Genomic DNA, 72,089 nt, shown 5'->3' with positions numbered 1-72,089 from the left:
TAAAGTCCCCCAGTAGAACAATGGAGTCCCCAGTCTGAGCACCTCTCAGTACCTCTCCCAGGGACTCCAAGAAGGCCGGATACTCTATACTGCTATTTGGCCTGTAAGCACAAACAACAGCAAGAGCCCTCTCCCTGACCCAAAGGTGCAGAGAGGTGACCCTCTCATTCACTGGGGTAAACTCCAACACATGGCGGCTGAGCTGGGGAGCTATAAGCAAGCCCACACCAGCCCACTGCTGCTCACCGTGGGCGACTCCAGAGAAGTGGAGAGTCCAGCCCCTCTCGAGGAGCTGGGTTACGGAGCCCAAGCTGTGCTTGGAGGTGAGCCCAACTATCTCTAGACAGTACCTCTCAACCTCCCGCACAAGCTCAGGCTCTTTCCCCCCCAGCAAAGTGACATTCCATGTCCCAACAGCTAGCCGCTGTGTTCAGGGATCAGGTCGTCGATGCCCCTGCCTTTGACTGCCATCCAATCCACACTGCACCAGCCCCCTACGGCTACCTCTGTGGGTGGTGAACTCACAGGAGGTCGGGGCCACGTCATCACTTCGGGCTGAGCCCGGCCTGGCCCCATGGGCAAAGGCCCGGCCACCAGGCGCTCACATACAGTGGTGCTTGAAAGTTTGTGAACCCTTTAGAATTTTCTATATTTCTGCATAAATATGACCTAAAACATCATCAGATTTTCACACAAGTCCTAAAAGTAGATAAAGAGAACCCAGTTAAACAAATGAGACAAAAATATTGTACTTGGTCATTTATTTATTGAGGAAAATGATCCAATATTACATATCTGTGAGTGGCAAAAGTATGTGAACTTCTAGGATTAGCAGTTAATTTGAAGATGAAATTAGAGTCAGGTGTTTTCAATCAATGGGATGACAATCAGGTGTGAGTGGGCACCCTGTTTTATTTAAAGAACAGGGATCTATCAAAGTCTGATCTTCACAACACACGTTTGTGGAAGTGAATCATTGCACGAACAAAGGAGATTTCTGAGGACCTCAGAAAAAGCATTGTTGATGCTCATCAGGCTGGAAAAGGTTACAAAACCATCTCTAAAGAGTTTGGACTCTACCAATCCACAGTCAGACAGATTGTGTACAAATGGAGGAAAGTCAAGACCATTGCTACCCTTCCCAGGAGTGGTCGACCAACAAAGATCACTTCAAGAGCAAGGCGTGTAATAGTCGGCGAGGTCACAAAGGACCCCAGGGTAACTTCTAAGCAACTGAAGGCCTCTCTCACATTGGCTAATGTTAATGTTCATGAGTCCACCATCAGGAGAACACTGAACAGCAATGGTGTGCATGGCAGGGTTGCAAGGAGAAAGCCACTGCTCTCCAAAAAGAACATTGCTGCTCGTCTGCAGTTTGCTAAAGATCACGTGGACAAGCCAGAAGGCTATTGGAAAAATGTTTTGTGGACGGATGAGACCAAAATAGAACTTTTTGGTTTAAATGAGAAGCATTATGTTTGGAGAAAGGAAAACACTGCATTCCAGCATAAGAACCTTATCCCATTTGTGAAACATGGTGGGGGTAGTATCATGGTTTGGGCCTGTTTTGCTGCATCTGCGCCAGGACGGCTTGCCATCATTGATGGAACAATGAATTCTGAATTATACCAGCGAATTCTAAAGGAAAATGTCAGGACATCTGTCCATGAACTGAATCACAAGAGAAGGTGGGTCATGCAGCAAGACAACGACCCTAAGCACACAAGTTGTTCTACCAAAGAATGGTTAAAGAAGAATAAAGTTAATGTTTTGGAATGGCCAAGTCAAAGTCCTGACCTTAATCCAATGGAAATGTTGTGGAAGGACCTGAAGCGAGCAGTTCATGTGAGGAAACCCACCAACATCCCAGAGTTGAAGCTGTTCTGTATGGAAGAATGGGCTAAAATTCTTCCAAGCCGGTGTGCAGGACTGATCAACAGTTACCGCAAACATTTATTTGCAGTTATTGCTGCAGAAGGGGGTCACACCAGATACTGAAAGCAAAGGTTCACATACTTTTGCCACTCACAGATATGTAATATTGGATCATTTTCCTCAATAAATAAATGACCAAGTATAATATTTTTGTCTCATTTGTTTAACTGGGTTCTCTTTATCTACTTTTAGGACTTGTGTGAAAATCTGATGATGTTTTAGGTCATATTTATGCAGAAATATAGACAATTCTAAAGGGTTCACAAACTTTCAAGCAGCACTGTATGAGCCCCAACCCCGGGCCTGGCTCCAGGGTGGGGCCCTGGCTGCGCCATACCGGGCGACGTCACGGTCCTTGATTTTTTCATTTCCGTAAGGGGGTTTGGTGAACTGCTCTTGGTCTGGCCTGTCACCTAGGACCTGTCTGCCTTGGGAAACCCTAACAGGGGCGTAATGCCCCCAACAACATAGCTCCTACGATCATTCAAGCACACAAACCCCTCCACCACAATAAGGTGGCAGTTCTAGGAGGGGAAAGTGGATTTTTAAAAAAATTAATATTATATTGTTTATTTTGTGGAACCAAGAATAATATAACCACTAACAGTCAAGTAAAAATACACCATATATTATTAAGTACAGGCTAGAGTGTATTTCTTTGTAGCTCAGACTGTAACACTCTTATAAATAATTACAAAGAGTGAAATGTCCCATAGATTTTATGAAATGCAGTTGCAGTGTAATAAACATGATCAAGTTTGATTATATTTTCTATGACTGCTTTTCAAAATACTTTGGAATGGAAGTAAATTGACTAAGCTACACAGCTGTACGTTTTCTATGGATTGAATGGAAGCGCTGGCTAACAGCAAGTGCAGATTTTCTGTTTATATGCTGGCTATTCAGAAGAAACCCATCAATCACTAATGGTGTTTATATGTAATAGTTTCATGCCAATAATGAGGCTCAACCATAGTAGTTTCATAGTCATAACTTTGAGTTACTGATAGGTAGTAGGTACATTTTTAACCCTGTTATTCAAAATTGTGACCAGCTGTCACTGGTACTTTGATTTCAAAATGTTAAATTGGGAAATTGTTTCCTTTAGGTAATGTAATTGTTGCTGTTGTAACTGCTGGGTATGTACAGTTGAAACCGTATATTTACATACACTTTAGGAAAAGACAATCTTTTTTTTTCTCATAGTCAGACATGAAATCAGACATTCACTTTAACTTTTTCATGTCTGTCTGAATATTTAAAATTATTTCAATGTACTTAATGCCAAATTAATCAGAGAAGGAGTTTTTTATTCAATATTTTAATTGCTTTTATCAAATCAGAAGTTTACATACACTTCATCAGTACTTGGTACAATTGCCCTTAAACTGTCTGACTTGGGTCAAACATTTTGGATAACCTTCAACAAGCTTTGCACAATACTTGACAGGAATTTTGGCCCATTCCTCTTGACAGAACTGGTATAACTGGGCCATATTTTTTGGCTGCTTTGCATGCACATGTCGTTTCAGCTCTGCCCACAAATGCTCAATAGGGTTGAGGTCGGGGCTTTGTGATGGCCACTCCAAAACATTGACTTTGTTGTCATCAAGCCATTTTTTGACCAGTTTGGCGGTGTGCTTCGGGTCATTGTCCATTTGGAAGACCCATTTGCGGCCAAGCTTTAACTTCCTGGCAGATGCTTTCAGGTGTTGGTTCAGTATCTCCACATACTGTTCCTTCTTCATTACTCCATTGATTTTGTGAAGTGCACCAGTACCTCCTGCAGCAAAACAACCCTACAACATGATGCTGCCTCCGCCATGTTTCACTGTTGGTATGGTGTTGTTAGGATTGTAAGCGTCTCCTTTTTTTCTCCAAACATATCATTGTTGATTATGGCCAAACAGCTCAATTTTAGTTTCATCCGACCACAAGACATGTCTCCAAAAATTGAGATCCTTTCCCCTGTGTTCATTTGCAAACTGTAATCTGGCCTGTTTATGTTTGTGTTGGAGTAATGGCTTTCTCCTGGCAGAGTGGCCTTTCAGCCCATGTTGGTGCAGAACTCGTTTCACCGTGGACAGTGACACACTCTTACCAGCTTCAGCCATCATCTTCACGAGGTCCTTTGCATTCATTCTTGGGTTCTTATGCACAGCACTGACCAGAACCCACTCATCTCTGGGACTCAGAATCCGTCTCCTTCCTGTGCTGTATGATGGCTCGACATTCCCACATTGTTTATACTTTCGTATAATGGTTTGAACTGAAGACCGTGGCACCTTCAGGCTTCTTGAAATTTCCCCCAAAGATGAGCCAGACTTGTGCAAGTTAACCATTCTTAGTCTGAGATCTTGATCAATTTCTTTAGGTTTACCCATGTTGTGTACAAGGAAGCACCATGTTTGAGGTGTTCCTTAAAATACAATCACAGGTGTGTGTCTCAGGTGTGTCTCCAATTAATTCAAATGTTGCCAATTAACCTATCAGAAGCTTCCAAAGACATGACATCATCATCTGGGCATTCCTACATTGTTTAAAGGCACACAAACTGCAGTGTATGTAAACTTCTGATTTGATAAAAGCAATTAAAATATTAAATAAAAAACTCCTTCTCTGATTAATTTGGCATTAAGTACATTGAAATAATTTTAAATATTCAGACAGACATGAAAAAGTTAAAGTGAATGTCTGATTTCATGTCTGACTATGAGAAAAAAAAAAGATTGTGTCTTTTCCTAAAGTGTATGTAAATATACGGTTTCAACTGTACATTTGTTTAAAGTAAAATGTGTATATATGTTTTTCTGGTTGAAACATTTTCTGTATCATAGACCTATACATTTACTCATATACTAATTACTAATATTTTATGTAATTCTTATGCCAAAATTTAGGAATACCTAAGGAACACTGAAAGTTTTGGCCATCCAATTATACTTGCTAAATTCAGTCTCTCACTGAAACAGCTCATTCTGAAAGCTTGTTTTAATCACGTTTTTTTTCATGACTTTATTGTTGTTGAAAACATCTTCTAATAAAATTATATAATTCTAACTTGCAGGAAGTAATACTCCCCACCTCCTAAATGTCAACTGAACATCTGACTTCTCCATTCAAATGACTTTCACCCTATATAGTGGATTCTGAGTCCAATAAGGCAGCATTTGGGACTGAACCACAGGGTTGTAAACCAAAAAAGAAGACTCCCAATGCCCTCACTCAGCAGTTGCGTTTGGTTTCCAAAAATGCCAGTGTGTGGCTTGGACTCTTTTGCATAAAAATTGAATCATTCATTAAGACATAAATTAGATTTTGACACACACAGGGCACCCCCAAACCCCTACCTACCCCCTCTACTCAATCTGAAACGATGAAGTGAAGTGTAGCCATTGCAGCTGCTATTCACACACAGGAGATAATTGGCAATGAAAAGTCAGTGTGCACCATTGCGCTGTCCGTGGGATCATTGTTCATTTTCCCCCATTGCCTATTGAGCACTACACTGAAAACCTGAGTGTTTCCTTTCAGTTTTCGGTATTCACTGCGTGTTGCCTGGTTACTCAGGACGGGGGGAAATACTGGCCCCATTAATCACAATGCAACTTTTTCTTAAGGAGGCGTTGATACATGTTAACGACGCTCCACGCACAAAGCAGTGATGGACTTCATGTGCTAGGGGAAGTGTATGAAAGTGCTATGAATGCTGCAGTCCTGTTGCTGACCTCCACACTGGCTTGCATTTACTGTAGCCTATAGGCTAGCCAATAAGTCTATGCTGTACCTAGTGTCTTGTGCTTAGTGTTATTCTTCTGATCTGTATAATGCAGCACATAGACAAGTGGACTATGCTGTATGCAAAATGTTCATCAGCACCTGAGTTGGCCAGAAGCATTTCTTTCTAGTGAAGTCTACAGTGTGCATGAAATACCCTAGATACAATATGTGTATGCATTTAGTTGCATGTTTTTACATACTTGCCCATTTTGCAAGGCCGCTTAGCTCTTTTTAAGTCTTTAAAGGCTCTCTGACTAGAAGAACACAGGAGTCCTGCCACCTAGAGCAGAATTAAAAAGGCCCAAACGGCTTCCCCTTAAAAGGACTTGTTTTCCTCTTGAATTATGAAAGTAACAGAGAGGTAACAGGGAGCGCGCGGTACCCGACAGCTTAAATCCCCTTAAACCCTTCCACGTGGCCCGACTGGTCGCAACAATTATAGAGCTCATTACAGACTCATAAAGGCTGTAGGATTAGTGCACAGGCAATGAATTTTTTTTTTTTTTGGAAAGATTTAATGAAAAAAAAGTATAATGCTGAAGTCAGGACGGTGTGATGTGGACTGGATGTGTGATGTGCACTGATTTACTTACTCTCTTTCTCTCTCTCTAGGAAAGAGAGTGAAAAGTGAACCTCTGATCACCTGTTTCACCCCTTTACACCTCCTACTGCATGCATCAGTCTGCTTTACTGAAGCAAGATACAGCTTGACAAAGTGTTCCTAAAATAAATGCAGCTATACACTGCATGTCGGTGCTTTGTTTTAGCTGTGTATTGACCAGTGATATAAGAATATACACATATATTGATGACAGAAGAAGAATGTTGCACATTTGTCCTTCAAAGTTGCCTGCATGCTTAATATTTATTTCGTGATTGCATTGTATGATTGTTTTGTGTGTGTGTGTGTGTGTGTGTGTGTATGTGTGTGTGTGTGTGTGTGTGTGTGTAAATAAAACTTCACTACATTTTCAGACTCTGTCTGTCTGTCTGTCTGTCTGTCTCTCGCTCTCTCTCATTACAGCAATTACATCCTGCTTGACAGATGTGTTCGTTTCTTCCTCTGCGTCTGGGCCACATTGAAGGTCTTATTCTCTAGTGCTGAAGAACGAGGCGTCTGCTGATTCTGGCAATTAAATACATATGAGAGCAGGCTCCCCTGTGTTAAATTAGCAGAAAATACTGACAAGAAACCACTGCTATTAGGCACTTTACCCCCTGTCCTCAATTAGTCTACTGTAAATCCGTATTTACTCACCCCTCAGTATCCTTAGAAGCATCTTGAATTATGGCTCTGCTGGCCACGATTTACATTTTAACCAAACAATTTAGATCAAAGCCTTTAATCTGGGCTGCAGGATTAATGGAGTAATTAATGCTAATTATTTTAATGTTCTCAACTTTTTAGTTGTACTCTTGTCTGCTTCTATCTGTTTTGGTTTTATGTCAAAAAAAAGCAAAGAGAGGTCTAATATAACCTTTTTTTTTTAAATACACCTTTTATAACATATACTGTTCCACTATAGACCTTTAAAAAATACCCAGTATGTTTTATCTTCATATTTAAAAAAAAAAAGCAACATAATGGCCTTTGTGGCTGCAACTAAGATAGAATTAGAGACTGGAGTAATGTGATAGGACCTAATGTCACATTTCAGACTTAATTTGAAAAGTCATCAGAAGTAAACTTTTAACACCTTTTTTTTTTTTTTTTTTTTTTTTTTGCATTTTGTTAACCAGATTAAAATAGTTTGAACATATTCTCTCTGCAACATACTTGATATGATTTCTAAAATAATTATGATAAGGGTGCAAGGAGTTTAATGTTCTATTAATAATAATAATCATAATTATTAATATGAACAACAACAATAATAATAATAAATTGAAAGTGTAAACTCTGGCTGCTCAGGTCTCGCGAGAGTGGTGCATCGTGTAAAGGGCGCGAGCGCACACATGAAAGAGAAAACGCAACCCGCTCCTGACCCGCCTGGAGATCAAACCGGCTAATTATTGTCACAAGTTGAGGGATTAGCGCATTTCTGGTTTGTTCGGCTCTAATACCTCGACAATAAACGCTTTCTAATTGAACCCTAATCGCTATCAAATTGCACGCACCAACACTCGACTGCATTTTATCAGCTGTTAATCCCAAGACACGACTATTTGTCCAAAGTGACCTGAGCCTTGATTAAGAGCCATGAAGTGTGTGTATGCCATATAGAGTCACACCATTTATTGCTTTTAATCATCTGTTACCTTGATGTCGAGCACCTCAATCAGAGACAGACAGATAGATACATAGATACACTACCGTTCAAAAGTTTGGGGTCACCCAGACAATTTTGTGTTTTCCATGAAAAGTCACACTTTTATTTCCCACCATAAGTTGTAAAATGAATAGAAAATATAGTCAAGACATTTTTCTGGCCATTTTGAGCATTTAATCGACCCCACAAATGTGATGCTCCAGAAACTCAATCTGCTCAAAGGAAGGTCAGTTTTATAGCTTCTCTAAAGAGCTCAACTGTTTTCAGCTGTGCTAACATGATTGTACAAGGGTTTTCTAATCATCCATTAGCCTTCTGAGGCAATGAGCAAACACATTGTACCATTAGAACACTGGAGTGAGAGTTGCTGGAAATGGGCCTCTATACACCTATGGAGATATTGCACCAAAAACCAGACATTTGCAGCTAGAATAGTCATTTACCACATTAGCAATGTATACACTCTAAAAAATAATGGGGCCAGTACCGGTTCTTCAGGGCGATGCCATAGAAGAACCTTTTTCAGGGCTTCAAAGAACCGTTCATGCAACAGTTCTTTAAAGAACCATTTAAACCATTTGTTTGAGCAGTGAAGACAGATTTGTGTAAACATAGCCTATGTGCATTGACCAGCAAATGGGAAGAGAATGCCAGGATCTAAAGAACCATTTCCAATGTGAAGAACCTTTCGCATAATGTAATGGTTCATCACAGAGTTTTGACTGTCCATGGAACCATCCAGAGATTTGAAGAACCACTGAAGCACCTTTATTTTTTAGAGTGTAAAGTGTATTTCTGATTAGTTTAAAGTGATCTTCATTGAAAAGAACAGTGCTTTTCTTTCAAAAATAAAGAAATTTCAAAGTGACCCCAAACTTTTGAACGGTAGTGTAGATAGATAGATAGATAGATAGATAGATAGATAGATAGATAGATAGATAGATAGATAGATAGATGTTGGTGCTCCTGTGTCTGCGTGAAAAAGCATGAAGTAAGAAGTAACACGACTGGATGGCCAGGGTTCTGATTGGTAGTGCGCTCGGGCATCACGTGTCTCGGGTCACGGGAGAGACTAAAGCCCCTATGTCTGGAGTCGCACGTGGGTGACGTTAGGGCCGGCCCTCTCCAGGCTCCCTTTTGTTGAACCATCAAACATAAGCTCCTTCTCAGCTCCCGAGGGCTTCAGAAGACAGCAAAGAGCACTGAATATTCTGCACACCAGCTGTAATCCTGGGTTGGCATCATCACAAGAAGCCATGTCCAGGTCATTCTATGTCGACTCACTCATCATCAAGGACTCGGCCAGACCTGCGCCTCTGGGCGAGCACACAGCGCAGGACTTCTTCATCCCCATCGGTATGCACGCGCCGGGTGTGATGGGTATCCCTGCGGCCGCGTGCCCGTCCCGGAAAAGCGGAGCCTTCTGCGTCTGTCCGCTCTGCGTCGCCTCGCATGTGCACTCTCCCCGGGCTGGCCTGCCTCTGCTGAAGGCTCCAGGATTCCCGAGCGGAGATGCGCCATACTGCCAACGGCTCGCACAGCAACATAACACCGCGCCCGTCTGCACGCCGCCCGCTTACAGCGTCACTGACCCACGGAGGTACCAGTGCCTCTCCATAGGTAAGGCGGAGCAAGTGCTCTTGAACACACCTGCTTCTGCGTGACTTACCCATCCACCACAACCCTTATAACAGAGGGGGTTTTGGATGGTTAGCAGTTTTAGATTTCTAAACCCGAGAACAACAAGCTGAATCTTTTAAGGTGCGAAATGAAATGTAATGTTTATACAACTCTGGCTGCCACTTAGTGTGCGCACTTCATGTTCGTTAGAAAATAAACAGCAAGGTCTATATTGTGTTGTTTTACATAAACGACTTTCATAAAACCCGACTAGTAGCCATTGCTCATATAAACAAGTTGCACTACCTTTCTGATACCCGCAGGTGCGTCGGATAACGGCCACGTTCAGAACGGAAAGCGCATGCGCACGGCCTTCACCAGCACGCAGCTTCTCGAGCTCGAGCGCGAGTTCTCCTCGAACATGTACCTGTCGCGCCTGCGCAGGATTGAGATCGCAACGTACCTCAACCTATCGGAGAAGCAGGTGAAGATCTGGTTCCAGAACCGGCGCGTGAAGCACAAGAAGGAAGGCAAAAGCGCGCAGCGGAGCGCGCACGCGGGGTGCAAGTGCTCTGGAAACCACGCACCTTACCCGCGATCAGAGGACGAGGAGTCCCTCTCACCTGCCTCAGCCACCGAGGAGAAAGAGGGGTCGCCGATTTAACAGAGAAATGAGAGACATATAAGGACTCGATGATCACTCCAAGACTATTCATTCCAACTAGCACTTAGTCTTCCGTATATGCACGGATCCTTGGACGTCTCCGAAAACAAGTAGTTTCAGAAAAGTGGATGTTTATGGTTTTATTCTCATCACCTCTCTCTCTCTCTCTCTCTCTCTCTCTCTCTCTCTCTCAAAAGTTACAGTACTCTCCCCAGGGTTGCATTTACATCTAAGTGGTTGAATTAACTTTATTTTATATTCGTGTCCATCTGAAATTAAACGGTGTGTGTCTCCTTTCAACCCTGAGGATTTTGCTGTTTGGTGTTACAACCAAAGTGACGTCTACGGAAGTGTCTTCTTCTTTTTTTTTTAACCTGAAACAAGTTTGCAGTCTGTAACCTATGTGCTTGAAAGGAAAAGTTTGGCGCATTTGTGCACAAAACGGTTGCGCAGTGTAAATAAACGGGTGTTCATTGCTTGTATTAGATATTTCCCAAACTGTGATTTTATTGCTCACCCGAATTTTATGTTTATAATAAGCAAAAAAAATGTATATGTGTATATTTGTATTTATTTAAATAAAAAAAACTGCGTAATTGCGCACAAGTCTGTGAGTTTTGGATGCCTGCCTATATTTTAAATATCTTTTTGTTTCTACATTATTTCACGATTAATTTAACAGGGCATTCATGGCGTATTAGAGAGAAATGAGCAAATCTGTCATGCATTCCTTAAATCATTATTATTGTTTTGCTTTAACTCGCAGGCGCAGGTTTTATTTTGGTTATGGAGACTAATATTAGTCCCTGAAGTAATGTGATAGATGACTGAGGCATTATTTGGACATGTAAGGGTTCTTATCTACCTGGAACCCTCTCTGATATAGGGAACCGGTCTGTTGTAAACTTCTGCACAAAACCTTAAAGTGCTCATCTAGATGGAGAGTCCAACAATTAATGATTTTATATATATATGTAATAAACCAGGCCAACACTTATGAAGGAAAGTCAGTGGGGGAAAAAGAGCCTGCTCTAGAAACTAGTACTGAACGTAAGTGAAGTTTAATGAAGTTTAAACATAACTGACAAAAAAAAGAGAGAAAACAATTAACTGTAAATGCAAGTGCAAATAGTATAACCACGCCTAAAAATAAAATAAAATAAAATAAAATAGGAAGAAAAACACTGAGTTTCTCACTCTATCATTGTTATGTCTATACAGATTCAGATGCTTATGTTGTGGCCTTTTTAAACCTTTTGAAACACTAACCATACTGATATGAGAAATTAATAACCCACTGAATCTGAGCGTTTTTCGAGATCAGATGTTATGTCAAATATGCAAAGTAGCTGCTGTAAGGTTAATAAATGGTACTTTAAGAAACTTTTTATTGAAGTTAAAATAATTGAGGGCTTTTCATCTAACTAAATTGAGGGAGAGGGTTTTTGTTTTTGTTTTTTTATGTGGAGTATGTTAGGTTTTTTTTTTCCCTTTCCCAGACTTGTGTGATAGTGTGTGGGCTCACTGAGTCTGTGTATTCATTTAAATCTTATGCTCTGCCACGGCTTTTCCTGTCCTAATGGCGCACCATGTAGACTCAAACAGTTCCTGTTTCATGAGCACAAAAGGCTCCGAGAAGTTTCTCTCCCAGAGTCCAGGTGATTTTGTCTATAATAGAACCCCTGATCTCCGACCCCCCACCACCCCACCCTGCTTTATGCGCGCTTTTCAGCTGAACGTTGTCCCTCGTGTTAAGTTCATCCAAAAGGAGTTTAATTACGGTTTCTGTCCCACGTCGGGGTCGCTTATGTAGCAATTCCTTCAACACCATGGAAAAGGGGATTGGGGGGAGGAGGGGGGGGGGTGTTTCGGGGTGCAGGCTATGAAGAGCTGGCCAAAGGCTTTGACAGGTTAGATTGTCCTGCCAGGAACTCGCCTTTAGCCAGCGGACCCCCGACAGTGCGCCAAGCTCCGGGCCTTTTCACCATCCTTCTACTGGGAAAGAGAGAGGGAGAGAGAGAAAACGATTTAGTCACTGTTTCATTAGACCCTATTGGAACCTTTCAGCTCACACTAAATTGAAGGGGGCATGCTGGAAAAAAAAGAGAAAAAACAGGTGGGGGATTACGCGGGAGGGACGAGATAGCAAATTAGCGCACGGTTAATTTAACACGTTTTGCGTCAGAGTTTGGGATACATTCCTAATTGAGAGGGGAAGCAGGTGAAGTTGCAGTCCCACGCAGGTCCTTTCAGTACCACAGTCAAAAGACTTCTTTCACGTCCTGCTGGCGATCATATATTATAGAGGGAAAACCACCTAATGAATATATATTGAATTTCCTATTAATCGAATTAGACTTCGCCCCTCGCAGGTGTAAGTGAGAAAGACCGGGTTCTATTTAAATGGTCCCACAAAGGGGGTCTACAGCCGCCCAAGAATGGGGTCTGAACTCTTTTAGACGTGACAAGACCTGACCCTGAACTATCAAACAGTCCAGAAGATCAGCTAGAACAAGATAATGGTGGTGGTTGTTACATACTATTACTATAGTATAACAAACAACAACAACCATCATAAATCATCATCATCATCATCTAACTAAACCATGTACAAGATTTGGAAAGAAAATCTGTGTGGCTCATTTTCGAGCTCAAGCTCAAGTCCCCAGATTTCAGCCCTTGCTCTTCACCTGCACTTCACTCTGCACACTTCACTCTTCACACTAAGCAGTTCTAGGCTGTAAACACTGTATATGCCTTAGCATTTCAGCTCTGTCACACTTTGAGCACCTGTTGTTTTGGACATCAAATATTACAGAAATGTAACTTATTAATCACTCTCTGGCCATTGTGAGCAGGCCAGTTACGCATAACAAAGAGCAATTAGGGGTGTTTTTTTTCCTTCAAGCAGCCGCAGCTGCTTTGGAGCTGTGGGAAGAACACTCAGCCTTTCTCCCAAAGACATTTTGCAGGCCCTTTAACAGTGTTTCTATTTCTAAAAAAAAAAGCAGAGTTGTGCTTTTCAGGGCCCTGTATGTGGAACAGCCTGTGCTTTTTCAAATGCTGTTTTAAAAAGCAGTTTTAAATGAGAAAGCGAGACTTCTCAGGACACGTGTCCCAGCACAGTGTCATCTACAGCTAGTAAATTTAGTGGGAACTCATCAGAATTAGTTCTTTTCTCCTCTCTGATTAGTGAAAGCTCTTCAGGGCACGCAACCTCTTTGTGGTGCCAAACTAGGAGCCCACGATGAATTTATCAGGCGTGTGCTTGGAGTGGATTATAATGTAAAGCCTTTCTAAAACTTTGCCCAATAGCTTTGAAAGTGAAATGAGTGAAATGAAAGGACAAGCTCTGATTAACTTTAATAAACACCCTATAAGCTCATAACATGGCCTGTAACTCATTGTAGGCTATAGATAGATAGACAGACAGACAGACTACAGCGCCCTCCACAAATATTGGCACCCCTCATTAAGATATGTTCTTAGGCTTCTAATAAATTAATTTAAAACAAATATAGGACAACAATACAACAACAACAACAAAAAAAGAAAAATCCAACCTTTAATTCAAGTGCATTTATTCAGTGGGGAAAAAAAATCCCACATTAAGAAATAATTCTTTTACATGAAATCATGTGTGCCACAATTATTGGCACCCCTGATGTTAATACTTTGTACAACTCCCTTTTGCCAACAAGACAGCACTTAATATCTCCTATAACATTTCACAAAATGGGAGAATACAGAGAGAGGGATATTCAACCATTCCTCTTTGCACAATCTGTCTAAATCGTCCAGAGTCCTGGGTCCTCTCTTATGCACTCTCCTCTTCAGCTCACCCCACAGGTTTTCAATTGGGTTGAGGTCTGGGGACTGAGATGGTCATGGGAGGAGCTTGATTTTGTGTCTGGTGAACCATTTTTGTGTAGATTTGGCCACAGACATTTAGGGTCATTATCTTGCTGAAAGACCCAGCGACAACCCGTCTTCAGCTTTCGGGCAGAAGCCATCAGATTTTGATTTAAAATGTCCTGGTATTTCAAAGAGTTCATGACACCATGCACCCTAACAAGGTTCCTGGGGCCTTTGGAAGAGAAACAGGTCCACAGTATCCCCGATCCTCCCCCATACTTCACAGTGGGCATGAGGTGCTTTTCCGCATACTCATCTTTTGTGATGTATTAGAGTGTTTGTTGCCAAAAAGCTCTATTCTGGTCTCATCTGACCAAAGCACACAGTCCCGGTTGAAGTCCCAGTACTGCTTACCGAACTCCAGACGTTTACGTTTATGCTTGTAAGTGAGAAAAGGCTTTTTCCGTGCATGCCTCCCAAACAGCTTGTTGGCATGTAGATAGCACCTGATGGTTGTTATGGAGACTTTGTGACCCCAAGATGCTACTCTTTGATGCAATTCTCTAACAGTGAGCTTTGGAGAAATTTTTACTTCTCTTACCATCCTTCTCACTGTGTGTGGTGGCAAGATAAACTTGCATCCTCGTCCAGGCTTGTTTGCCACTGTTCCAGTTGTTTTAAACTTCTTGATGATTCCTCTGACTGTGGATATGGGCATATGTAGGCGAGTGGCTATTTTCTTGTAGCCATTGCCTGACTTATAAAGGTCGACACACATCTGCCTTACTTGAATGGTGTGTTCTCTTGTCTTTCCCATGTTGAAGAGTGGATAAGAGAAATAGGCCTCTGTGTCACATCATATTTATACCCCAGGGAAACAGGATGTGATGAATTACTAATTAAAGGTTCCTAGATACTCTGATCAACTTTATAAACTACAGTAGAAATGACAGAAATGCTTCAATTACATTTATTTTCTAGGAATTGTTATGGGTGCCAATAATTGTGGAACAGGTGATTTTATGAAAAATAATTATTTCTTAGTCAGGGATTTTTTATTTATTTTTTTTTAAATTCACTTGAGTTAAGGGTTACATTTTTCTACAATTTTCAGCATGAGATTATGCTTCTGCAATAAAAATTGAATTTATTTTAAGGCTTTTAACACAGCTTAACCGGGGTGCCAATAATTGTGGAGGGCACTGTATATGGCCAAAAGTTTGTGATTATCACACCCATAGTCCTCTCTTAACCTCCACTCCTCTGGGAGGGCTTTCCACTATATTTTGGAGTGTGACCATGGGTGCAGATCCCAGGGGGGACGGGGGGGACATGACCCCCCAATTTCTGAAAAACATGAATTGTCCCCCCCCAATAAAAATCCCCTAAATTATTCAAAATTGTACAAACAAATGTATTTTCAGACTTCACATTCTTCACATTTTAGCCAGAAATGGTGGAACAAATAATGTTTGACAAATATATTTCTGACTCTGCAATCCATCTCTGCATGGTATGAGTTGCATACGGGCAAAAAAAAAATCACTTTTGTGTCCCCCCCAATCCTGACATCGGATCTGCACCCCTGAGTGTGACTGTGGGGATTTGTGTTCATTCAGCTACAAGAGCTTTTGTTAGCTCAGGCACTGATGTTGGTAAGGAGGTCTGGGGTGCAGTTGGAGTTCCAGTTCATCCCCAAGGTGTTCAATGAGGTTGAGGTCGGGGCCCTGTGCAGGATACTCAAGTTCTTCGACTTTGACCTCAACTTCAACCATGGTATATATGATGTCTTCGTGGAGCTTGCTTTGTGCAGGAGCATTGTCATGCTGGAACAGGTTTGGGCCTCTTAGTTTCAATGAAGGAAAATTGTCGAGCTACAGCATACAAAGCCATTCTACACTATTGTATGCTTTCAAATTTGTGGCAACATTTTGGGGAAGAACCACATATAGGTGTGTCAGGTGTTGACAAACTTTTAGCCACATAATACAGATTGATTGATTAACTGATGCTACACAAAATAAAGATGCACTGACTTGAGAGAAATGCGTCACTAAGCCCTTTGCATGTTTTAAACAGAGAACAAAAATTCTGTAAACATACTGTATGTACCGTATACCCCATGCATTTCATGTCTCAACTTATATAGGCCTATTTGACACAGGGTCTCAATACTATGTAATAAAATAATTCTGTACTCAGGCACTCATCTAAAATTAAAATTTATGTACTAGCTCTGTAAAAAAAAAATCCCAGATACAGTGCCTAGGTTCTTTAACGCACTGTGGAGCAACCGCTTTGCCTCAAGAGCAAATATGAAATGCACTTTAGCCAACCTGGCGCAATTAATAATTCGTCCATCATCCATGACAGCTACGTGACCACCAGCAGGTAAACAAGAGGCTGCGCTTCAGATTGTGGCCCTCGGGTGTGTACATACTTCACAGTGTGCACCTGTTGCTCAGGTTCCGCAGGAAACACAGTGGTTCTTTGAGCACAGACATGGACTCACTGGACATGTATTATAACAGAACTTTCGAGCAACAGAACCACAATGGTGTGGAGCGAGAGCCGCCAGCGTGTCTGTACTCAAGCCGCACAGAGCAGGTGCCATATTTAGAGCTGCACAGTAATACAGTACTTGGGAATCAGGATAGAGAGCTGGCACCCTACGAGCTGCCAACCTGTGAGCACGCCACCTCACCTGGGTATCTCCAGGCGGAAGGCCCACAGGTTGATTCCTACCATCCGAGGACAGATGAGATGACAGCGCACTTGGCCTTTCCATGGATGAGAACTTCAAGATCTCAAATCTGCCAGGCACCCATGACAGGTAACGCACTGGACACTTTAGGGTCACTTTAGAATCCTCAGTTGTACATCTACAATGCACATACAGTATAAAACTTTCTGAACACGAGTGAAGGGGATTTAAGCGTAGCACATGAACTGCACGTGTGTTCATTCAATACAGCTGTAATTAATTCATTACTGCAATGATGTACTAACCACTACTGTAGTAATTTATTCATTAAATCAACAGTGCAAAGTTAAGTGGTCACTGTGCACTCACTGGCCGCTTTATTAGGAACACCTCTACACCTGCTCATTCATCTCATCTCATCTCATCTCATCTCATCTCATCTCATCTCATTATCTCTAGCCACTTTATCCTGTTCTACAGGGTCGCAGGCAAGCTGGAGCCTATCCCAGCTGACTACGGGCGAAAGGCGGGGTACATCCTGGACAAGTCGCCAGGTCATCACAGGGCTGACACATAGACACAGACAATCATTCACACTCGCATTCACACCTACAGTCAATTTAGAGCCTGCTCATTCATGTTGTGCAATTAATGTGATCTTGGTGACAAAATTTGGCATGGTTATGGGTGCCAGATGAGCTAGTTTGTGCATTTCAGAAACTGCTGATCTCCTTGGATATACAGTAACTATTTTGAGAGTTTGCACAGAATGGAGGAAATCAAAGTGCATAGTGAAACAGTGAGTTCTGCAGGCAGAAAAAAAATGAGAGTGGACAGAGGGGAATGACCAGTTTGAGAATGGTTTGATCTGACAAGAAAACTACCATTACCCAAATAATCATTCTTTACATTTATAATGAACAGAAAAGCATTTCTGAATGCACAATACATTAAACCTTGAGGTAGATGAGCTACAAGACTAGAAGACCACATCAGCTTCAAATGACTGTCAGCCGAGACTAGGTATCTGACGCTACAAACTGGGCAGTTGAAGATTTGAATAATGTCACCAGCACTGATGAATTTTGATTTCTGCTGCACCATGCAAACGATAGGGTTAGAATTTGGAATCAACAGCATGAATTCATGGACCCACCTGCCTTGTGTCAACAGTTCAGACTGCTGATGGTGTAATGGTGTGGCGAATGTTTTCCTGGCGCTCACCCCCTTAGGACCAAAGGAGCATTGTTTGAATGCCACAGCCTTTTTGAGTATGGTTGCTCATCATCTTCTTCCCATTATAGCCACAATTTACTCATGTTATAATGTCTACGGCAGCATGGTGGTGTAGTGGTTAGCACTGTTATCTAACAGCAAGAAGGTTCTGGGTTCATGCTCAGTGGCCGGCGGGGGCCTTTCTGTGTGGAGTTTGTATGTTCTCCCCGTGTCTGCATGGGTTTCCTCCAGGTGCTCTGGTTTCTCTCACAGTCCAAAGACATACGGTTTGGTTAACTGGCTACTCTAAATTGCCCATAGATGTGTGTGTGAATGATTGAGAGGAGAAAACCTTTATAATAATCCAGGAGAAGGCAATGGGAAACCACTACTGTAATTCTTCCCTAGAGACTTTGATGATTGATGCCATCAGAGCAGCCATGTCACTGCAGTGATATGCCAGATAGATAGATAGATAGATAGATAGATAGATAGATAGATAGATAGATAGATAGATAGATAGATAGATAGATAGATAGATAGATAGATAGATAGATAATGTCTACTTCCAGCATGATAATGCACCATGTCATAAGTCATTTCAAACTGGTTCCATAAACTCAACAGTGTACATCAATGGCCTCCAAAGTCACCATATCTTAATTCAGTAGAGTATCTTTGGAATGTTGTATAGAGATGAATATTCCAACCTGGACCAGAATCTCAAAGGAATGCTTCCAACAAATTGTGGAATCCATGTGACAAAGAATTGAGGCTGTTCTAAGAGCAAATGGGAGTACTACCTAGTATTAGTATGATGTTATTAATAAAGTTTGTGCATTTCAGTTCAGTGAGTGAATGTACACTCACTGGCCACTTTAATAGGAACTTGCTTTTGATTCTAAGAGTCCTCATGTTGGCTGGCAGGAGTGTTCCTTTTGCTGTTGCATGCTGAGATGCTTTTCTGCTCACCATGGTTGTAAAGGGCTTGGTTGTATGAGTTACTATATCCTTCCTGGTAGCTCGAACCAATCTGGCCATTTTCCTCTGACCTCTCTTATCAACAAGGCGTTTCCACCCACAGAACTGTCACTCACTCAATGTTTTTTTGTTTTTTGCACCATTCTGTGTAAACTCTAGCAACTGTTGTGTGTGAAAACCCCTGGAGATCAGCAGTTTCTGAAATACTCAAACCAGTCCATCTGGCACCAACACCTATACCATAGTGAAAGTCACACTTTGAGATCACAGTTTTTCCCATTTTGATGTTTGAAATGAACATTAACTACAGCTCTTGATTTGTATCTGCCTGATTTTATGCATTGTGCTGCTCTCAATAGATTGGCTGATTAGATACTGTAACTGCATGAATCAGCAGGTGTAGGGGTCTTCCTAATAAAGTGGCAACTGAGTGTGTGTGTCAATAAAATGCTGTAATAGTCAATGTAATTCTGATATTACTTCAACACTGACTGAGTTTATTCACTTCTATAGCTATTAAATCAGAATTATGTCAATTTCATAGCACGTCATCACAAAATATAATAGCTACAGAGCTGAATTAACTCCTTGAATGTTTAATTTACACCAGAATTAACTCTATTACACACGTGAACTCAAATAAATGTGTGACAACATGTGAACAATATGTGATGGTGTGGAAAAAAGAAGAAAAATTATAACTGGTGTGAGAAAATAACACTGGGGGGGGGGGAATCACGCAAAAATAAAGCATGCGTGACATGTAGAGTGTTTAAAATCCACATGTGGAATTCATTTGACGTTCATATTCACATGTGACCTTTCTCTACGAAATGTGTCAAATTTAGTGAGTCCTGCAGGTGCTGTAATACTCATTATGTGCTAAATCCTGTAGGTGTCAATTCAATGCAGTAATACTTCAGTTCAAAATTTTAATTCATTACTGCGGATTGTATGTGGCGATGGATGATTTGCTCGGTGTCAGTGGCATTGCCCTTTGGCCTAACGCAAGCTTTAAAGGCGACATATTATGAAAAACTCACTTTTTCAGTGCTTGTGCACATACATTTGGGTATCTGGAGCCTACCGACTCACGAACTCTGACATTAGACACCCCAGTCAGTTTCTTTTGTTCGGCCCATTTCAGAAAATATGAACTTCAACAAGCTGTTCAGATTTGGGTCCACTTTCTATGTCACAAGCGGCGATCATTAGAATGATCCCGCCCCCTCATCTGAATATCAACACTCATGGCTTGAATACTGCCTTTGTGAATGAATATCCATGAGGAAAGTGCTACCTGATTAGCTGGCAGAAGAGGGGAGTGGGGTGAGCAGTGACTCGTTATCATTTAAAGGAACAGGCAGTCAAATCAGCCGTTTTGAACAGGGCTGTTTAGTCAGGGTGAAAAGGGAGCTGTGGTGCTTTATCCTTGTTGTATATTGACTAAAACATGTCACAGTTATTTCATTAAGACCTCAGGGAACTGTATCAATGTGTGGAAAAGGGGTATAATATGGCACCTTTAATGGTTACTACAATCCAAACCAATGTAAAGATACATTAAAAAAAGTTTATGAGAAAGTCTAATTCCTTCATAGTGTTTATTAATTTTCTGAAAGAGATTTGTTGTTGTGTCTCCCTTAAGCTGGGTTTCTGTGCGAAGACCCTGATGAGCAGAAGCGAAGCCGCACAGCATACAGCAGAGCACAGCTGCTGGAGCTGGAGAAAGAGTTCCTGTTTAACCGCTACATTTCCCGGCCACGCAGATACGAGCTGGCAACAAGCTTGAACCTCACCGAGCGCCACATTAAAATCTGGTTTCAGAACAGACGCATGAAGTGGAAAAAGGAAGAAGCAAAGAGGCACAAAGGCACATGGAACCAAGGGCTCCATGAACAAGACGCCGACTCCACTGTAGCAACAGGCGTCTGAAGGAAACAACCTTTATTTGAGACACATATAGGTTTAACTATATTACAATGTAATATTTTTAATGCGCCTAAATGGCGTGGAGACACAGAATCTTGAATAAGACACAGCAAAATTCCCAGCAGTCAAAGTTAGAGTTTTAATATTGAATGACGTATCACAGAATTCCTTTGCGTCCACTTAAACTTAGCAACACTATACGGTCAAATGTTTGTAGACACCTGACGGTCATGCCTATATGTTCTTTTTCAACGTCCCATTCCAGATTTAATCCCCTCTTGCTGTTATAATAACCCCCACTCTCCTGCGAAGGCTTTCCACTAGATTTTGTAGTGTGGCTGTGAGGAATCGTGTTCATTCAGCCACAAGATCATCAGGCATTATGGTTGTGCAAGGAGCCTCACTGTGTTCCAGTTCATCCCAAAGGTGTTCAGTGGTATTGAAGTCAGGGCTCTGTGCAGGACACTCGAGATCTTCCACAAGAAACTTGTCAAACCATGTCTTCATGGAGCTCACTTTGTGCACAGTGGCATTGCAATTCTGGGACAGGTTTGGGCTTCTCAGTTCTGGTGAAGAGAAATTATAATGTTACAGTGTACAAAGACATTCTATACAATTGTGGGCTTTCAACTTTGTGGCAACAGTTTGAAAAAGAGCCACTTATGGGGGTGATGTTGGGGTGCAAATACTTTTGGACTTATAGTGTGTATTCAGTTATTAGTGTATCTAAAGTTTGGTTTGAATTAAATATCATGTATACACATATAAATTATTTAGTCATTTGTACTTCATCCATCCATTATCTGTAGCCACTTATCCTGTCCTACAGGGTCACAGGCAAGCTGGAGCCTATCCCAGCTGACTATGGGCAAGAGGCAGGGTACACCCTGGACAAGTCGCCAAGTCATCGCAGGGCTGACACACAGACAACCATTCACACTCACACCTAGGGTCAATTTAGAGCCACCAATTAGCCTAATCTGCATGCCTTTGGACTGTGGGGGAAACCAGAGCACCCGGAGGAAACCCACGCGGACATGGAGAGAGCATGCAAACTCCACACAGAAAGGCCTTCGCCGGCCGCTGGGCTTGAACCCATTACCTTCTTGCTGTGAGGCAACAGTGCTCACCACTACACCACCTTGCCGCCCATCATTTGTACTTGTATAATATAAATTATTTCGACAGTTGTTTTACTTGTGTGCAGAATGTACAAAACATGTATCAGGCTTCCTTATGTTTTAAGATAATAATTAGAATAGGCAAATATTTTATGGATATGGAAATATGAACTTATGGATTGTATTTGTAAGAAATAAATATGGAATATTACTATTTTAAGGAAGTAAATCATAAATAAGTATTTGCTTTGTGTGATTTTGCTCTTATGCTCCAGAATGACTCATGGATCCGCCTTGCCTCTGATATGAGCTCAGCTATCGCTCAGTTCAGGCTTTGACTCGCATTCTATCTAATCTAACATTTTCTTTTTGTCCTCGCTTTATCCGAGAACACTGCTGGATACCTGGATACCTACTACATTCTGTTTCTAATAGGCCTATAGTGAATGTTTATTAAATGGGTGTTGATACAGCATTGATATCATGTGGTTCCTCTGCGAAGATTAAAATGCCATGTAAGGTTTGTCCCTGAGAAAGTGAAGCAGATTTCCTGGATCAAGTGACTTTTGTCCTTCTTTGTATTTCTACATCCTGCCAGGCAATTCATAATCAACTTTCTAGTGAAAATCTAGTGAACACTCAGATTATATAGATTTGTTCTTACTGACAGAGAAATGTTTGTTTAGCTGTCAAGGTTTATCCAACACTTTTTTCTTGCTATTATGTTTAATTTCAACTGTCTCTACAGTCTCTGTCTGTGATCCTGAAACTGTATCTCTTTCAGCACTCTGGACAGCGAAAGAGGAGAGCAAGGGGGGGAGAGGACAGAGAGAAAGGACAGAGAGAGAGGACAGAGAGAGAGAGAGAGAGAGGGGGGAGAGGGGGGAAGAGAGAGGATGGGGTGAGAGGGGGAAAGAGAGAGGACAGAGAGAGAGGACGGGGAGGGGGGAAGAGAGAGGACAGAGAGAGAGAGGACAGAGAGAGAGAGAGGGGGGAGAGAGAGAGAGACAGATGTGCGCACGTCAGTGGGACCAACAGTACCAAGTCCTGACTTATCCCGTACCACACCTGTAGTTTACCCTTGATTATGTTTTTTGGTCTTCAATAAATTTAAATGCCATAAGGTAGCTATAAAGCAGATATTTTTTATATGATGTCAATTTTTCATTAAAGTTAAATTAATCTATTACAATACAAATGAATGAATGTTTATGGTACTAAATTGTTTTCCAAAATGCCGAGTAAATTGTGTGTGTGTGTGTGTGTGTGTGTGTGTGTGTGTGTGTGTGTGTGTGTGTGTGTTTATATGGGATATTACACGATTGCACAAAGATATGAAGTTTATTTTCAAATGGTGACTATATAACACGAGTGAGTGATGCAAATGAGTGAAAATATTTTCAACATGAGAAGATAAACTTCATATCTTCACACAACCGTGTAATGAACTTTATATTATATGGACGCATCCACAAACAAGGGCGGCACGGTGGTGTAGTGGTTAGCGCTGTCGCCTCACAGCAAGAAGGTCCGGGTTTGAGCCCCATGGCCGGCGAGGGCCTTTCTGTGTGGAGTTTGCATGTTCTCCCCGTGTCCGCGTGGGTTTCCTCCGGGTGCTCCGGTTTCCCCCACAGTCCAAAGACATGCAGGTTAGGTTAACCGGTGACTCTAAATTGAGCGTAGGTGTGAATGTGAGTGTGAATGGTTGTCTGTGTCTATGTGTCAGCCCTGTGATGACCTGGCGACTTGTCCAGGGTGTACCCCGCCTTTCGCCCGTAGTCAGCTGGGATAGGCTCCAGCTTGCCTGCGACCCTGTAGAACAGGATAAAGCGGCTAGAGATAATGAGATGAGATGAGATCCACAAACAAACATTGCATGGTTTGATAGCATGCAATATTGTTAGCATATCGCTTATCCTACGTGTATAACGTCACTCTACTCAGTGGAGAATGAGCATTGAATATGGTTTACGATATTGCATGGTTGTCAAGACAACAGGACATCACATGTCGGAGACACAAAACTTCCGTGCTAGCGAGCGACGGTGATAATTTGTAAACAAACATGTCCGACAGGTTTGCTTTGTTAAATACGGACGATTTTGAGAGAATTTTGAAAGAGAAAGACATGTTGAACACCCGAAAGGAATGTGTATGTATAATAATAATATTGTCTGGCTTTTTTTTCATGGGATATCAGATATATTCCATTCAGCTAATTTGTCTTCAACTTGTTCAGTATCATGCTAGCTGAATGGAATATATCTGAAATACTATGAAAAAAGCCAGCCAATATTATTCAAATATGTCACTCAGATCTGTGATGTATTTTGTATGAAAAATGTGACTTTTTCAACGAGAAGATAAACTTCATACCTTCAAGCCAACGTGTGAGTTTCTTTTTATTATATGGACACATTCACAAACAAATATTACCCAAACAAATATTATCAAATATTAACAAAACAATTCATTGACTTCCTCACGCATGACATATAGAGATTTATGTTAAGGTTTTGGTTCTCCATGTCCCGGATGTAGCTTGTATGAAAAATACGAGTGGTGTATTTCCCAGGAAAACACTTGTGTCCATATAATATAAAGATATATAAATATAAAGTTCAAACACATACCACACTGTAAAACATTTCAGCCTTGTTTAGTTATGTCCACTTACTTTTTCTCTTTAACTCAATGAGCTCTGAAAAGTGTTTTAATTGAACTAATCTGTGCAAGTTTTAGAAGGTTACACTTGAATTACATCACTGTCTTGACTAATTGAGACTTTTGCCCGCTCCGCGTGTGTTGATTCCACTTGAGTTTTTAAGTTATCGGCTGAATCGTCAAATTGAGTTAACTTGCATTTTCAAGGCAGCAGGTGAACTTACATTTCCAAGTTAAACCAATTTGAAATGTTTTACAGTGCAGTCAAATAGATAGATAGATGGATAGATAGCTAGATGAAAGGATGGATGGATGGATGCCATTGAAAGCCTGTATCTTTCTTCTTGCAAAGTTCATGTCGCATAAATCCTCATGATCTTGTCCAAAATGTAAATTAGGTCTACAGCCTGTTCCTTGTGAGTATAACACACTGTAAACCCGAATAAGTTGAGTTTACTTAAAAAAATTGAGGAAAGTGGTTGCCTTAAAAAAAATAAGTAATTATTAATGATTGAATTGAGTACCTTAAACTTACCAGAAGATTGTAAGTTTAAGGTACTCAATTCAATCATTAATAATTACTTATTTTTTTTAAGGCAACCACTTTCCTCAATTTTTTTAAGTAAACTCAACTTATTCGGGTTTACAGTGCAGTGATATAATCCAATATCACAATCGAGGAAATGATTCAACTGATGATGTCTTATTAATTAAATTGATTAGCCTGTATTATTATTATTCTCATCTCATCTCTAGCCACTTTATCCTGTTCTACAGGGTTGCAGGCAAGCTGGAGCCTATCCCAGCTGACTACGGGTGAAAGGTGGGGTACACCCTGAGTCGCCAGGTCATCACAGGGCTGACACATAGACACAGACAACCATTCACACTCACACCTACGGTCAATTTAGAGTCACCAGTTAACCTAACCTGCATGTCTTTGGACTGTGGGGGAAACCGGAGCACCCGGAGGAAACCCACGCGGACACGGGAAGAACATGCAAACTCCACACAGAAAGGCCCTCGCCGGCCACGGGGCTCGAACCCGGACCTTCTTGCTGTGAGGCGACAGCGCTAACCACTACACCACCGTGACGCCCTATTATCTCATCTCATCTCATTATCTCTAGCCGCTTTATCCTTCTACAGGGTCGCAGGCAAGCTGGAGCCTATCCCAGCTGACTACGGGCGAAAGGCGGGGTACACCCTGGACAAGTCGCCAGGTCATCACAGGGCTGACACATAGACACAGACAACCATTCACACTCACACCTACGGTCAATTTAGAGTCACCAGTTAACCTAACCTGCATGTCTTTGGACTGTGGGGGAAACCGGAGCACCCGGAGGAAACCCACGCGGACACGGGTAGAACATGCAAACTCCACACAGAAAGGCCCTCGCCAGCCACGGGGCTCGAACCCGGACCTTCTTGCTGTGAGGCGACAGCGCTAACCACTACACCACCGTGACGCCCTATTATTATTATTATTATTATTATTGTTGTTGTTGTTGATGATGACATTGTGTTAATTTGAATCTGTGGACTAAGGTTGAGGAATTATGGCCTAAAAGGAAAAGAATAATCTTCTCTTTGTGTCCTAGCTTGTGTGTAGTTTGCGTATTTATGTTTTGAATAGAGAATGGCTGATTAATAATGACCTTTCAAGAGATCTTGATATGTTATGATTAGGTCATAATCAATGAGAACAGGCCTGCTGTTTGTTACAGCTGTACACGCTGCACTGGTAGGATGGATTGTTTCTTCTTTTCCTTTCATAAACTTGATCTTAAGTCTAATTTAATAACTTTTAAGAGCTCTTAAATCAATCTCTCTCTCTCGCTCTGTGTGTGTGTGTGTGGACTGATATGCCACCACGTGGTGGGGTAGCTCTGTACAGGACTAATGCAGATTGGAAGCTGGCGATAAAGTAGTATCCTGGGAGCCTTTACGCAGCGAAGAAACGTGTGTGTGTGTGTGTGTGTGTGTGTGTTGTAACCTGGCGTCTAAAGCACAGAGAGGAAGCACATGGGTCCCATAGCAGAAATTCCTCTCCACTTAAAGGCAGAATTCTGAGAGAAAACAAAACTCTATAATAATATAATCAGGATTCTGCAGAATTATATCAAACGGATCAAAACGTCCTGATTTGATTATTATGTTGCCTGCTAAAAAGTTGCATTTAGTACACACGTTTGACCATGAAAACCAAGAGAGAAGTGGGGGAGTAAAAGCCAAAGGCTAATTACAGCAGGTGAGTGCAGCACATATAAGCCGAAGGGGATTAGTTACAACACTGTTAGCTAATTAGGAGTGTCGCAGCCCGAACAGGAGGGTGGAGCTGTGAAGTGAATGTCGGGCTGCAGAGGAACGCTTATTGCTCACGACCCGTTTTGAATAGCAGAGACGCGTCTCATCTCATCTCATTATCTGTAGCCGCTTTATCCTGTTCTACAGGGTCGCAGGCAAGCTGGAGCCTATCCCAGCTGACTACGGGCGAAAGGCGGGGTACACCCTGGACAAGTCACCAGGTCATCACAGGGCTGACACATAGACACAGACAACCATTCACACTCACATTCACACCTACGCTCAATTTAGAGTCACCAGTTAACCTAACCTGCATGTCTCTGGACTGTGGCAGAAACCGGAGCACCCGGAGGAAACCCACGCGGACACGGGGAGAACATGCAAACTCCGCACAGAAAGGCCCTCGCCGGCCTTTCTGTGAGGCAACAGCGCTAACCACTACACCACCGTGCTGCCCGCAGAGACGCGTATACTGCATAAAATAATAATAATAATAATAATAATATGCTCAGGCATGCATACACATCACTCACAAGCCTTTAGAGCAAACAGGGACGCGCAGTGCCGCTCACTTCGGCGCGCATAAAATTGCTCCAAGCTGCCGCCGCAGATCAAGAGACTGTAATTCAGGACGCGGAGATTAGACTCCTTTGTTTTGGCGAACAAGGAACCCTGTTCTCTTTGCGCGCCCCTGCTGCAGGGACATGTGGAAGTAATTGTCCCGAGAGGAGAGGAGAGGAGCAGAGCGCGCGCGGTGCGTCTCTCAGTCAGGGGCCACCTCAGGGCGAAGGAGCCGCACTGGAGCTCAGCCAATGGAGACGCGGTGACTCCGCCCACACACCTGGGACCCTCTGCTGCTCAGTTAGGGCTCGGTCAGTAAGAGAAAGCGCCTCAAACTAGTGCATTCGTAGCTGTGTGATTAACTCAGGCTTCATTTTAAGCAACAAACACCAACCTGACTAAAGATAAGAATCCTTTCTTTCCTTTTCATTTAATACAATTTTAAATGAATGATGATGATGATGATGATGATGATGATGATTAAAGGGAAAGCGGAAATCATGAAATATTATACTCGAGAGAGAGAGAGACTACAGATTGTTTCTGATGTTAGAGCGCCCTCTGTACGCACTAAACTCCTCTCCTGGCCCAATTTCACCTGCTTTTCATTCGCGCGCCTTCAAACTGTGCCTTCAACTGAAAATAAACACAAATGCTTCATCATTCCCAAACCTGACCATGCAACATAACCTGCAAATCTAAGCTGACAACCAGACTCCAGGACTTTATATATATATATATATATATATATATATATATATATATATATATATATATATATATATCCCTGAAACCAACAATTGCGCTGCTTTCTGCTTGATAAATTGATCATATTGGCTCTCCACTATAGACGTAGACACAGTGAGTCCCCTGATTTCATTATGTCTATAAACAGATGCTATTATAGCCTACAGATCCTGCAAGATCATGTTGCACTTGCAAAAATACGAACAGACCCCCCCCCTCTGAACCTTCTTTATTCATGGCTTTAAGCGCAGAGTAGAGAGAAATCCGATTCCTCTGCGAGGACTCTTATTTTGAAAAGGAAAAAGAAGGGGGTTCTTTCTAAGAGTTATTTAGGTTTGAGTCAGATTATTAGTTATTTGGGAAGGATGGACTGTAAGACTGAATCAATTAGGGAGCGCAGTGGCGGTGCATGAGAGAGAGAGAGAGAGCGCAAACACTCCACACACACACGCATGCATGCATACGCACTGAGGATTAGAGGCGCTTCAAAAGTAAAGAGGACCCTAAACAGTGCTCAGTGGAGAATTGTACAGGAGTACGGCCATTCAGCTTTTTTTTTTTCGTCGAGGGAACATACAAAAGGATTTTTAAAAAAAAGGTATTATGTGAGTAAATTGGTTTGATTACACTAATTGGCTCTTGTTTTTTCCCCTCCTCCCAAACAATAGCTTCTTCTGCCTTTTGAAATTAAAAGAGGCATAAACTAGCTGATTAAAAGTCTTTCTTAATTTATAAACAAGATAGAAACACTTTAATTCATTAAACCAACATTTTAGCATTTTCTCAGCCAAACACGGGTAGTGGATTTAGTAAAAAAAAAAAAAACAAAAACATGGTTTTGCCATGAAAACCTTTGCAGGAATTTTTTTCCACTATTTATTTATTTATTTATTTGCGTCTGAATGGACTGCAGGATTTCCCCGCTTCTGAGTTTGGTGTTCATCCCAACAACTTCTGCACGGATTTACAGGCATTTCGGAGTTTCTCATCTGGTCTCCAGTCCGAGCTGAGGGACAGAAGAGCGGCTCGGCTCCAGCGCGCAGCTGGGGGTGCCATCCTGCATCTAATGGCAAACACATTTCACACTCTCTACCAGCTTGATTCCCATTTACAAGGAATGCGCCTGAGTAAAATGGAATATCGTGCATCTGGAGTAATTTGCTTAGATGTGTGTGTGTGTGTTATTTTTATATATATATATATATATATATATATATATATATATACCACCTATAGAGAAAGGGTGTAGACTCTGGATAAATACTTTCACAGGTTAAAGGCGTGTTTGGATGCTTGCAGTATCCAACAACATTTTCACACTGGTGGATGACTTCGGGTGAATTGTGTGTGCTGGGGTGAAGCGGTACTGTGTGGGCTGCACTTTGAAGAGGACTCCACAGCCACGTATACGACCACTGGCTCCTTCCATCCCTTTGATTAAAGCCTGTATTTCTGCGCCCTGCAGACTCCCCTATCTTTGGATAAACTTTTCTTGTGTGTTCCCGTGGAGCATGTGGGATTAGGTTAAACAGGAGAGATAACAGCAGAGGATGGTAAATGGTAACATTCCTGTCTCAGCTGTTGTCCCAGAGTGTCAGGCGCGCAGATTCGCGGCTTTAGGGGGCTAAACAGATGCGCATCTGCGTGTGGGAGGAATGCATGCAGTCGGTGGGCGATAGGAGAGCGGGTGGAAGGTGGGGGAGTGAGGGTCTGTCCGAGATCTGAGCCTCCCTTCCTTCCTCAGGAAATAAAACCCACTCTTCTGTCCCGTCCCTTTTGGGTTCGAGCGGGACCACAGTGCGCAAACGGATAAGGAGCAAACGTTTCGGACCGAGGGCTCGTTTAATTGCAGCTGGATTGGTCAAGGACAATTGGTCCCATCTGAGTACTACTCAAACAAACACCATTCTAAGCGCAGTAAAGAGATACAGCCACCAAACAAATCACCATTCCTTTACTGCTTTAATACCGTCAGTACTTTGAAGTTCTTCGACTTCTCTGCGTCCATGGATGGATGTAGTAAAAATATACAGGATAAGCAATGTAGCCTACAAAACCTACCATCACCTATTTATTTAGCAGGCTCCGTTTATACAGAATTTTGGATGTAGACATGACCAAATTACGCAAACCGCCTTTCCAGAGATGAAATATAACATACTACAAAAAAAAGTTTTTTTTATGAAAGGTCATAATTAAGTAAGAATGAGATGTTTGCTATCTGACAGAGAGCGGCTTTCTGTCCCTCGAGTGCTGATGGGATCTTGGGGTGGGGGGTGGTTTGGGGTGTTGGGGTGGTTTGGGGGACTCGGGGCAGACAAACAGATAAACCAGAGACGCGCGGAATGTCCGATTGTAACCACTCTGGTTTAAGTGAGTTTTTCTCCTGATAAGGGCTATTTTGATAACAAGCACTAGGCTTTGGAGACGAAGGACAGACCAGAACGCAACTTGGAATGAGTACAGTTTCATATTTTGGTGGAGAGAAAAACTGACTTAAAACTTCATAACACTTTGTCTATTTTGAAGATTTGCGCATGTCTAGTAACATGTATACATTTGTATATAATATCCATAAACTATGTAGCCATTCAGTGATAAAACAAACAAACAAAAACCCTATTCAAATAGAGACAAAAACATACTGTTGATGCACTTGGATATCATTCAAGACATTCTATTGTCTATAGAAATGACTGCGGGTAATTTACCGCTCTGTGAAAACCTGTACTGTGTCGCCCCCTAGCGAGTGAAGAAAGATGATCAGTTCCATTGTGTGACGGGTGTCGTGTGATTCGGCAGCGTCCGGAGGTTTTATGATCATTCCTTTGAAGAAGACATTTCCTGACAATGATTTAATGGATCTCGAAACAAGACCCGAATCTAGGGTTCCATTTACACCTGGTATTAACATCAGATCAGTGTGATCAGAAGGTAGAGGGTTCGAGCCCCAATGCCATCAGGCTACCACTGGTGGGCCCTTGGCAAGGCCCTTAACATTACCTGCTCAACCCTATCCACATTGACCCCACATAGAGGTGGGACAAAGATGTAGATAACTAACCAACCAACCAACTACTTGACATCAGATCAGCATGAGGCACAAGTGTAAATGTATTCTTTAAGCTCTGTTCTTCACCGAAACGTGGCTGGGATTTTTTGTCCATGTTTTCTTCACATTCAGAGACTTTTTTTTAAGAAGAAGAAGAAGCCCATATGAATATGAACAACTTAGATATACATCATATTGTTTCGTGGCATTCACATCATCCAATAAATTGTTACTTCGTTTACAAAGAAGGAGACCTAACTCTCTCTCTTTCTCTTATTTCAGCTGAACACAACCTAAGCAACAATGTGGATACTGAAGACACATCTCCTTTTGGGGGTTGTCTTCTTCACAATATTGCAAAGTAAGTGGGCTTTTTTTCCTTAAGAAAAAGAAAGTTATGCTTATTTGCAGCAACTGAGTATTATTTAGCCTACATAATAAAGTAGACAGAAAATAACACTTAACGCGTGCATGTTCTCCAGATGGGGTGTGTGAACTGTCTCCTCCAATCATCGTTTCGGACAGAGAGGAGTTTGTTTTAGAGCTGCACTCAGTGTTTAACATCAGCTGTACAGGGAAGAGGAGCGTCACGTGGGAAGAGCCACTACCAGCTGACACACATGTGCTACCTGGGTATTACACGGCCATGCTGATGATTGACAGCGCCACAGCTCAGCACACAGGAGAGTACATGTGCATTTATGAGACCTCAGAAAATGAGGAGCCAGACAACATAGCCAGCATCTACATTTTCGTCCCAGGCAAGTATTAACAACAGTCTAAAGTCAGTACAATGGAGTAGTGTTGTAGTCAAGACCAGCTAAACTGAGACCAGTGTGTATCGAGACTCAGACAAGCCCAAGACTTTGAGGGGTTCAGATCAAGTCAAGACCAAGGCAGGGCGAGACCGAGTCAAGACCAGGACGAGAACAGTGTGTGTGAAGGGGGGAGTGGGGGAGGGGTGACAGCCATTAACAGGAAGGAAAATTTCCAATTAGCAGGGAGTCATGTTATTGGTTGCATTTGAAGCAGGAAATTTTACATCCAATCACAGTAATGATATTAACAAATAACTCAAACAATACACAGGTAATTTAGTGAAATCCCTGCAGTTGTGGTTTTGACCGGTCTTGAAATAAAATCCTGAGTCCTCTATGTCTGAGACAGAGACAAGCCCGGTCGATTCCAAGACGAGACCGAGACCTTCAAAAAGCGGTCTCGAGCCCAAGACCAATCTCAAGTACTACAGCACTACGATCGAGGTGTTTTTTTTTTAATTTTAATTTCTTTTATTTTTTTATGAGACTAATGTATGAAATTGTGAAATTGTCTAAATGAGAGTTAAATCAAGCCCATTTCATACATTTTAGGCTGTCTAAAAATAATCATAGCCTGTCTGTAAAAGGCATGTACAAAATAACAGCAGTCCTGAACTTGACCCTAATAATATAACCTGACAGAAGTCTGTTTGTACTGATTTTATTTCTTTTTGTTTTGTGCTATCCATACACAATTAGTGTCTATTTATTAATTAGAAGATAGAAAACCGTAACGCTGTAGCAGTAGAGTAAATTCTTTTCTCAGCAAAAACTAAGAGTGTCTGTCTATTAAATTATATTAAATGTCATACTTTTTCTTACACAAATTACTACTGGCAGATAAGTCGATCCTGATGAGATGTATGACATCATGTATGATATGTTTTACTTTAGACCCTCAAGTTCCATTCGTTCCTGAGAATTCCACAGAAGTCTCCCAGTATAACATTCCTTGCCGGACCACAGATCCTCAATCTGCTGTGATTCTACGGAGTCTACCAAGTGGAAATGTGCTCTCATATGCCTATGATCAGAAGCTTGGATTCATGGGTATCTTTTCTCCTGGCCAGTACGTGTGTGAGACTGTTGTGAATGGTGACATGGTACGGAGCATGGTGTACACAGTGGTGAACATGCCAAGTAAGCCTAAGTCCACATTTCAGTTAGGGATCAGGAGTGAGTTTTGATTTTATTTGACGAGTGTGCATGTGTGTGTCTGTGTGTGTTCAGTTGAATCAGATGTGTTTAATGTGATGGAGAAGGATTTTAGTGTGAAACTGACAGCCAGTCAGGAGGAGATAAAAGAGGGAGAACCTTTCAGTCTGACCTGCACAGCTCCACCTGGAAATTTCTACATCCAGGAATGGTTGCATCCCAGTAAAGAGGTAAGAGAATTTTATTTTCCTTTCCCACCCATGCACTGTCCTACAACACCTCACTTTTTCTTCACGTATTTGCTAAAGAGAAGATCCAGCAAATCATCGAAGAGCAAAGCTTTACTCTCTGTGGGATCTCTCTTTTGCAGCGGGCTCCTTTTTTTGTGCTCTGTATCAGTGTGTGAGGCAAAATGAGTATATGGCTGCATGTCAGAAAGATTAAAGGAGAACTTTTAGTGCTGACCATTTGCTCAAGTGTTTATGAGGGGGTTTGTCAGTGTGTGGGGTTTGGTGTGTCTCCAAAACAATAACATTCTCAGCAATTCCTCAATGTTTTTCATCCAGATGGGCATATCACAGCAAACCTTATACAGGATATATTGATCAGATTGGTAATTATGGTACATTTTGATCCCCTGTGCTGTGATAGCCATATACACATACAGTTGTGTTTTGTATCAGATTGCTTTCATTGGCTGTTTAATCAGTTTATTAGGGAAACTTCCTCTAGAAGCACCAGAGCTGAGATAGCAGATTTATTTCTGCTGACAGATGGACGCTCTCCCAAGCCCCACATGCTGAAACCTGTGCCAGACGTGAAGATAGCCAGATTGAAAGAAAGACTAAAGCAGATCTTTTAGGCAGGATATTTTTAGAATGACTGCGGTAGCTCACAGAGAGTGTGTGAACTAGATATGGACTGTTCAGTATATCCATAATATATACTGTACATGAGTGAATAGTTTGTGTCTCTGTTTCACTTTGATCCAACCCCAGGCTGTAGGTGCTATTCAGAAGAAGGAGACCTACCCTGATAAAGTTTTGTATATCCTCAGTATCTCCCATGCCACAACGAATGACACTGGTTTCTACGAATGCTCTGTCACAGAGCAGTCCAGCGGCAAAATCCGCTCCTCCCAAGTGACCATCACTGTCCATGGTAACAATTTGCCTCTTGCTTGATTATCCTGCACCTCTGTGTTCTCTCTGCAGAGATACTGGAGGAAATGAGTTAACCAGATGTGTACTTGGGCCCTGACAGACCAAGCCAACAAAGAACTAGTGACAACCAAATTTCACTGACTGTCCTTTTACTCCTCACAAAGTTTTGAAAGTTGCAGCCGAACACCACAAAAACTACATAAGTACCACCAGTAGTTATAAGATATAACTTGCTGTACCAAGAGGGGGCAGGTGCAGATTATGTATTCATAATCCAAGGCATAAATCATGTAATTTGTTCAGTTTCAAGATCCAGTATCAAAAACATTTGTCCAAAACTCTGACCAGTATACATCATCCTTTTTCCAAATTGTTCACCACCTATAAGTGTCGTAGTCAAGACCACCTAAACCGAGACCAAGTCATGACCAAGACCAGAGGGTATCAAGACTGAGACAAGACCAAGACTATGAAGGGCTGAGACCAAGTCAAGACCAAGGCAGGGTGAGACCGAGTCAGGACCAGACCAGAGTGTGTGAAGGCAGGTGGGGAGGGGTGACAGCCATTAATAGTCACAAAGATTTCAACTTAATAGTGAGTCATATTATTGGTTGCATTTGAAGCAGGAAGTTTTACATCCATTCATAGTAATTATGTTAACAAATAAATCAGACAATACACAGGCCATTTAGTGATATCCCCACAGTTGTGATCTTGACTGGTGTTGAAATAAAATCCCGAGTCCTTTATGTCTGGGACCAAGACAAAACCGAGTAAAAATGCGGTGGATTCTGAGATGAGACAGAGACCTTCAAAAAGTGGTCTTGAGACAAAGAGTGGTCTTGAGTTAGGCATATCATGTGAAAATTGAATCCAAATTGCTTGAAACTGCTCTCGTCGAATTCAGAATTGAATGCAGAACAACATAGATTTTACATAATTAAAATATGTTTATCTGTTCTTGAGATATTACAAATCAAAGATTGAAGAAATGGCTTAATTTTTAGAAAACCGCCGTAATATTCTGTATGAGGATCACATGGTCCAAAATGGGCCTCATTAATGAATGAGATCAAATGTTTTTTTTTTAACTTTATTTTTCAGGATATTTACATGGAAATTGCAGGCACATAGATGGTTGTATACTGAATACAAAGTTTGAAAAATTAGTAAAAACAAATTATGCAAATTAGTATTTCATTAGTATTAATTACGCTGTTTAGGTAAAAAGGTTAAATCGGTACACTCGCTTCGAAGTTTCACCAAATGGCTTTATTTGTGCAATATAAAGCTGATCTTAACTCTCATTTATACATCACAAAGAAGGAGAAATCAATGTTAATTATAAAATATGCATAAATAAGCATTGAATGTCATTCACATCTACCATTCTCTATCAAAATAAAAAAAAGTAATAAAAAGAATATTTCTAATCCCCTCTTTGTGCTCTGTAGGCCTTTGCATTTCTAAGTAGGGCCTACTAGTGTTTATATGAATGAGTATGAATGATTATTTCGATTAATATTCACAGCTTTCAAGGCGAACCTCGAAAAAACTGTGTGAGCCACATCCAATAAACATTTCCAATTAATTGAACTGAAATTGACACTCGCGTTTCTGACTTCCGGTGTTTTAAAATCTTGTTCTGACTACTAAGATCTCAATATTTTTCATCAAAACAATTCCAATTATATTCTAAAATAGCTATTTATTTACATGAATCAGTTGGATTTGAAAAAAATAAGTAGGTAAAGCTATGAAAACTCACTTCAAAGTCTCCCATGAAGCATAACATCAAAACTAGCAGACAGAAAATTTTGCTGAATACTTCATCAGAAACAGTGAGAGCGAGAGAACATCCCTATAAAAGTTATCTGATTAATATTCATGAGTAATCCAGTCAGAAACTGAACAGAAGAGAGAGAGCCTGATCGGTTTCCTGTGACTCAAAAAGCACTGGCAGTTTCCTGACATCACGCGAGCAGAGTGTACTCTGTTATGCCAACTTTAACCTGCCGTTACTCCCAAAGCTCTGAACAGATCTTAACACGATCAATTTCTTTGGAAAGCAGTGATGATAAGCTTTTTAATGATAGTATTCATGATAGAAAATATTCAAGAGTTAAACAATGACAGATTTGGAAACTCAGAAGAGTGTCTGCATGCACAATTTTCACAGCACGGCCAGCAAGCGTCTGATATGCCTACTTGAGTACAACAAAATGACCACGTACCTATAGCAAGTAGTATACCAATTTGACATACAATTTATTGATGAAATATGAAGTTTTGCAGAAACAGAATAGCTTATTTATTACTTTTATACTATTGAGTCTGCTAAGAAAACAGTTTGCTAATTCTGGCCATTTTGCTGTAAACATATAGCTACAACAGATGAGCAGTTGAAAATGTTGTGTGGCTTCTCCAAAGCCAATCAGAGCACTCTTTGTTCTGCCAGATAATGGAACTAATTCAGCCTGCTCAGTTGTTATTGAGTGCTAGTAAGGGTCAACTAATGTCATTGGGCAGGAAACACCTAAAAAAAAAAATCAGGTGACCAAGGATTGATGATATGCAACAGATAATATTTGGCTTGGTGTTATCAGGGCTCCTTGATGTTCTGTTCAGATTCTCTTTTTCATTCACTCTTCTCCTCTCTGGGTTCCAGAGGGTTCTTTTGTTACTCTGGATCACAGTGGGATTGGACCAGTAGAAACCATCTCTCTCCTGGAGGAAGCTGAATTCACCATTTACATCAATACTGATGGTGTTCCCAAAGTCACGTGGTTTAAAGATGATCATGTACTGAATAGTAATTATATAACCACCAAGACCACTCTTCTAGTAGACAAAAGGTAAAGTTAGACATGATACTGCAGAACATCTCGTGTATCCCTGTTTCTTTAGCAATGCTTATATTTTCTCAGGTTATTAACTGCTAGTTAAGAATTTAGTTTTTAAATCTCTCTAAAACTATTTGACTTAAATTTGACAGTGTGTGATAATACTCTGTATGTCAAGGGCCAGAAAGCCTGTGTGCATTGCACAGTTTGTGTAAATTTCATGTTTGTTCCATCAAGGTACGAGAGTGTTTTGGTTCTGCAGCAGCCTGTAGAAGAGGACAGTGGAACATATAAGATTGTGGCATCAGCTGGTTCACAGAGTAAAGAGTTCTCCTTCAAGCTCTATGTTAAAGGTAAGGTCTTATCCATTTCTTGTACTACATGCTGTAGATACTTTATTTGTGAACAGACTGATTGAAGTGTTTTGCACCATGTAGTGATTCGTTTATTTTGATATAGTGATTTAAGATCAGGACACTTCGTCCAATGACCATTTTGTCCAATAGTTGTGACATTTCGTCCAAAGTCTTTTTCATACGCACTATCAATTATTTTATATGTGCAAAAAGATCAAGATATAAACAAACCATAATTCATTTAAGGGAGTGTATTAAGCAGGTTTATGACTGCGTCTCCCTGTAATAAATGGAAATAAACAATTTTTGTAAAGCAAACAAGTGCCATAGTACAAGCGCTTCAACACAAAAGAGCGGTGTAAGGGGTGTAAACAAGTAGACCCTTACCATTACAGGCTGCTGTCTGAGCTTTGAATCCAGTGAAACTGTTTAATTCATCATATGGCCAGTCTTAATAAGGCCAACACAGCCTTAATCAGTAAAATGGTTCAATAAATATTTTATTTACATAGTATTTTATTCATTTAAGGGAGTGCATTAAGCAGGTTTATGATTGTGTCTCTCACGATTTATATACCTAATAACTTATACGTACCCCCCACTGTCAGAGAGCGGTAGGAGACGGATGCAAGTGAAAAAGTAATGTTTATTAACAATTGTGAAAACACACAGGCAAACAATCCAAAACGGCAGGCAATCTCGTGAATGTGAAACTAGCAAAAGGTTGGGTGAGGCACAAACAGGCTAAATCAGGTAAAGACAAAAACAGAAACTAAGAAGAGAAACAGGATCAGAAACCCAGGGAATCTACACAGGAGAATAAGGCTCGGTAATGCGCACTGACGTGGTGTAATACTTCGCACTGAACATGCGTTTTCTCAGTCTTTATATAGGCATGCTGATGCTTCTTGATCATGTGCAGGTGAGCTTCATTAACAGCATGTGTGCGAGAGTCTGCTCGGTGCGCGCGCAGTCCAGAGCACACCCAAGCGGACTCTTGCACATGCACTGTTAATGAGGCTCACCTGCAGATGATCAAGAGGCATCAGCGTACCTATATAAAGACTGAGGAAACGCACATTTTCTCATATCTGGATATCATATCTCATATCTTGCACTTGCCAAGGATATCTGGCAAGTGCGAGTATAGATTTTCTATGTAATTTTGTCTAATAAAAACGATCTCTCCCCACAAGTGGCCCCAGCTGAACGTGCCTGAAGTTGACACTCACTGATTCCCATCGTTTCCGGTTTTGTTTTCATTTTGCAAAAATGTGTTTTGCTTCGGTCAAATTCCATTGAGAATTCCTCCTTTTTTCGAACAAACAAATACCTGAAATATAAAATAATTGATAGTGCATATGAAAAAGGCTTTGGACGAAATGTCTTAACTTTTGGACGAAATGGTCATTGGGCGAAATTACCTGTATCCAATGATTTCACTGTAGTTGATCAATCCTGCCATGGTATTGATGTCTGTCCTAGTTTTCTAGAAATTGAGTTTATGTAGTAAATTGTGTGTGTCCACTCCAGCTGGTGAGCCCCAGATAATGCAGTCCATGCTGGCCCCAGTAATCTGGCCCAGGAAAGACACTATGGTGGTGTTCCTTCACTCCATGTTCAGACTGACATGTCGGGGCCAATCAGAGGTGGTCTGGGAAGGTCCCGTCCCCCTTGACAAGCAGAAGTTAGATGATAAGAAAGGCTTGTTCGTCTCCACAGTGACTGTGGACAATGCTACAGCAGCACACACAGGACAATACACCTGTTTCTACAAGAAAGGGAATCAGACGGATGACAGCAGCATCTACATCTTTGTGCCAGGTATGGAGGGATAAAGAGAAAGAGGTAGAGACAATGAGGAGACAAGACACAGGACATTGTGATTACGTAAACTTGCATTGATGGTGTTATGTAAACTTGTATTTGACTATATTTGTTTTTTCTTGCTACAAATTTGACTGAATTTTGCTTTGCTTTCTTTGGAATGTGACTGCATTTTTCTGCACATCCTGTTTTGCAAAAAATAAATAAATAAATAAGCCAAACTTCTTTTATGCTCTCTCTCTCTCTCTCTCTCTCTCTCTCTCTCTCTCTCTCAGATCCGAACATGACATTCCTGCCCCCCCTGTTGCCTTTTGGGCACCATGTGCTGAAGAGCCCAGAGGAGATGGAGGTTCCATGCCGCGTGTCTGATCCGAGTGTTCCTGTGACGCTATTCCATGTGGAGACTCAGCAGATCATGCCTGCTGAGTATGACCCCAAGAAGGGGTTTCAAGGCAACTTCATGCCTGGGACATATGTGTGTCAAGCCCTTGTGAATGGAGAACTGCAAAAGAGCGAGAATTACATTGTTCATGGCTGGATAGGTAAGGATACGTGTGTGTGTGTGTGTTTTATACAACTACAAAAATAAAGGTATATTTGCATGGTAGGATACACCACCTTGACAAGGATTTAAATATCAAATTTATGTTAGTACACCTCTCTTGGTCGCTCTTGTTTTTTGTTCAGGGGGCTCAGGGCTGCATGTAGAGCTAAAGGTGGAGAGGAAGGCTCTGCTGGCTGGGGAAACCCTCATAGTAAATTGTATAGCCAAAGGCAGTGACTTGCTGGAACAACAATGGAAATATCCTGGAAAGATGGTGAGTGACAAATATTGAGATAAATAAAGATAAATATTCCATCATAATCTGTCTTAGTAAAAGTTTCATATATGATTGTAAGCATGTTCTGGTAGTCATCTGGGCAACAATACAACAAAGGCTGAAGTCACAGATTCATAATATTCACATTTTCTTCAATTAATTAATGATGGTTGACTCTGTCTCTGTCAGGCGGACCGTGCCAAGACGTCAGTAAAGGAGAACAAGAAAGACCAGGAAATCTATTACACCCTGATTGTGTCTGATGCCAGAACTAAAGACAGTGGAAATTATGCCTGTTCCATCACTGACATTATGAGCAATGAGGGTCAAACCAAAGAGCTCACCATTACTGTCTATGGTACAGATTACAAACTCTAATATACAATTTTATGCATGGTACATACAGTATAGTCTGTATACAGACAGGTGACAAAGAAAAATAATGGTGGCTCTCTGTTGGTTTTGGGGGTGGGGGAGTTGTGATAGGAGTATTTTACTGGCATTGGTTCCCTCCATTTGTCTTATTAGCGAGAAGCATCACTCAAATCAATACAAAGTCACTTTCATCTGCAGCTATGTCTATCGTGATGGGAGTGCTCTCTTAGGATGGTAGTGATCCCATTCACAGGGCATGAAATATCAGTGGATGATTTGATGACTATGAAAATAGTGTATATCTTATGCTATGGTCATCACAGTCACCAGATCTGCACTCAGTTGAGCACAAATTGGGCTACCATGTTGGACCACCATCATCATCAAAACAGTAGTTGAGGGAATATGTTTTAGAAGAACAGTTGAAGAACAGAATGTTCATCATTCCAGCAGAGATCCAAAGACGTACTGAAAGGATGCTTGTGATAGCCTAGCATTTTCATTTAGTTTACATCAGCACAGGATTTCCTTTAATTTATCACCCATCTGTCAGTTCAAGCTAAATACACTAGACTTAAAAAACAAAAACAAACCAAAAAAAAAAACCACTGAGAAGTGTTTGTGTTTGAATCATAATTCAGCCGTAGCTTTATCTTTACAGTGAACTGATACAATCCAAAAGCAGTTTCTGTTAAGGGTTTGGGAAATGTGGCTAGAAAGCAGGATTTTTCTTGGCATTTTGATGTTATGACTGCAAACTGAATATGCCATTCCTGTCTGATGATGTTTACTCTTTTACTCTTCTATCCCAAACTCTCCAGAGATGGAGTTTGTATCTCTAGCGCCAATGTTTGCCCCTGTGGAGACGGCCAAACTGAATGACGTTCGTGAGTTCCAAGTGGAAATTGAGTCTCTTCCTGCACCCAAAGTCACATGGCTGAAGGATGGCGTTGTACTGGGTGATAATGCTGCCGAGTTGACTACCTCCCTCCGGGCGATCAGTGAGACAAGGTTAGAAACCTAGGACACACGCGATTTGACGTAACATATGCGCTTTTAGAGGGAGGCTCATTTGCAAAAAGATTTAACTCGAAATGGGATTTAGTGGAGGGATGTCCAGTTCATGGGTTCACATTCACATACATTTTCAGCACACTTAGACATGTTGTTGTATAGGGTGTATTAATTTACTAACAATCTGTGTGTGTGTGTAGGTACCAGAGTACCCTCGCTCTGATTAGAGCTAAGGCCGAGGACAGTGGCAGCTACACGGTGCGAGCTGAGATAGGCAACCAGAGCGTCAGCCACTCGTTCATCCTTCAAGTCAAAGGTAAAATCCAGGAATGTTTAACGCCTTGTCATGTCCCCTGGGTTTGTCATGACTTACTCTGAATTTGCAGGTGTTTCAGTCGCAACTTTATTTTCATGCATTTGCATGCATGCTTTCTTTGTCCAATCTGTTTCTGTTTTGCCTGCATTTTCATGTATGTTAGAATTTTACATTAACTTTCTCTTAAGCTGTTTTTTGGTTTTAGAAGTTCTGAATGGCTTTCTCTTATATGGTTTCTGATAGCATATGTACTAACCGATGTAGCTGTGTATATCTCTGTTAATAATAATAATGCTTTCCTGTGTGTGTATCATAGTTCCTGCTGTAATTGTGGACCTGCTGGATCTACACCATGGCTCAGAGACAGGCCAGGCTGTGGTCTGTGTTGCCGGAGGATCTCCTGTCCCTGAGGTGGAGTGGTACATCTGTAAAAACATTAAACAGTAAGTACAACTGAGACCTGGTCCTCTCACTATAACTGCAACAATTTGTCTTTTTTCTGTTTTATTTCATATTTTGCTTTTTGTTTTGCATTACAAGTTCTTTCCTTTTTCTTTTTTTCAGGTGTTTTTTTTTTTTTTTTAATTTCACACATACACTTTCAGTACTGATCTGGGATGGGTTTCCCAAAAGCATCGTAGCACAAAGATCATCGTTAAATGGTAGAACAAGCATCACAGTGAATACTCTCTCTCCTAGTTAAGACGCTCTTAGCGTTAAGAGGCTTTTGAGGAACCCACCCTTGTTCCTTTTTCTTAGCTATAAATTGTCACATTCACAGTCAGTGTCAATGACAGTGTGACAAAAGTATTCTGACCTCATCGCATTCACCCTTATTCCTTAGGTGTTCCAATGACTCAAACGAGTGGTCACCTCTTCAGACCAACACCACTGGCATCACCATTGAGACGCACATGGACAAGGACAACCAGTTGGAGAGTCAGGTGATCTTTGGGCATCTGGAGAACACGCTGGCCGTGCGCTGCCTGGCGCGCAATGAGATGGTTGCTGTGTCCCGCGAGATTAAACTGGTGTCCAGTGGTGAGATTCTCCATCATCCTATGGCTCATGTAGCCTGACTACATTTCCCTTCAGGAAAATTGTGAAATTGAAGAGATTTGGCACAATACTGTCTCATGTAGGATTAAATGCAATTATTTTTAACCCCTTTAATCAGTTCCAGATCTCAAAAATAACCATGTTAAAGGCATGGATGAGACCACTCTAGACCACTGGTTCTCAAAATGGGGTCCGAGGACCTCCAGGGGTCTGTGAAGCATAGCCATGGGTTCTGTGTTTTGTTTTTTGTTTGTTTTTCTCATTCATCTCATTATCTCTAGCCACTTTATCCTGTTCTACAGGGTCGCAGGCAAGCTGGAGCCTATCCCAGCTGACTACGGGCGAAAGGCGGGGTACACCCTGGACAAGTCGCCAGGTCATCACAGAGCTGACACATAGACACAGATAACCATTTTAATTATTATTATCTTGTTACAATGGTGGAAATCCCAAATAATAATATGAAGGTTATCATGTTTAAGGGTCCATGCACCAAAGCCAACTCAGACGGAATGTGTTCTATCAGAGGAAAATTCAGGAATAGAAAGCAGCATGGCTCCATAAAATATTATTTGTCAAATTTCAAAACTTTTCATGAATAAATCCAAACTGAAGATGTCTATGGAATTTATTTTCCAGTTAAAGGTGTGTCTAGCTGCAAATAGCTTGAGAAACAGTGGTCTAGACAACTGACTGTGTCGTTCCAGTAGATCTGTTACTTGTCAAATGTCACTTTTCAGTCACAAGCAGTCAACACTTTCCTCAACGCTCATTAATCATCTGTCCATTGTCTTTGTCATATCATCACCCAGACACTTCTGTACCATTTGGTCCTGGTATTTTGTGTTTCACAAAAGGAAACTCTGTGTTACTCAGTGTTACTCTTTGTTGATAACCCTTACATCTGTTAGCATCATTCTGTCAGGCTCCCCATGTAGTGAACTCCTGATAGGTTCCCCATGTGGCACTTGTGAAAGAGAAATCCATATGCCATATGCCCTTTTGGATTATCCCTTCAGTGACTGTGGGCCACTTTTTTTTTCTTTTTTTTTTTTTAATAGCTGAGTTACATGGTAAATCGTTTAACCAAATTCAAAGTCTGTGCTTCAAGATGGTACATTGGATTAAGTAATGCAATGGAGAAATTAAGACTTAATTTGTACAGACTTGTTTTCAGTCATGGTCAATATCCGGGACATTATTAGACGAGCAAAATCAATTATTTATTGGTTTGTAAATTCTCAGAATGACTAAACTATCAAATTAGAATTTGCTCTTATGCCCATGGTGATGATGTGTTCAGGTCCACACTCAGAGCTCACTGTGGCGGCTGCTGTTCTGGTGCTGTTGGTTATTGTCATCATCTCACTCATTGTGCTGGTCATTATCTGGAAACAGGTACACACTTCCACAGTCATCTTTTTTTCAGTCACTCAACATTCATTTTCTCATTCATTAACTACCAGATTCACAATATTCACCCATTCGTCCTCTTGCTTGTTGACTTCACTTTAATTCACTCATTCAATTTATAATTAGCATTTTTTTATTCATTCTTTGAATCATGTGTTTACTTTTACACTCAGTGTGATTTCAAGGCACCTAAGCCAAGACTTGTTTACTTTATGTGGCTGTAATTTTCTCCTTGCTGCTCAAAGGATAAATATGACTTGAGATTTTGTACACTGATAAATACAAATCTGGGCATTGGGTAACTTATCTTATCTTGTGCGGTATTAAACTCTGTTTTAAGTTCACCAATGTAGCTCGCATCTAAAAACTAGTCTCATCTATATGCATTTCAGAAACCACGCTATGAGATCAGGTGGCGTGTCATTGAGTCAGTCAGTCCAGATGGGCATGAGTACATCTATGTGGATCCCATGCAGCTGCCCTATGACACACGCTGGGAGTTCCCACGTGATGGCCTTGTCCTTGGTAAGTCAATAACACTTCCATGTTCCGCCGTCCTCCCGCTGGCTCTTTGACTGGTGGTGATGTAATCGATTGGATTGTGGTCAGGTGCGTTGGCTTGTTTCAGACTGCTGTGGGTGCAGCCTTGTGATACCAGAATTGTCAAGATGTGGTATGTGTGTCTGCACAGCGGTCACTTGGTGGGTTCATAGTGGCTGTGATGAAAGGTGGTTTTTCTTTAACATAAAGCCATAGCGGTGTAGTTGAACAGTCACAGATGTCCTGTTGGCTAGCCATGTGTTAGCCCTGTTGAGTCTGATGATTGGCTGCAACACACAGCTTTAAGAAGCCCTCAGACTGAATGTAAAGAAAATCTGGCAAAAAAAGCCACTTAGTTAAGAGGAAAATGATTGCTTTTTTAAAATAATCATTTATGTGATTTTTATTTTATTTATTTATTTTTTAAATCCAGTGAATTCACTAACAGAGAATATGTGAATCGAAAACAAGGGTTTGTCAGGCTGTGGTGCTGAAAAATAGAGCAACTATTCATTATTATGTAGCAATTACAGTCCACTGAGCTTGCATGTTTCTTGGAGATGTTTTTGCTTACGATTGCAAGAAAACCTATTGAGCTAGCTTGGTAATATTATTTGTTCCCTGAATTGCTCCATTCTCTCAAATCACACCAGATCAACTGTTGTTGTGCAATTGATTATTGCTCAAACTCGGGAAGAAAATACCAAGGCAAACTCTGACATGACTAGAGAACAATCATTGGGTTTCAATAGACCAGTTGTAAATCACATACCAATGACTGATTTGATATGTAAGACCAGACAATGCAAATGTATCCGACTGTGAAATGTTTAGCTTAAAGGTGGGATCAATGGGTTGTAACTGTGAGTCAAATCCCATTTGGTATATTTATTTATTTATTTATTTATTTATTTATTTTTAGTTATTTGGTATTATTTGATTATTATGAGGTCTCCCCACATTCCAGCAGTTGTCACTAAAATAACGGTTTAAAAATATCTCCCTAAATGGGAGACAGAACAAATCTTGTGGATTATCAACCTCCAGCTAGTCAGGACAGTCAACACGATTTACATGGCGTTGCTTGCACGAGAATTCAGGCATGATTTTTTTTTTTTTTAGGTGTGACTTTGGAGGAAATACTGTAGGGAGGGATTATATTTGTTTAAATTTTGAGTTTCAAAACAGCCTCGGCTAACTTTCACCCAAAGCCCTGACCATATCGGTGGAAGGTGTGAAACTTTGCATATGCTAATCAAGCGTATGATTCACTGTCTGAATGTCTGTCACAGGCCGTATTCTGGGCTCAGGGGCCTTTGGGAAGGTGGTGGAAGGCACTGCGTATGGACTCAGTCGTTCTCAGCCAGTAATGAAGGTTGCAGTGAAGATGCTCAAACGTGAGTTAGCTTGCACAATTTTAATAGAGCAAAGAAATATGCTTCATTGTCTATTGGAGCTTTATTTGATCCAGTTTGCTCGAATTTATCTGGCAGATCTTGTGCATGAATGGTTAATTGGTTGGTTGTTTTTTGATTGGTCTCTCAGCAACGGCTCGCTCCAGTGAGAAGCAAGCACTGATGTCGGAGCTGAAGATCATGACTCACCTGGGGCCCCACCTTAACATTGTCAACCTGCTGGGCGCATGCACCAAATCAGGTATACAAACACACGTACAAAAACTGTACCCACACACACTGAGGTGAGTTTATTGCTCTACCATCTTTGCTGATTTAGTGTGATTGTATACCACCTTTCTTTTTACCTTTTTCTCTCTCAGGTCCTATCTACATCATTACCGAGTACTGTTTTTATGGAGACCTGGTGAACTACCTGCATAAGAACAGAGATAGCTTCCTGAGTCGGCAGGCTGAGAAAGGCAAGAAGGACCTGGACATCTTTGGCATCAATCCAGCTGATGAGAGCAGCAGAAGGTTAGCATGCACACACATGCACACACAAACAAGCTGATAAGCTGTGCAGCTTGACAGCTTGTGCAGAGGTTTGATATCCAACTAGTTTTCAACTAGTCACGATAATGGTCCCGTGTGTGTGTGTGTGTGTGTGTGTGTGTGTGTGTGTGTGCCCTCAGCTACGTGATCCTGTCATTTGAGGAGAAAGGAGAATACATGGATATGAAGCAGGCGGACACAATGCAATACGTCCCCATGTTGGAGAGGAGCAATGCCTCCAAATACTTCGACCTTCAGAGAGATGACTATGATCACCCTCCCTCTCACAAACACATCAATGGTAAAACACACACTCGGCAAACTTGCTCTTGCAAGCATCCCACAAAAACATTCAAAACTCATTCTTTCATGCACATGGATATAACACATACTTCCTTGGGTCATTGTACATAACATGGAGATGGTTTTTCTTTCACTTCCGCCAAAGCATTTTATTTGTTTTGGAGTCTTTATTCATTTTCTCATCTTTCTGTATTCCTCTGTTTGCCCTGTTCAGTTTGGCTTGTCTGCATCTGGCTTGACTTGGCAATAATTTTTTTTAAACCCACACCCACCCACACATCTACATACACACTGATGTTTTGGCTGCAATTGTGAAGGCGTCCACCCTCGTTTTTGGGTATGTGATGCATTGCACTCCATGCACCCTGTATTTACTGGAGATAATTGTAGTCTGTGGGGTTTGCTGCATGCTTCACCCAGCCATTACAAGGACCTATATGAGCAGCCTGGTAAAAATGTACTCACAGCTCATGTACAACTGACCAAGGCATCCACACATGCACATACGTTCAAAGAAGTTGTGGGGAAGCTACAGTGTTTAACTTTGTGTGTGTGTGTCCAACAGAAAGTGAGGTAGAAAAGCTTCTCTCGGATGACTGTGAGCGTTTGACCACAATGGATCTTCTTAGCTTCACCTATCAAGTGGCCAGAGGGATGGAGTTCCTGGCCTCCAAAAATGTGAGTCTGAAGCCATAACTGATGCTGGCTGTGTAATAACATAATATTCTCAACGTAAAGCAATAAACGTTATGGAAGCTATTAATTGCCTTGACTTTTAATAATGATTTTCCTCAGATGAGCTTCCGAAACATGCAATTTAGCTAAATATTACTGTACATAAAATAGCTTTCAGATCTACTAGTTAGTAATCTGAAATCCACCACAAAAAAATTGCTGTTTTCTTTGCTTCAACCTGAAGCACTTAACTTTAGTTGATATACTGTAAATGCTACACACACACACACACACACACACACACACACACACACACACACACACACACACACACACACACACACACAATCCTTAAGGGTGCAACTGTTGTTCCAGCCAGTGTTTTTGTGAAACTCCCAACTGACCTGTTTAAATTGTTGGGTTAGGGTGGATTGAGAAAAGCCCAAATCCTCAGAATAGAACATAAGAGCGTGTTTCTGTACATTATGACATGTTATTAAACTATGCTATTGCATATTACTAAAATGTGCTATTAGAGGACCACACATCAGGTATGAATTTAGTTTTGTGGTCATTTAAATACTTCCAGAAATGGTTTGAAGATCATCCCGGAGATTTACTGTTCCCCCCCCCCAGACCACCCTGTAGGATAATGACAGAGTGGATAGAGAATGAAACAATATAAGAATATTCGATCAATATGTTTAGGTATGGTAGTACAGTGTGACCATTGAAACAACGGTTGAAGAATTGATCAAAATCTTGTCTATCAGACTGATAGAAAGATGGAAAGATCCTGTAATTGGATGTAATGTATTTCTGTTATATGCAGTGTGTTCACAGAGATTTGGCGGCTCGAAATGTCCTGTTGTCTCATGGGAAGATTGTGAAGATCTGTGACTTTGGGCTGGCCAGGGACATTATGCACGACAATAACTATGTATCCAAAGGAAGTGTAAGTGTCTCTTCTTTGTGATACGTTTCTGTGTTGAATGTTTCCTACATAAACATACACTGTGATGTGTTCGGTATCAATGCATTTTATGGACTGTTGTTAAAGTTTCTCTCTCTCTCCATACACAGACCTTTCTTCCAGTCAAATGGATGGCCCCTGAGAGCATCTTTGATAACCTGTACACCACTCTGAGTGATGTCTGGTCTTATGGCATTTTACTATGGGAGATCTTTTCTTTGGGTAATATCATCAGTTTCCGGTTATACCTATTTCTGAATATTTTTTGAGATATGAAAATGCATCCTCAATTAATCTTTGCTCATCTTTACTCCGATATATATTTTTGCAGGTGGGACCCCTTACCCTGGCATGATTGTGGACTCCAGCTTCTATAACAAGATCAAGAGTGGCTACAGGATGGCCAAACCTGAGCATGCCTCCAGTGATGTGTAGGTTCAGCTTTGATAACACATTGTTATTTTTGAGTATTGCAAGCTTTCCTGTCTGATTGATGTGTTTGTGTCAATGTAGTTATGAGCTGATGGTGAAGTGTTGGAACAATGAGCCAGAGAAGAGACCCTCATTCCATAGTCTGAGTGACAGTGTGGCCACACTGCTACCATGCGGATACAAGAGGGTAAGATCTCGTAGACCTGTAAGATCTCATACAGTAGGTCCTACCGGTATATGTTATCTTCAGGTATTTTTACTGAATCCTTTCCCAGTTGTTGCCTCTGTTCTTGTGACTGCTTCTCTCTTTTTCCCTTTCTATAAACTTTGAACTTGTGTGCAGCAGTAATCATGTCACCTTGACCATATTCTGCCTAATCCAACTTCCTGTTTCCTGTGGTATTACAGTTTTTCTCAAATGCTAAAACACATTTCACAAACGTTTCCTCTATGTTCCCCAATGTCTAAACACAACACCCTTTTCTAAAGCTACATAAACACAACCACACCTTCTCACTTCAAAACTAAAACTTTCACACTAAAAGAGCAACTCGAAGCTTTCAAAAATGTAAACACTATACACATCATTACACACTACAGCAAAACAATTGAAAACACAATGCTCAATTTGTGAGAAGGTTCTTTGTTTTATAACTGCCAATGCATATTTTTTGAAACTTTACAGTAATGGATCTTAGATCTCTGTAGAGGATTAGGCATTTAGATTTGTGAGTTTCATATGAAGAGTATAAATCTATAGAAAATACTGCATGTACACTACTGTAACACAACTCAATGCAAAAGCAGAATCTATTGCACACAACAGTACTCTTGAAAACATGTTCAGGGTGTGAAGTTTTTTTATTTACTTTATTCACGCCACACACACACACCACAATCACTGTGCGGCATCATGTCGCTGAGCTGCATCGGGCCACATCACCTCATCCACATCGCAGGCTATATTCTCTCTTGCCAGGCACCGTGGGAAAAACGCCCTGGAATGGCACATCCATCTTTGGAAGGCCTCCACTGGGATGTCACCACAGGCCAGCTCCATTGCCCTTAGGAGGTTCTCTCTAGTGTATGGTTGTCTGTCATAAACCTTCCGTCTCCACGATGAGAAGAACTCCTCTATAGGGTTCAGGAAAGGGGAGTAGGGTGGCAGACAGACGTTTAAAAACTGGTTACTGTTGGTGGTGAACCACTCTCTGATTTTGGTTTGTTCTGTGGAAGCGGACATTGTCCCAAATGATCACATAAATGGGATGTGCGGGCCCAGGATGGTGTTGTTGGCGGTCCAGGAGGATGTTTCTTAGCTCCTCTAGGAAGGTGAGGAGACGTTGGGTGTTGTAAGACCCAAGGACAGCATGCCGGTGGACAAGCCCCTCCGAACCCATGGCCGCACAAAGAGTAGTATTACCCCCCGTTGGCCAGGAACCTTAGTGATGGCTCTTTGGCCAATGATGTTACGGCCTCTTTGCCTTCGTTTCTGCAGGTTGAAGCCAGCCTCATCCAGGAAGAGGTACTCATGAGGTCTGGCCATCGCGTCCAACTGTAATATCCTCTGTGAAAATGTGAAAGTGCACAGGTGTTCAGAACAACAGTCAATCAGGTAGCACAGTATTGTCCAGAAGTAATGTAGGCCACTGAGCAACACAGTATGTCCACTAACTGTACTGTGAAGATGGATGTATACTTACTTGCACATACTCTTAACGTAGGTCTTTGTGTCGCTCAGAGTTGTGCTCAAAGGGAACCCTACAGACCTGTTTCATCCGCATCTTTTGGCGCCGGAGAACTCGGTCTATTGTGGCCAAGCTGACATCATCAAGTTGACATTATCGGCAATGACTTTGTCTCTGATCTCCCGGAGTCTGATAAGGTTGTTCTCACGAATCATATCCACAATGAGGGTTTCTTGTGCCGCTGTAAATATGGCAACCCTCCCACCTCTATGTGGCATTCTTTCAACTCTAAAGAAAGAAACATGTGTTGTCAATTGACATGTTTTACAATAACAATTGATTTGAAACCAATAGACTACTTTCACAGGCTTGTAAAACTGTATTGTGACAAAGAAAGCAATAGAGTACAATACCTGTTGTGTTGTCTGAATGCCCTGATAATGGTGGCCACGGTGAACCTACTCAGGTTTGGACGGACTCTTAGTCCTGCTTCAGCCATTGTCATGCCATGGACAATGACATGGTCAATGACTGTTGCTCGCATCTCGTCCGTAATGATGGTGCGAGGTTGTCTTGCTCTTCCTCCTGGACCTTGTTCTCTCCCTCCTGGACCTTGTCCTCTCCCTTGTTGGCCTCCTCCTCTTCCTCGTTGGCCTGCACCTCTTCCTCCTCTGATTTGAACTCCACTTCCTTGTTGGCCTGCTCCTCTTCTTCCATGGCCAGCTCTTCTCCCTCCATGGTCAGCTCCTCTCCCTCCTCTGACTCGAATTCCTTTTCCCCTGACTCTGCCTTCATCCATTGTGTTTGTTTGGAATCTTCAGCAAACTGTGCACTCTGAACTTGCTTTTATACATGTGGTCACAGCATTAGCAACAAGTGTCTTCAATTTTGAGTCGTGTGTAAGTAATGACGCCAGGTGTGTTCATTGTGTTCAAATATTGCTGACTGTGGCAAGCATTTTGCATCACATGAGCTTTCATTTGAGAATATGAGCAGAGTTCTTTTGCAACTTGTGTTTTAGCAAGGAAAAATGTGTTTAGATTTATGAGAACGGAGGATTGTGTTTTGTGAATTGTGTCTTCATGTGAAATGTGTTTATGATATTGGCAAATGATGGCTAGATTTAGTAAATGTGTTTAGACAACTGGTCATTTGGTTTAGAGGATTGGCTTGTGTTTTAGCATTTGAGAAAAACTGTAATATAGTTTGTCAGCTTGAGCACAGAAACTAGGTGTGTGATGCTCAATAACCGCAATTAGTATGCTAACACTCCAACTAGCTAACACCCAACAGAACCAAATCCACCCAGAGTGTTCGTCTGTTAGCTATAATGACTTCCCTAAACATGCACCGCACATGGCACTTCAAAACACAAGCTTCCCAGAGTCACATGGCCAGGGGCTAACTAGATTTTGTAAAAGCACCTTGGGAAGGGGTGTGGTGGAAAATGCAGTTCTTTATAGGTTTTTCCAAATCCTCACAGAACCACAGAGCGGGTGTGTAAATGAAACCGAATGTTTGAATGAACGATGTTTATAGCAGTGTTTAAGGGAATATAATGGAGAATATACAGATTACTATAGAGTAAGTGATAGAATTTCCTTCCCCATTTCTTTCAAGCATTTTTAAACAACAGGAGCACATTTTAATGTTGTAATGGAAGATGTATTTTAGCCATTAGATCTCAAAAGTCTATTGCTTAAGTATATCACTAGTACAACAGTCTTATTACACTGGAATAAGACAATCTCGCCTTCAGCTCATCCTAAACATTAGACTGGAAAGCAGGGCTTTGAACCAGAATTTTTTTCCTATTGGTTCGTTCCGAACAGAAACAGAATTTTAACGTTTCCGGTTTTGGGTTCCACCATTAAATAGACGTTCCCGAACCGGTTAGAACAAAAAAATTTAGTTCCCGGAACGGTTAATTACGTTCCCTGTCAGCGGTTTAACAAATGGCTATAAAGTTATGTCTCTGTCTCATCCAGCTTAAGCCAAATGTAGGCTAATTCTATTACAACCTTCATTAAATAAGACAAGAAATAATTCAAAACAATTATTATTATTTCAAATGTTGGTGATTTGGATTCTCAGTATGTCTTCCCATCTACACAAACAGAAAAAGTGCCAAAAATGAAAGATAATTCGTTTAGTGTGTTACCAAAGGCTAGTCAGGCTCTATAGAGGGCTACCGCATGACGTCACCGCGCCGCGAGATTTTGTTAGGCGCCATATTGGAAGACCAAGTACACATCTATGCAAGTACATACATACATAAAACAAACTACACCTGAAATGTAGCCAGGGCCGGTTCTGCCCTAATCTGGACCCAGGTGCAACATCGCGCAACCCCCCCCCCCCCCCCCCCCCCAAAAAAAAAAAAAAACACCAGTCTAAATCAGGACAACCATCACATAACTATAACTATAAACATTTTATATCAACTATTTTAACTAAATGGGCTATAATAAATAAGCCTGCAGGCAGCCACGGCAGGCTGCCTCAGAAAACTAACCATTCAATGACAACTGAAAGCCTGCAGCCACGGCGGGCTGCCTCAGAAAAGTAACCATTTGTCCTACCTTAAAACTCGTTTTGCATTTTCTGCCTCCTTTTTTGTATTTTCAACCCTCCGTTTATTTTCTTTCCTTTTCTGAAAACCCGATTTGTGTCCAGACATTTTGTTCTGCTACCAACGAACTAACTCGTCAGGTCTCGTCTCTCGAGCCCGCGATGATTCCCGTGGGAAGGGCAACAATTGATACATTTTTACAAACAGCCAATAGGGAGGTTGCAACGTTCAGGCTCTTCTTTGCTCAGACACTCAGTAATGGAGACGTGATAGTAGTCCACCTTCCCGCTCTCTCCATTCAGTCAGCGAACGTCACACAGGAAGTGAACCCCAGCGGGTCATAGAAACTTGCGCAGGAGAAGAATGACTTTTTTATTTGTAGGCTACGGAAACTTTGAGGAACGAAATAAAAACTGGTATTAACCGGTTACCATTATTTTTAATAAGCGTTTCTGTTCCGGAACATAAAAAATAATAAAGTTTCTGGTTTCGTTTCTGCTCCATGTGAAATAGAAAAAGTTCCCGGTTTTCGTTTTCGTTCCTTGAACCGGTTCAAAGCCCTGCTGGAAAGGCATACAAATGGGTCAGAATTGGCCAGCTGAATAATAGCACATGTTTGTGTCTGTGCAGAGCTACGAGCGAGTAAATAACGACTTCCTGAAGAGCGACCACCCAGCAGTGACCCGCATGCAGTGTGTGCAGAGCGATGAGACCTATTTGGGTGTGGCCTATAAGAACCAATGCAAGATGAGGGAGCGTGAAAGCGGCTTCGAAGAGCAGAGACTAAGCTCAGACAGTGGCTATATCATCCCACTGCCCGACCTTGACCCCCTTTCCGACGAAGAATACACCAAAAGGAACCGTCACAGGTAGAAGGCCTACACCTGGCTGTTCACTTACAGAATGTGGAATATTTATTATATTCTGTAAAAATGGAATAAAATATGCTGTAATGCATACATTAATAAAAATAATGTATGCGGGTAATAACTGTACTGTTATTAAATTAGCACAAAAGGAAGGATTTTTAAATGGTCTGATATTGTTTTTGGTCAGATATCTGGACAAATACTTGGATTAAATGCCTGCTAAATTATACAGTGCCCTCCACAATTATTGGCACCCCTGGGAACGTTTAGTAAAAAGGGTTAGAAAAAAAATCCACCATTTGGTGAAGTAGCTTCAGCTTACACTGAAAAAAAATGAAAAGAATCCAAACTTTAATCGAATTAAATTTATTCAGAGAAAAACAAATCCCTCATCAAGAAATAATTATTTTCAACAAAAGCACATGTACCACTATTATTGGCACCCCAGATGTAATACTTTGTACAATCTCCCTTTGCCAGTAAAACAGCACTGAGTCTTCTCCTATAACATTTTATAAGGTTGGAGAGACAGAGCAGGGCATCTGAGACCATTCCTCTTTACACAATCTCTCCAGATCACTCAGGGTTCTAGGCCCTCTCTTGTACGCTCTCCTCTTCAGCTCAGCCCACAGATTTTCAATGGGGTTCAGGTCAGGGGACTGAGATGACCATGGCAGAAGCTTGATTCTGTGCTCAGCGAACCATTTTTGTGTTGATTTGGACATATGCTTCGGATCATTGTCCCGCTGGAAGATCCAATGATGATCCAGTTTTAGTTTCCTGGCAGAGGCAGCCAGGTTCTGATTTACAATGTCTTAATATTTCATGGAGCCCATGATGCCATGTACTCCTAACAAGGTGTCAGGGCCTTTGGAGGAAAAACATGGTTCCAGTCAGAGTTGTAGTAGCATTTTGCAAACTCCAGGTACTGATGCTTGTGGTTAGCTGACAGAAAATGATTTTTTTTTTTTAAATTGTATACCTTCCAAATAATCTTTTGGCATGGGGGTGTTGTCTAATGGTGGTTTTGAAAACTTTGAAAAGACTTTGAAACTGTTGGTATCACTCACCAACAGTAATCTCATCTCATCTCATCTCATTATCTCTAGCCGCTTTATCCTTCTACAGGGTCGCAGGCAAGCTGGAGCCTATCCCAGCTGACTACGGGCGAAAGGCGGGGTACACCCTGGACAAGTCGCCAGGTCATCACAGGGCTGACACATAGACACAGACAACCATTCACACTCACATTCACACCTACGGTCAATTTAGAGTCACCAGTTAACCTAACCTGCATGTCTTTGGACTGTGGGGGAAACCGGAGCACCCGGAGGAAACCCACGCGGACACAGGGAGAACATGCAAACTCCGCACAGAAAGGCCCTCGCCGGCCCCGGGGCTCGAACCCAGGACCTTCTTGCTGTGAGGCGACAGCGCTAACCACTACACCACCGTGCCGCCCCCAACAGTAATCCTTGGGGATTTTTTTTTTTTTTTTTTGCCTCTCTTACCTTCCTCCTTACTGACTGTGGGGGCAAAATAAATTTGGGTCCTCTTCCAGGCAAGGTTGCAACAGTTCCAGTTGATGTCCACTTTTTTTTGCGACCCCGTAGAACAGGATAAAGCGGCTAGAGATGATGAGATGAGTAGAAATGGACATTTTCAGGCAAGTAGCTGTTTGTTTGTTTTTGTTTGTTTTTAAATAACTATTCCCTGACTTATGAAGGTCAACACACTTCTCCCTCATTTGATTTGTGTGTTTTCTTATCTTTGTCATGTTAATGAATGACTGACTAACTTTGTGTCCGAAATCGCTCACTCATTCACTACTCCCTACTCACTATATAGGGAATTACTATAAAGAGGACTATTATAGTGAGCTCATTGGTAAAATGAAAAAAAAAAAAGTTTCGGACACTTGTCCATCGCACTGGTATTTACGTCATTACTGTCGCACAATTTTAAATGTACCAGATCAGTTGGCTGGTGGGTTTTCAAAACAATAAATACATGCATGTATTTATCACAAAATACATATTATACTGAACTTATTTCCCACATTAATAAATACAAAGTAACTGCATCTTTCAGTTCTTTTAAATCAAGACTGAATACTTTCTTCTTTGCCGCTGCCTTTTATTAAGTCAAATTTGAGAGTTTTAATTTGATTTTTTTCAGCACAACCACAATGCATGATGAGATATATTGCTTGGTTAGTGACCATTGGTTGTACACTACTTTTCGTGATGCATTGTGGGATACTTTGAGTGCACTATATAGGGTGTAATAATCCTCACTATCGTTTCGGACAGCACTACAAAATGGCATCCTCACTTTGTAGTGCCCTATATAGTGAGTAGGAGCAATTTCGGACACAGGGTAAGGGAATTTGGCCTCTGTCACCTCATATTTGTTCTCCAGTTAATCAGGAAGTCATGGATTCCAGCTTGAAAGTTCCTACACCCTCCAATCAACTGAAAAATAGACAATTTAAAAGGGAAACATGCTTCAGTTACATTGTGCTCACTATCATTTCAAAAATTTGAAAATTATTTATTAATAAGGGATTTGTTTTTCTCTGAATACATTTATTTCAATTAAAGGTTGGATTTTTCTCTTTTTTTTCAGTGTGAGATGAAGCTACTTCACCAAAAGGTGGATTTTTTCAAAACTTTTTTTTTTCATTAATCTTTACAAGGGGAGCCAATAATCATGGAGGTCACTGGATTTCAAATGTGAATCAATTATATAACCTTTTATTTAAATAGTTCAACTAAATTAACCTTACATTCTTGACTAAATGAAATGCACTATTGAAATATATCAAGGTAACAAACACTGACTTACTCAAGGAACAAAGCACAATGGACAATAACAACAGGGTTATGTGATTTTAGATTATTTTCATATCACAGCAAATCGTGAAGTGTTTTATTCCTTTAATACCACAGCAATTTGTGAACAACTGCACATCTTTAACTTTATTAGTGATCAACCTGTTGTAGTTTCTGTCTGTTGATAGTTACATTAACTTGTTTCATGGAACATTAAATGTTCCACAAAAAATCAGTTGATTTATTAGTCCCTGAGACTGAGGTCCTGTCCACACGGCAATGGATTCAGGTGACTCCGATACAACTGCTTATCGTTTAGGCCTGGTGTCCACACGGCACCGGCATTTTGGGTGCCCAAAATGCAATCTTTTTGAGAACGGGTTCCAGAGTGGAAAGATCTGGCAACGTTGCCGTCGTGAAGTCATCTGGATGAGTAGAACGGATTTGTTTACGATGACATCACAACCACATGACTGTCAGTGCTTCACGCCGGGTAGAAGTGTAACGAACTCGATGCGAGTTGTCAACAAATCCTATAACTTGGTTCATGAAACGCGCTTACAAAATATTTTCACTGTGAATATTTATTGTGTAATGGTGCAGAGAGAGAGAGACTCTGCTCTTAGGGCAGAGTCAATCCCGCCAGCAAAAATAGGGGAAAAAAAAAGAGCGATCTCACCTCTTCAGATGTTGGTTTAAATCCTACAATACATTCCTCAAAAAGGGCGTAGAAGAGCAAATTAATCCATCAACGTGTAGCATTCAATTTATTCCGGACCATTAAAGACGCCGCCTTCCGCGTAGACTCATACGTCATCCTTGCCGCCATATTGGATAGGTCAAAGCGGAGAATAAAGATTCATGTGCTGCGTTTAACTGTACCAACAGGTTTACCGTCCAAACGAGATCACATGGGATTACCTTTCACAGGTGAGAAACAAGTTAATCCATCAACATGTAGCATTCAATTTATTCCGGACCATTAAAGACGCCGCCTTCCGCGTAGAATCATACGTCATCCTCGCCGCCATATTGGATAGGTCAAAGTGGAGAATAAAGATTAGCTGCGTTTAACTGTACCAACAGGTTTGCTGTCCAAACGAGATCACATGGGATTACCTTTCACAGGTGAGACTGGAAAAATACTTTTCATTGTATTTGGTCATTATAATGTAATTTTACGAACAGATTTTCCTGACTTTGTGGCTAATATGAAGTCTCGCGCATAATAGTTTTATGCGCATGCGTCCTTACTTCTTCTATTGTTCTGGTGTCTCCGAAGGGACCGTCTTACAGCGCCCCTAGAGGTGTGGCATGTGTATTGCATCGTTTTCAGCAAGCGTTGCATTGCCATATGGACCTGATATTTTACTGATCGTTGCCCATTTGGACGCGATATATTTTTAAATAACATCTCATTGCCGTTGTCGTGTGGATGTAGCCTGAGTTGTGACAATAGAAACAATAACGATTAGAATGGGCACACAAATAAAAACCTATTATTTGAATTACAGCTAGCCCTGAAAATGAATCAACTCCTCCTGACCAATCAGATTCAAGAATTTGTGTCCAGGCCGATGATGATGATTATTATTATTATTATTATTATTATGTATGAGAAGGAGTAAAATAATTAACGATCTGTTTGTGTGGTGTGTTTCTAGCTCTCAGACATCTGAGGAGAGTGCTATAGAGACAGGTTCGAGCAGCTCCACCCTGCCCAAGCGGGAAGGAGAGACTTTGGAGGATATTACACTGCTGGATGAGATGTGCCTGGACTCGGGGGATCTGGTGGAGGACAGCTTCCTGTGAGAATGAGGCAAAGAGAGAAAAAGAGGATGAGAGAGACCTTATTTAGCAATTCATCCAAAAGGGAGGAGGGGAAAAGGGCTAAAATGCAAGCATCAATACAAGAACTCTTCTGAATAGCCCTTTTCTATCTCCCACCTGTTCTCTGAACTCTTGCTCCCCTGTGAAAAAAGAGACTCTTCACTGCCTGGATGTCCTGTGAAGGTCAGCTATAATTAGAGACAGCGTCCTCTACTGGCTCAGAGGATGGTCTGGTAAAAGACTATGTGCGTACTCAAACTATGAGGAATAAGGAAATACAGAATATTAACATTTTGTATAGAATTTATTTTGATGGGCATTCAGTACAGTGAATTAAGCAGGAATGTATCAAGATCTGAGCATACTATTTTATATTCCATAACCAGTTGATTTACAAATGAGTCAGTCTGAGCTTTCAATGACCACTACCAAAGTCCTTATAGGCACCACTTGGCAGCCATCTTGGTAACGCCCCCAAGAAGTTATTTCAGGCTAACGAGGTCACGTCCCAATCTAAATTAATGGGGAGAGAGCCATAACTGCACTTATCAATGCCCACTGTGACATAAAAACTGCATGTATAGAGTTTGCAGTCAAATCTGATAAAAACCACTTCAAAAATTTGGTGACTTTTCCCCAAAATAAGATTTAAAAAGCTCCCCTGCCCCCAAAGGTTATACTTCTATTACGCATGCACAAGGATGCTATGTGCAACAACACGATTGGTTTAATATGTTTCCCGGTTTGGCTGTTATAATGCAGATGATTGGCTTTTTGGGGGAAGAGGCAAGATATGTGCATACAACAACCATCTTTGGCATTACAGACTTCTTTAGATTTCTTTTCAGGATTCTTTAAGTGGTTTGTCTCCTCTCTTAATATGTCTCTGCCACTACACCTGGACAAAAGAACTGACCTGATGTAGTTTTTTCCATTCACATTCCACTCACATCCATTTCCCAGTACACTGCATTAAAAAGCACAAACTTATCTTTTTTTTTTTAATACTACATATATAGATCCTGAAGCTAATCATACAGTATATCGTCCATGACACAATAAGTGCAGCAGTTTGAGTTAGATTTTTTTTTTACATATTACTGAGTATAAATGTGTAATATTTTGTGAATATTGGGAAGGGAAGGGAGACGTTTTTATGGTCCTAGATGAAGAAAACTGCAATATTGCTTTGACTTTTGTAGATCACACAAACCTCACATTATTGCAACTTTGACACATTACAGTAAAACCATACCAAAGTGTGGATCAAAGATTAAACATTCTGTTCAGTGTATCAAGCAGAAGCGATGGCAATATTCCAAGATTTTTACCAGTGTTACAGTACACAGAAACTGTGTTTTTACCCTGTGGCAGTGATGAACTAATCACTTCAGTGACAGGATAAACCATGTGGTAGCTTGATTGGCATTTAAAGGCCAAATGTTGACAATAAGCTGGAATGTTTTGACGTTCTGTATAAAATAATGCAACATAGTCATCTATTTACGATTTCAATACTCTGAACCTAAAATATATTACAGTGGCTGGTTTAGATGTACCCAAAGGTGTCCTTTCATACTTTCAGCTTTCTTTTAAAGCTTTAGACCTGTTAGCACAATAACCGTAGTAATATTGTTACTTAGCAAGGAAGAGCGCTACGGGGAAAAAAAAGAAGAAAAAAACCTTCTTTGCAAGAGGAAACATCTTGAATATAGTTGTCTAATATTTCTTATAAGATTACAAGAACCCAAAGATTATTAAACTTATTTCTAGACATTTTCTACAAAGTTTAAGGTTTAAAATGCCTTATTCTGTTGGCAGATAGTTTTTTCTTGCTTCTTCTTCTGTTAGACATACATAAATGCTTAAATAAAATAATTAAATGTGAAATCAGTAAAAAAAAAAAAATCTATAAATAGGTATAATAATCATATTTGTTTTTATTGTAATCTTATGATCTATTAGATGTGTTTCCTATTTCCTATTGATATTTTCACCTGATGTCATATTTTGCATTGAGAGGGTCTGTGGTGTTCATAATATTATATTACTAACATGCAAAAGATGCTTATCCGCAGACAATATTGAAATTCCGTTCTGATCCTGTGCACTGATGCTGGACACTATGGGCCATAAAACCCTGGTATTCCAGGTTTTACATATAAACCGAAACCTACAGTGTATATATACACCAACAAACGTCCAGCCTCGGTGCATATAACGTCTAAAGCTGAGCTGATTTCCATCTCACCTGTTGTGTACAGTCGTCCTGAAGCATGGTAGAGAGTCTCTGTGTAGCTAATTTGATGTTATACATCACTGCACGGATTAAATGGGTTTTTCAATGTATAGTTCTCAATGTAAGAATCCAGCAATCCACTGCCTCCCTCTGAGTGTATATCCACTGTGATCTACTCAATGGGCATGAAGAAAAAAAAACTGTTGCACTTTTTAGACCCTTCTTTTGTTACTTTTTTCTATCATTGTATGTTTGTTTGAAGAGTTTATATAATGAGCAAATACATTTCATGAGATTTATTTGGTTTTAAAATGCCTCCAGTTTCTGATCTAAAGACAGCAGACTGAGTGTTGTACAGGAAGAGACGGTTAATAGAAGAGTGGTATGAATTATACTCCATGGTACAGTATGTGTAATAATAGGTAGTTATTCGCAGTACAAGATGTTATCCTCCTGTTTTATTATGAGTTACATCTATGTCCATTCAGATGATTTATATTTCAATAAATGAGATTTAATAATATGATTTGTGTTTGGTATTTTTGTCTTTTGGTGTGTGTGTGTGTGTGTGTGTGTGTGTGTGTGTGTGTGTGTGTGTTTATTTTCTTGTATATCTTGGTGGGTACTAAATGTTCCCACAATGATAGAATCTGAGAGTTCTGACATTTGATTGGTAGCAAAGTGGAAATTAGTACTTTCTTTGCTGTTATAATAACCTAACCTCTTCTGGGAAGGCTTTTCAATAGATTTTGGAGTGTGGCTGTGGAAACTTATGTTCATTCAGCTTCAGAGCATTAGTGAGATCAGGCACTGATGTTGGTGATGAGGTCTGGGGTGCAGTCAGTGTTCTAGTTCATCTGAAAGATGTTCAGTGGGTTTGAGGTCAGGGCTCATTTAAGTTCTGTGACAAAACATGTCTTCATGGAGCTCATTTTGTCCACAGGTGCACTGTCATGCTGGAACAGGTTTGGGCTCCAAAGTTCCAGTTAAAGGAAATTGTAAAGCAACAGTATACAAAGACATCCTATATAATTGCTTCCAAATTTATGACAACAGTTTGGGGAAGAAGCCCTGGATGACCTGGTGACTTGTCCAGGGTGTACCCCGCCTTTCGCCCGTAGTCAGCTGGGATAGGCTCCAACTTGCCTGCGACCCTGTAGAACAGGATAAAGCAGCTAGAGATAATGAGATGAGATGAGTTTGGGGAAGAACCACATATGGATGTGATGGTCAGGTTTCTACACAGTGTAGCAACTCCATCCCTTTCTCTGCCTCTCTTTGTTGTATCAGGACAGACATTTGTCGTCAATGTACTTAGGCTGAAATAACATGGAGCATCCTGAATGCAGTTTTTAGCTCATCCGGCTGCAGGCCAGGCCAGATGAGCTTATGCGATCACGCGTTGTCTGTCTGTCGGCGTCCATCCACAATTTACAAAACATTGCTACTCCTTCTACAGGATTGATTGAATTTTGATCAAACTTACATATAATGTTCCCCAGGTGGGTGTGCATAAAAATTGTCAAGATGGTGGCGCCACCTGTCATATTTATGATTTTATGGGCGTCTTGGCCTGTAAAAGCTACAGCCTCATTGAGGCTTTTTTTTTTTTTGAAGTAAGTAATATTTAGCAGACTGTAATAAAATCTATAACAGAGTAATGTGTTTATATTGCATATATAAGTAAGCTACTCTATTTCTTGCTCATTGTTATTTGGTGCTATACACCACTGATTATTACTTTGCCTTTTATACTTAAACGGCTCAATAAAAAAAAAATAATAATATCGGGCGGCACTGTGGTGTAGTGGTTAGCGCTGTCGCCTCACAGCAAGAAGGTCCGGGTTCGAGCCCCGTGGCCGGCGAGGGTCTTTCTGTGCAGAGTTTGCATGTTCTCCCCGTGTCCGCGTGGGTTTCCTCCGGGTGCTCCGGTTTCCCCCACAGTCCAAAGACATGCAGGTTAGGTTAACTGGTGACTCTAAATTGACCGTAGGTGTGAATGTGAGTGTGAATGGTTGTCTGTGTCTATGTGTCAGCCCTGTGATGACCTGGCGACTTGTCCAGGGTGTACCCTGCCTTTCGCCCGTAGTCAGCTGGGATAGGCTCCAGCTTGCCTGCGACCCTGTAGAACAGGATAAAGCGGCAAGAGATGATGAGATGAGATAATAATATCCTCATCATCTTTGGATTAGTTTATGTTGGTACTATATGCACTGCACCACTAGAGGGCGATATTCATCAAATTTACAGAGCTGTCCCTCACTGTCGAACTGTGTGTTCTGTATATATTTGTAATATGGTCAGAGGTGGGTGGCCCGGTGGTGTAGTGGTTAGCGCTGTCGCCTCACAGCAAGAAGGTTCGGGTTCGAGCCCCGTGGCCGGCGAGGGCCTTTCTGTGCGTACTTTGCATGTTCTCCCCGTGTCCGCGTGGGTTTCCTCCGGGTGCTCCGGTTTCCCCCACAGTCCAAAGACATGCAGGTTAGGTTAACTGGTGACTCTAAATTGACCGTAGGTGTGAATGTGAGTGTGAATGGTTGTCTGTGTCTATGTGTCAGCCCTGTGATGACCTGGCGACTTGTCCAGGGTGTACCCCGCCTTTCGCCTGTAGTCAGCTGGGATAGGCTCCAGCTTGCCTGTGACCCTGTACAACAGGATAAAGTGGCTAGAGATGATGAGATGAGACCCTTTGCTGTAAAAAAAAAAATACAAATCTCAGTTACAATTAGTGCAGTTTTATAAGGAAATGAGCTGATGTTTTACTGAGTATCTTGTAGAACCAGTCACAGTTCTGGAGCCGTTGACATTTGCTTCTTATTTTTAGAGACGAGAGAGATGTACACTCAAGTACAGACTTAAGCACACAGTGAAATTTAACCTCTTCATTTAACCAATCTGAAGCGGTGAAAACACACACACACACACACATACCCAGAGCAGTGGGCAGCTATGCTACAGCGCCTGGGGAGCAGTTGGGAGTTAGGTGCCTTCCTCAAGGGCACTTCAGCCCAAGGGCACCCCATGTTAACCTAACCACATGTATTTGGACTGTGGGGGAAACCGGAGCACCCAGAGGAAACCCACACAGACACGGGGAGAACATGCAAACTCCACACAGAAAGGCCCCTGTCGGCCACTGGGCTTGAACCCAGAACCTTCTTGCTTTGAGGTGACAGTGCTAACCACTACACAACTGTGCTGCCTTGGATTTTTGCAACAAAACCCAGCAGCCTTCATGATGTTTTTTTTTGGTCTGAAAAGTGTCACTTATATTGTATTCTGCTTTCTTTACTGACAATACAATCATTTTTCAGTAACATTTAATTTTATGTTAGAAAACTAACATTTGGAAATCTAAAATGTTTTTGCACTGACTAGATAATGTAGAAGTCATAAAATAAAAATCTATAATAAAATTTGTACTAAAAACATTCAAAGGATCCACATTTGAACATCTGAAGGATCCGACCCTTCCTCACCACCTACTCTACTCAGCTCCTGGTCCAAGTGCTGATCCTCTCCTGCTTGGACTACTGCAACTCTTTCCTCGTCGGCCTTCCAGCATCTGCCACCAGACCCCTGCAGCTCATCCAGAATGCTGCAGCCCACCTGGTCTACAACCTCCCTCATTCCTCCCACGTTACTCCTCTGCTTGCTGCCCTTCACTGGCTGCCTGTCGCAGCTCGTATCAAATTTAAGACTTTGGTGCTAGCTTACCAGGCAGTCAAGGGGTCAGGTCCAGCATACCTCCAGAGATTGATAGATTTGGGATAAAATTAGCTCATGTTTAAAGTCATTCAAATTCTGTAAAGCTGCTTTGTGACAATGTCTATTGTTAAAAGCTCTATAAAAATAAACTTGACTTGATCCGACCCTACACGCCAGCCAAATCCCTATGCTCCGCTGCTACTGGTCACCTGGTCCTTCCTCCTCTCTGCTTCTGCTCAGCCTACTCAAGACTGCTGTCTGTCCTGGCTCCCCATTGGTGGAATGACCTTCCCATTGCGGTCAGAACTGATCACCTTCAAGCGCAGACTGAAGACCCAGGTCATAGTGTTAGCTGTTGGGGGTTTTGTATTTCTCAGTTTAGTTGTACTTTGTCAATTCATTTGTGTGATTGAATTATTTTGTTTTCCTTGGCTGTTTGCTGATTGTTTTTACTTCAACAGGATATTACACTAAGTATTATTCTGTCACTTGTTCAGTTGGCAGTAGAAATTTCTCGTCTAGAAGTTCAGCACTTCTTGTACCTGACTTTTGCACTTGTTATACGTCGCCCTGGATAAGAGTGTCTGCTAAATGCCTGTAATGTATTGGAATGTTAAAAAAAAGATAGTGTGTCAAAGACTTTGGCACAGTACTGTGTGTATTTTTATTCAAATCCCCCCTGAAATTATTCACAGAATAGGAATTAATCAGAAAAAAAATCTCTCAGGCGCCAACAGCTAGATTAGTTAGATGGAGTCCATAGATTCTGGGAGCCTCTGCTTGTCTGGCACCAGCTTTTGTGTATCATGAATTTATACTAGAGTTATGACTGATAGAGCAGGATCATTTTCATTTGGAATGAACTGTGTTTTCTTTATCTGGGTGAATATAATAATAATAATAATAATAATAATAATGGGGTGGCACGGTGGTGTAGTGGTTAGCACTGTCGCCTCACAGCAAGAAGGTCCGGGTTCGAGCCCCGTGGCCGGCGAGGGCCTTTCTGTGTGGAGTTTGCATGTTCTCCCCGTGTCCGCGTGGGTTTCCTCCGGGTGCTCCGGTTTCCCCCACAGTCCAAAGACATGCAGGTTAGGTTAACTGGTGACTCTAAATTGACCGTAGGTGTGAATGTGAGTGTGAATGGTTGTCTGTGTCTATGTGTCAGCCCTGTGATGACCTGGCGACTTGTCCAGGGTGTACCCCACCTTTCGCCTGTAGTCAGCTGGGATAGGCTCCAGCTTGCCTGCGACCCTGTAGAAGGATAAAGCGGCTAGAGATGATGAGATGAGATGAGATTTTTAAAAAAGGCTCCAGGCATTGCCTTCTAGATAACTGAAAACAATCTTGTTGAAAAAAATGTTTGAGACTGTGTATGTGTGTGGGTGGGTGGGTGTGTGTGTTATGCAAAGCACTGAGCTACAGTCAAAGCAAGATGGCATCTGTCAGCCCTCCATGAAAATGAGAATCAGTTAAAGTGCAACTCATGAGAAGTAGCTGAGCTGAGTCCAAAAGACAAACAAAAGAGAATCAAGTAGAGACATGTACAAGTGTGCACAAGTGTCTGGGGTTGTAACTGTGAGTATGTAGGGATGTTTACTATACTGCATGGCCAGTAAATCTCCAGGCATGTATGTCATACTGAGCCACAAAAGGTCTCTTTCCAGTAACTGTGCACTAAATCTAAATGGAAGGATATACTGTATGTATTTCCTGTATTCATCATCCAGGAAGTTCACTTTTTCTTCACTTTTTTCCACTTTGCCCATGTTTGTAGGCTGCACTGTATAAGAGCTGTTGCTAAATAACTAAATGCAAATATAACCAATAAATGGTAAATGTTTAATATGGTGTAGTTTCCTGTCATCGGGTGGCATGGTGGTGTAGTGGTTAGCACTGTCGCCTCACAACAAGAAGATTCTGGGTTCGAGCCCAGTGGCCAATGGGGGCCTTTTTGTGTGGAGTTTGCATGTTCTCTGTTCTCCCTGTGTCTGCATGGGTTTCCTCTGGGTGCTCTGGTTTCCCCCATAGTCTAAAGACATGCAGTTAAATTAACTGGCTATTCTAAATTACCCATAGGTGTGAATGTGTGTGTGAATGGTTGAGAGGAGAAAACCTCTGTAATAATCCAGTAGAAGGCAATGGGAAACCAGTATTCTAATTCTTCCCAAGAAACTTTGATGACTTTGATGACAGATAGTTTCCTGTCTGTCTGTGTGTTACTCTGTGTGATATGAAATATTATCTAGATATTCTACAGTTAATATGGAAGCAGTCTCTGTTGATGTTGTCTGTGATGCTTCATTGTGGCAGCTCTATATTCAGTTGCTCACCACACTGTCAGATCTGTTACTCAAACTGTCATTCAAAACACTTCCTGCCTGAGGTTCAACCAAGCCAACAAACATCAAAGTGCTTGTATTTTCACGGAACCATTCAAAACAAACTGATTAAAAAAACATTCAGACACAGATTGCTGAAATAAAAACATAGCAAGTAAAAAGAATATAGTCATATTTATTTGGAATTCCCGATTATAAGATTACACTAAACCAAATCAAAGATTATCAAACCTATTTTAAACATTTCACACGAGAAAGTAATATTATCATTTAAAAAGCAGGCAGAATAATATTTTAATTGCTTTATAACTATTGCAGAGGGAAGTTGATATATGTCTTAATATCTTGAATATGGGCAAATATATCTATCCATCCATTATCTGTAACCGCTTATCCTGTGCAGGGTCATGGGCAAGCTGGAGCCTATCCCAGCTGACTATGGGTGAGAGGCAGGGTACACCCTGGACAAGTCGCCAGATCATTGCAGGGCTGACACACAGAGACAAACAACCATTCACACCTATGGTCAATTTAGAGCCACCAATTAGCCTAACCTGCATGTCTTTGGACTGTGGGGGAAACCGGAGCACCCAGAGGAAACCCACACAGACACGGGGAGAACATGCAAACTCCACACAGAAAGGCCCCTGTCGGCCACTGGGCTCGAACCCAGATCCTTCTTGCTGTGAGGTGAGAGTGCTAACCACTACACCACCATGCCACCTACACAAATGTATCTAATATTTCTTATTATGCCACACAAGAGCAATGTGAAAGACTGTTGGAGAGCATGCCAAGACACATGAAAGCTGTGATTAAATATCAGGGTTATTCCACCAAATATTGATTTCTGAACTCATCCTAAGTTCAAACATTCTTGATTGATGATCTTGATTTCTATAGATTATTCAGGGTCTGAAAACACTTCATCTTTTTTTGTTATTTTGACCAGTTGTCATTTTCTGCAATTAAATGCTCTAGGTCAGGGGTTCTCAACCTTTTCTGCTTTAAGGCCCACCTATTCATACTTGTAACGAGTTGGGGCCCATTAAAAAAGATCCCCAATTATTTTGGCTCATCTATTCTATTAGAATCTAATAATTTATAGTAAAGGTGTATTAATGGGATGCAACATTACTCCCTATCACAGATGGGAGCCCAGAAATTAAATAAATGTAATAAAAATAAACTGTTTTTTAATTGTAAGTATTGTATTTAAAACTGTATGGATGTGCCAGAAACCAAACCATGCATGCAGGGCATTCTTAGTCAAAAGGGATTAATGATACAAAAGTGGAGTCTTGTCAATTAACACAAGAACTTATTGCCATGTTTGTGTACAGCAAACAAGCAAGTTATTAAAACCAAGAAGTTCACTCAAAAGAAGTGGATATAGAAACCACTCCGTGGGATTAGATCCTTACACGCTAACAAAGAAGGATTTTTCCTAGGAGTTGGAAAATTATCCATCCATTGAGTTCCAACATCTCAAACTACCTGGTGCTGCAGACATCGTTCTACATGGAAAAACAGATAAAAACCTGGAAGAGCATGTAGGCGTACAGCTTTTTATATGTGGCTGGGTTAAAGATCTGGGGATCAAAACACTACAAGATAAATCCTGTGTCATTTCTGCCCATGTAAGGAGGAATTTCTGGGCTTTTTGTATGTCTTTGAAATAGTTGCTAGGTTTTAGAAGTTTTAGTGTCAGGTGTAAACAAACCACAGCTGCTCAATTCTCAATCCTCCCTGCTCTTCTCTTCCGGGTAAATCATTCACAAATATCCACAGAAACACCTTTACAGACCTGGGTATTGCGCATATTATATACATATACATATACATGTACAGTGCTGAGCGTAAATGAGTACACCCCCTTTGAAAAGTAACATTTTAAACAATATCTCAATGAATACAAACAATTTCCAAAATGTTGAAAAGACAAAGTTTAATATAGCATCTGTTTAACTTATAACGTGAAAGTAAGGTTAATAATCTAAACTTAGATTACACATTTTTCAGTTTTACTCAAATTAGGGTGGTGCAAAAATGAGTACACCCCACAACAAAAACTACTACATCTAGTACTTTGTATGGCCTCCATGATTTTTAATGACTGGACCAAGTCTTCTCGACATGGAATGAACAAGTTGGCGACATTTTGCAACATCAGTCTTTTTCCATTCTTCAACAATGACCTCTTTTAGTGACTGGATGCTGGATGGAGAGCGATGCTCAACTTGTCTCTTCAGAATTCCCCATAGGTGTTCGATTGGGTTCAGACCAGGAGACATACTTGGCCACTGAATCACTTTCACCCTGTTCTTCAAAAATCCAACAGTGGCCTTAGATGTGTGTTTAAGATCATTGTCATGTTGGAAAAGTGCACGATGACCAAGGGCACGGAGTGATGGTAGCATCTTCTCTTTCAGTATAGAGCAATACATCTGTGAATTCATGATGCCATCAATGAAATGCAGCTCCCCGACACCAGCAGCACTCATGCAGCCCCATATAAGGACACTGCCACCACCATGTTTCACTGTAGGCACCATGCATTTTTCTTTGTATTCCTCACCTTTACGATGCCATACAGTTTTGAAGCCATCAGTTCCAAAAACATTTATCTTGGTCTCATCACTCCAGAGTATAGAGTCCCAGTAGTCTTCATCTTTGTCAGCATGGGCCCTGGCAAACTCTAGGCGGGCTTTTTTGTGCCTGGGCTTTAGGAGAGGCTTCTTTCGTGGACGGCATCCATGCATGCCATTCCTCTGCAGTGTATGTCATATTGTATCATGGGAAATAGTCACCCCAGTTTGGCTTTCTACTTCTTTAGATAACTGCAGTGAACTTGCATGCCAATTTTCTTCAACCCTTCTCATCAGAAGACGCTCCTGTCGAGGTGTTAACTTCCGTGGACGACCTGGACACCTCTGTGAGCTGGTTGCAGTTCCATCTTTCTTAAATTTTTGTACCACTTTTGCTACAGTATTCTGACTGATATGTAAAGCTTTGCTGATATTCTTGTAACCTTCACCTTTGTGGTGTAAAGAAATTATTTTCTTTGTGGAATTCTGAAGAGACAAGTTGAGCATCACTCTCCATCCAGCATCCAGTCACTAAAAGAGGTCATTGTTGAAGAATGGAAAAAGATTGATGTTGCAAAATGTTGCCAACTTGTTCATTCCATGCCGAGAAGACTTGGTGCTGTCATTAAAAATCATGGAGGCCATACAAAGTACTAGATGTAGTAGTTTTAGTTGTGGGGTGTACTCATTTTTGCACCACCCGAATTTGAGTAAAACTGAAAAATGTGTAATCTAAGTTTAGATTATTAACCTTACTTTCACGTTATAAGTTAAACAGATGTTATATTAAACTTTGTCTTTTCAACATTTTGGAAATTGTTTGTGTTCATTGAGATATTGTTTAAAATGTTACTTTTCAAAGGGGGTGTACTCATTTACGCTGAGCACTGTATACATATTATATGCATATACATATAAATGTCAAGAAAAGTCATTTGTGAAACATGAAATACAAAGGAAATAAATCAGAAGAACTTACAAACCTTCACAAAGTGATCACTGCAAACTCGAGCGTTCTTTGACTTGGCTCCCTTCCATCACAGTGAAAGGTTCAAGAGCCACCTTTCTCATCATCTTTTGGTAAAATCCTTTGCCCTTTCACCCTTTTTTTATCACTTCACGGGGAACCCAGAAGAAACTTACCAGTTTCACAGTTTGTTTGATTGGAACAGCTCAAAACAAAGGAAGCATAGAGTATTTTAACAACTAACAAGTCTCCCCAGTAGTAGTAATGCTTTGTGAACAGTGAGCTTAGCTGACCACCACTTCATGTCTTACATATCTATTGAGGTGGATGTGATGTCAGATGCAAGCCAGCAATTGTACCCTACTAAAAATTAGCTTCAACTTAAAAAAAAAAAATGCGGCCCACTAGATGGCGCTTCACAGTCCACTAATGGGCTGCAGTCCAATTGTTGAGAAACACTGACCTAGAGCAGTGTTTCTCAACCACTGGGCTGCAGTCCATTAGTGGGCCGCGAAGCTCCATCTAGTACGCCCTGGAATTTTTTCAAGTTTGAAGCCAAATAGTAAATAGTTCGGGATGTCGTAGGGTCCCAAGTCCAGTAGCTGGTTTGCTGTATACTTTTCAAGCGGAATAAATACATTTGTGAGTAAATTAAGAAGAACAAGCCTTTATTTTGTCACATTTAATCCGCGCGTGCACACACACATAAACACACACACACACACACAGAAAGAGAGAGAGAGAACAGCGGGCTGAATAAATAAATACATTTGTGGGTAAATTATATGGCTCTGTGATGACTGCTGGAAGAGAAGAGCAAGGAGGATTGAGAATTGAGTGACTGTGATTTGTTTACACTTGATACTAAAGCCTGTGTCCTAGCAACCACCGCAAAGACACTTTCAAAGAGCCAAAAATTCCTCCTTCCCCGGGCAAAAATGATACAGGATTTATCTTCTAGTGTCCTGATCCCCAGATCTTTAACCCAGCCACATATAAAAAGTTGCACTCCTCC

The 72,089-nt window shown here is 41.2% G+C and overlaps 3 protein-coding genes across 4 annotated transcripts; all 3 read left to right on the top strand.

The window, feature by feature from the left end:
* Positions 1-9,241: 9,241 nt before the first annotated feature.
* gsx2 (GS homeobox 2) lies at positions 9,242-10,269 on the top strand. Its single transcript, XM_060916033.1, has 2 exons — positions 9,242-9,605; positions 9,929-10,269. The coding sequence occupies exons 1-2, from the start codon at positions 9,242-9,244 to the stop codon at positions 10,267-10,269; spliced, it is 705 nt and encodes a 234-aa protein (XP_060772016.1).
* A 6,357-nt stretch (positions 10,270-16,626) lies between these two features.
* Positions 16,627-20,959, top strand: LOC132882927 (pancreas/duodenum homeobox protein 1-like). The gene is made up of 2 exons (XM_060916032.1): positions 16,627-16,957; positions 20,673-20,959. Exons 1-2 carry the CDS (start codon positions 16,627-16,629, stop codon positions 20,957-20,959), a joined length of 618 nt encoding a protein of 205 aa, XP_060772015.1.
* A 7,742-nt stretch (positions 20,960-28,701) lies between these two features.
* On the top strand, positions 28,702-62,001 carry pdgfra (platelet-derived growth factor receptor, alpha polypeptide). Of its 2 annotated transcripts, none has more exons than XM_060917389.1 (29): positions 28,702-28,957; positions 31,694-31,772; positions 31,894-32,172; positions 33,124-33,369; positions 33,460-33,614; positions 34,383-34,545; positions 37,216-37,402; positions 37,628-37,743; positions 39,280-39,570; positions 39,849-40,115; positions 40,261-40,391; positions 40,584-40,752; positions 41,591-41,780; positions 41,984-42,099; positions 42,416-42,542; positions 42,944-43,140; positions 44,462-44,556; positions 44,964-45,096; positions 46,404-46,508; positions 46,657-46,767; positions 46,889-47,042; positions 47,201-47,361; positions 47,929-48,041; positions 48,871-48,993; positions 49,122-49,233; positions 49,343-49,442; positions 49,525-49,630; positions 54,334-54,572; positions 59,071-62,001. In XM_060917389.1, the coding sequence occupies exons 2-29, from the start codon at positions 31,715-31,717 to the stop codon at positions 59,216-59,218; spliced, it is 4,392 nt and encodes a 1,463-aa protein (XP_060773372.1). In that variant the 5' UTR covers positions 28,702-28,957; positions 31,694-31,714; the 3' UTR covers positions 59,219-62,001. The 2 variants fall into 2 exon arrangements, with proteins under 2 accessions (XP_060773372.1, XP_060773374.1); XM_060917391.1 differs by lacking the exon at positions 28,702-28,957 and adding an exon at positions 29,273-29,428.
* Positions 62,002-72,089: the final 10,088 nt, after the last annotated feature.

The sequence above is a fragment of the Neoarius graeffei genome, chromosome 3 (genome assembly GCF_027579695.1).
Source record: "Neoarius graeffei isolate fNeoGra1 chromosome 3, fNeoGra1.pri, whole genome shotgun sequence".
NCBI lineage: Eukaryota > Metazoa > Chordata > Actinopteri > Siluriformes > Ariidae > Neoarius > Neoarius graeffei.
The sequence above is the reverse complement of the archived record's forward strand: the minus strand, read 5'-3'. Positions and strand labels throughout refer to the sequence as shown.

What these genes read in the sequence shown, in the direction of transcription:
- LOC132882927 (XM_060916032.1), top strand. Translation starts at nt 16,627, where the DNA reads ATGGACTCACTGGACATGTATTATAACAGAACTTTCGAGCAACAGAAC. An exon ending in CTGCCAGGCACCCATGACAG is followed by an intron (nt 16,958 to 20,672) that starts GTAACGCACTGG and finishes GTCTCCCTTAAG; the next exon opens with CTGGGTTTCTGTGCGAAGAC.
- pdgfra (XM_060917389.1), top strand. Translation starts at nt 31,715, where the DNA reads ATGTGGATACTGAAGACACATCTCCTTTTGGGGGTTGTCTTCTTCACA. An exon ending in GGTTGCATCCCAGTAAAGAG is followed by an intron (nt 33,615 to 34,382) that starts GTAAGAGAATTT and finishes ATCCAACCCCAG; the next exon opens with GCTGTAGGTGCTATTCAGAA. An exon ending in TACCATGCGGATACAAGAGG is followed by an intron (nt 49,631 to 54,333) that starts GTAAGATCTCGT and finishes GTGTCTGTGCAG; the next exon opens with AGCTACGAGCGAGTAAATAA.
- gsx2 (XM_060916033.1), top strand. Translation starts at nt 9,242, where the DNA reads ATGTCCAGGTCATTCTATGTCGACTCACTCATCATCAAGGACTCGGCC. An exon ending in GTACCAGTGCCTCTCCATAG is followed by an intron (nt 9,606 to 9,928) that starts GTAAGGCGGAGC and finishes TGATACCCGCAG; the next exon opens with GTGCGTCGGATAACGGCCAC.